Consider the following 72,089-nt stretch of genomic DNA (forward strand, 5'->3'; position numbering starts at 1 on the left):
TCTGGATGGTGCGAACAGTGACCAAGCTCGTCTCCTATGTCGGGGCCAGCTCGAGGTCGTTGTAGACCAGTAGGACGGTGATGCGTAGGGCATCGTGCTCTTCGCTCTCCTTTAGGAGGGTGGCCTTCACATCGCCAAGCTCCTTCTCCAGGCTATGGCTCTTTGTCACCTTCGCCATGAGCCTATCATCAAATCCTATCCAAGTCACATGACAACCACATCAAGGGACTCACCATAGGCTCTAGGGAAAAAGACAACAAGGGAAACTAGAGGCTTACCATCCACGTCCGCCCAAAGCCTGTGCACCTCATCATGTTATTGGGTCACCTCGGCCTCTAGGCACTAGACCTCTTCCTGGCATTGACCGACCTTCATGGTGAGCCTAGTGGACACGCCCTCAGCCACAACCTTCAGGTCCCTCTCCCCCTCAAGGTCACCCTTGAGGAGGTCAATCCGCTGCTGGGCGTCAGCACGCTCCTAGTGAGCCAAGTCACACTCCATACGAAAGCCCCTCTATGGCCCAGAGCAAATCATCCCGCTCCTTTCATAGCCGCTCGGCCTCCACGGTGTCCATGCGTGCCCTCTTGATAAGGGCCATGAGCTTCTCCCTAGCCTCACGGGCATCATCATGAGCATCCTTTTCCCTGACTCGGAGGTCGGCTAGCTCCTGGGTGGTGGGAGCAAGCTCAGCCACCTCCTGACGGGTGGCAGCAAGCTGTGCGGCTAGCCCCTCACTCTGTCGCATCTCTTCGGCGAGGCGGTCCCAAACATCCTTGTCGCGACGAAGGAATTGGGACTTCTCCTAGCTACGGGCCATAAGGGACTACGGAGAGGACAAGACTTAGAGGCGCGGAAAGGGAAAATGAGGGTCAGAAACATGGTCATATCATACCTGGCCAACCAGGGAGATGACGTCGCGCAACAAGCTCAATGCGGTGGTCAGGGCGCGAACCGTAGTCCCAACCTCCATGTGGACGCTCCCCTATTCCCTCTCCTCTGCGGTGGCGTCAAGGGCAAAAAGCGTCGCCATCGTGTCCCGCCGATCAGCCCACCGGATCTAGGATCCTCCCCACACGTGTGGGTCGCTGCCCACCTAGACTAGAGACTGGGATGGCTATGCGTTGATCCTAAGCGGCACCGACCCCTCTTGCGGCAGCAACTCCTCCAGAGCGGCCCCTTTGGTAGTAGAGGGGGCGGGTGATGTGGATGCGAAGGCCTACCCTGTTGCCACATATGCTAAGGACACCTTGGGTGCGTCCTCTTCCGTCTACCCCACCATAGACGTAGCCACCTACACGGACATTAACTTCTGTTGTGTCATCTTCGCCTATGACGTCGTAGCCGCACCCAGACATACCATGTCCACCATGGATGCCTCGGGTGCATCCCATTCCATCCGCCCCGCTAGGGAGGTGGCCACCCACATGGATGATGGCTTCGGCTATGCCACTTCTGCCTGTGACATCATGGCCACACCCGGCTATGCCATGCCTGCCACGGGCACCCCGGACGTGCCCTCCTCTGTATGCTGTCCCATGGAAGCAGCCACCGGCTACACCTCCCTGGTCGACGCCATGGCCTCCCCAGTGCCACTCCCACTCACCTCTGATGCGACGCTAGCTGACTCCTGGCATGTCTACCGGAGGGCGAGGCTCTTCTTCGGTGCAAGCCTCAGGAGAGTCCCGCGTCCTCCGATGCTACAAAGGACATGACGAAGAGTTTACGGCAAAAAATCATTAGAGCAAAAGGATGAAAAACTCTTAGCTCACCTCGATGCCACCGGGCAATGATGTTTTGGGCCAACCCACTCGACCCCTGTTGCTCCTCGTCGGCACGTTGCCGCTTTGAGCCCTCCCTCTGCTCGGAGGCTCTAGATGGAGCGGGGCGAGGCGGCTTGATTTCGCTAGCTCTAGGGGCGCATCCTCCCCCTCCTACCCTAGGGCATGACATGGGAAAGGCCCACCTATGGTAGAGAGGGATCCTCATCCCCACTGCCCAGCTCATCCCATTGAACGGGCGACCCAAAACCATCGCCTTCTTCTTCTTCTTCTTCTTCTTCCTCCTCCTCCTCCTCCTCCTCCTCTTCCTCGTCCAAACCCTGCCGCTGCTTTCCTCGGTTTAGACTTGCCCGCTGCTTCGCCCGCTGCCTCGCCTTCTTATCATCCTTCTCCTTCTTCCTCTTCTCGTCCACAGAGCGGCTCATCGCCCTCATAGCCGCGTGCTCTGGTAGCGGCGCGGTGAAGGCTTGAAAGCCCAACCTTGTCGGTAGCTCGACGAAGCCAGTGTTTGGCCACATCACGGGATGTCCTAGGATTAGGAACATAGTGTTGGACTCCTCTGTTGCCTCCTTGATGCGCTGTGTGACCTCGCTGTCATGGAGTGGCCCCTAGGCGAGCACCGTCCTATCGAGCTACGCACTAGGCATCATCCTATATAGTGGAAGGGCACGCGCCATCAGTGGTGCCACCCTCCTCATGTGATATGCCCCGATGACACTGGCCCCACGAAGGCTATGGCTCTTTAGGAACACAATGGCATTAAGGATATCACGCATCCTCTTCTTTTCCTTCTCAGGAGGTCACCACGACCACACCTATGGCGCCTCTTTGATGTGGCGTTCAGTGAAGTCCGGTAAGGGGGCAGCGGCTGTGTTCGTCACTTAGAACCACTACGCATGCCACCCCTTGTTGGACCTTGATAGCTAGCAGGGCATGTACTCGGTGGACCGCTACCCCCGGAGGTGGATCCTGGGTAGCCCATCGACAGTAGTAGGTCCCTAGCTCTATCCCTCTTCCTAAGCAGGGAAACACAAAAGAAGTACCACCATAATTTGAAGTGGGGTTCGATCCCCAGGTACCCCTTGCACAGCGCGATGAAGGCCGCAATGTGCTGGATCTCATTGGGGTTCAGATGTTGCAACTCAATTTGGTAGTGGTGTAGCAGTCCTTGGAAGAATGAATGGGGAGGAATCGTGAGTCCACGCTCATGGAAGGGCGCAAAGGCCATGATGTAGCCATCGGACGACGTCAGCGCCTCCTCATGACCGGGCATGAGCCACTCCGTCATGTTGATCCTCCCACAGAGAAGACCACGCTTGATGAAACCCTCTATGCGCATGTGGGTGACATCGGAGCAATACCATGACCCCATGGGAGGCAAGGGCAGAAGAATGAGAGCTACACTGGCGGAGAAAGAGCGAAGGCAATGGATCCAAACGCTGGCGGTGGAGAAGCAGAGAAGGTGAGGCTGCGGTTAGGCATATCAAAAGATGGAGGGAAAGGCCACTATTTAGAAGGGAAGGCAGAGCGAGAGGCAAACCGTTCGCCTAGATCTATGCGCCCACCATGCCTCATCACATCGCCTCTCTAAGAAACATGTGAAAGCATCTAGGCCCCTAGTTGGGTTTCGGTGATTAATGACGACATGAGATTAATATGACTAACATATGTTTTACAGAGGCAATTTGAGTTAGGTCATGGTAATGAAAATTGATTGGGCAATCATGGTTGTCATGCCCCTATCGATGGAAATCGTTTCGGTTTTCAAAGGATGAATGACAAGGTTAAGGACGAACTAGTTCTAAGTGTCGTTTGGTGTTGGAGAGACACTTAGAGTAGTTTAGGACTTTGTTTTTCCTTTGTCCATACTATTAAGGGGGGTATGGACTAGTAGCTTAACCTAGGTCAGTCTAATGGATTAGGTGTGGTGCACACTTGTTAAACTTAGCACTAGGTAGCTCAGGAATAGCCCTAAGATCGAGAGAAGTCAACTTCATTCACAAAGAATCTCGAATTGGAAGTGAATGGAGAGTCAAATGACTGACCGAACGCTGGTTTGGTTGTGACCGAACACAGCTTGGAGAGTTCGGTCAGTTCATTTGATTGGCAGTAGCTGTCAGAGTGCGACTGAACACTAGACACTAGTGCTCACTGAACAGGACGCTACTCGTATCTATAGCAACGAGGATAGGCTGTTGACCACGGTCCGGATGCTGAATAGAGAAGTGACTGGACTCTAAGTGCCAGTGTCTTGTCAACATGAATAAGGTTCCAGAGAGGGTTTTTGATGACCGGACGTGTCCGATGGGTGCTGACCGGACATAGGCCAAAGTCTGGTCATAGCAAACGGCTCTTTCTAACACGCTGTTGTATTACACTGACCGGTGCGTTCGGTCACCTTGACCGGAGCGTCTGGTCATCTCGATATTTGCTGAGTTGGACCTCAACCATTATGTTTTGAATGGGGGGTATAAATACATATCCCACTCGTCCATTTGAGGTAACTTGCCCATTTGTTCAGCTGAGAAATACCTTTGGAGTGCAAGGGAGAGCAAGAGCCCAGTGGGGTGATTGAGATTTGATAATCCAAGATTAAGGACCTCATTAGTGCATAGGGAGTAGCAAGTGTGCATCCACCTTACTGATTAGGCTTGTCTTGGTCAAGTGAGATTTTGTGCTTGTTACTCTTGGTGATCGCCATCACCTAGACCGATCAGTGGTGATCGGGAGCTTGGTGATCATCCGGCGGAGCTTGTGGATGAACCAAGTCACTTTGTGAGCGGTTGTGGGCAATTCACCATGGCGGAGTGTCAAATAATCAACCCATAGAGAGCACTTGATCCTTGCGTGGATCAAGGGGAGCTACACCCTTGCACGGGTGCTCCAATGAGGACTAGTGCGGAGTGGCAACTCTCTGATACCTTAGGAAAACATCGTCGTGTTCCTTTCCCTCTCTTTACTTTGAGCATTTACATTTGAGCAATTCATTTCATGTCTTTACATTCCTAGAATTGTCATGCTAGAGTAGGATTGGAACCTAGGGTGTAAAACTTTTGTATGGGAAAACAATAGGACCACATTTTAGACACAAGGGGTGAAATGGGTGAAGTGTAGGGCTTAATTATTGCAAAAATTTAGAATTAGCCCAATTCACCCCCCTTCTTGGGCATCTTGATCCTTTCAACATGCGCACGCCACCTCTGGCCGCTCCCTCGAAGGACGCACCAGATGACGGTTTGCCCTATTTGATGGGCCGAGAACCGCCATAGGTAAGGAGGGATACAGAGCTAAAAATGCTCCCATAGCCCATTCTGGCCCAGGAGTTCGAAGGTTGGCCCATCGACGGGTCACAACTGCTCTAGGATGCGCCTTTAGAGTGAGGGGTGGAAAGGGATAGGCCCGCTAGTGGCCAGTACCCGGGCGCACAAGCTTCACGGGCATCCTGGCCCACGTTCAAGTCTTGGTCAGTTCATAGTCTATGGTTTTTCCTCAAAGAAAGGCGGCGAGCCCTTGGGACCGGTCGAACGCACCCAAGAAATATATGGATTAGCTGCCAAGAATCTAGAGTTGGTCACCAGCTGACCCATACCAGACCCCCAAGAATGGGAAGCCAGGGCCCCACTTAGACCAGCCCATCAATAGCTCACCGAGCACTATGATTCGTCCATCGAGGAAAACATGGCACGGCTCAGCCCCTTCGTTTTATCGAAAAAACGCTTGAGGGATGACGATCACAAGATGAGCAGACCTCTCAACTGGACCCCTACTATGCATGGGGGCTCAAGGGAAATTGGACTCATAAGGAGATCGAATACATGGTCGCATGACAATGGCGGATCGATCGGGTCCTAAGGAGGGATCAGAATCAAGAGAAATCTTTTCCAGCCCCCCGAATCCCATGGAGCTTGTGGATGACCCAAGTCATGTTGTGAGCGGTTGTGGGCAATTCACCATGGCGGAGTGTCAAATAATCAACCCATAGAGAGCACTTGATCCTTGCGTGGATCAAGAGGGAGCTACACCCTTGCACGGGTGCTCCAACGAGGACTAGTGGGGAGTGGCAACTCTCTGATACCTCGAGAAAATATCGCCGTATTCCTTTCCCTCTCTTTACTTTGAGCATTTACATTTGAGAAATTCATTTCATGTCTTTACAATCCTAGAATTGCCATGCTAGAGTAGGATTAGAACCTTGGGTGCAAAACTTTTGTATGGGAGAACAATAGGAACACATTTTAGACATAAGGGGTGAAATGGGCGAAGTGTAGGGCTTAATTATTGTAAAAATTTAGAATTAGCCCAATTCACCCCCTTCTTGGGCATCTTGATCTTTTCAATTAGTATCAGAGCCTCGTGCTCCCTAAATTAGGCTTCACCGCCTAGAGCAAGTGTCCCATGGGGATGGACCCCCTCCTATCTTTGAGGGAGATGATTTTCTTTATTGGAAAATTCGCATGGAGGCATACCTAGAGGCTTTAGATGTTGGAGTTCTTAGAGCCGCCTCACAAGGCTTCCCAAAACCTAAGGATCCCGCCAACCTTCAAGGTGATGAGGTTAACTATGAGAAGTGGAATGCAAAGGCTAGAAACACCCTCTTTAGAGGCCTTTGCAAGGATGTTTTTAACCATGTGCGGAACCACAAAGATGCCCATACACTATGGTCGGACATTTGTGCGCTCCATGAGGGAACCAAGAGTGAGCGTGAGGAACGTTACCACCTTATGATGAAAAAGCTTAATTTATTTGGGATGCTTCCTAGAGAAAGAGCCAATGAGATGTATTCACGCTTGAATGTTCTTGTAGAGGAAGTCAATGGGCTTGGACTCACACAAATGCAACCTTCTGATGTTGTGAGAAAGATCTTGAGTGTCCTCCCCATTCACAAATATGGGCATATTGTGACGGTGCTTCATCAATCTGATCTTTCCACCACTACACCAACTCAAATATTGGTGAAGATCAATGCACATGAGATGTACATGCACATCACTCCACAAGATGGCTCTTCTTCCACCAAGAAGAAAGATTTGACATTCAAGGCTAGCCAAGAGAAGAGGGGCAAAGCAAGAGTTGATCATGATAGTTCAAGTGATAATGAGATTGATGATACAAGTCTTGCTCTCATGGTGAGAAGAACTACCAAGATACTCAAGAAGCAAAACAAGAATGGTGTCAAGTTTGATGGCAAGAAGAAAAAATTATTCACTAGTAATAGAAGGAAGCCCATCACCAAAATGGATTGCTATAATTGTGGAGAACTTGGTCATCTAGCTCATCAATGCCCTAAACCTAAGAAAGACAAGTACAAGAAGAAGTAAAAGGGCAAGAAAGATGACTCAAGTGATCAAAATGATGATGAGAAGAAGAAGAACAAGCCATACAAGAAGAAGGATGGCAAGAAGAAGGAATTTCACAAGAAGAAGAATGGCAAGGCATACATTATTGGTGATTGGCTCACGGATATTGAATCATCAAGTGACTCATCCAATGATGAAAGTGAGAATGAGAACGAGAAGGTGGCCGCTCTTGTGATTGATTCTTCACTATCTTCACCGCCACCGCCACCGTCATCCTCTACACACCTATGCCTTATGGCCAAGGGTGAACGAAAGATTGATATAGCTACATCATATGATGACTTGATTGTTGAGAGCATTGAGCAAGGTTCTAGTAGCAAAGGCAAGAAAGTGGTTGAGTCCAACAACTATGATGATTATGTCAAGCTCAAGAAAGATCTTGAAAAGCTATCAACCACCAACACAATTGTGATGGAGAATCTTGACAATGATTATGATATAGCTCTTGAGAATGAGATGCTTAAAGAAGAGAACAAGAGACTCAAGATGGAGAAAAATCATGATGAACTTAGAGAAGAAAACAAGAAGCTCAAGTTGGAGAAAGAACATTTCAAGACCGGTTTGAGCAAGTTCACAAGAGGCCAATATCACCAAAGTGAGCTACTCATGAACACCGTGATGAAGATGGATAGAAGTAGTATTGAGTACTTGGCAAATCAAGAGAAGAAAGCTCAAGCTCAAGCTCAACATCAACAACAATACAAGTCAAAGCCTAAGCCAAAAAGATACTTTGAGTGTGGATAAGAAGATCACTTTGCTCATGAGTGTCAAACTCCACCACCACAACCATTGACCAAACATGCTAGACCTGCCTTCAAAGCTCACTACATGCTTAGAAAGGATTCTAGTGGAAAAATGAAAGTCAGGTTCTTAGGTCTACCCAACAAGAATAGGCCTAAGCAAATTTGGGTTGCAAAGTCACTAATTGAGAAAGTAAAGGACCCTCATCAAGTTTGGGTCCCTAAACAACAAGCTTGATCTCTTGTGTGTAGGTGAACTATAAGACCGGTGAAAGTCATTGGGTTATTGATAGTGGTTGCACTCAACATATGACCGGTGATCCTTATATGTTCACCTCACTAGAAGAAGTAGATGGTCAAGAGAGGATTACATTTGGTGATAATTCAAAGGGCAAAGTTCAAGGATTGGGCAAAGTTGAAAATATCAAATGTGCTATATGTTGCTTCATTAAGTTTCAACTTGCTATCCATTGGTCAATTGTGTGATCTTGGCTTTTAATGTTTGTTTACCGAGAAGAAAGTGGTTGTGTCAAAGAAAAATGATGATCAAGTTATATTCAAGGGTTTTAGATACAACAACCTATATCTAGTTGATTTCACCTCCGAAGATGCAAACTTGAAGACATGCTTATTCACCAAAACATCACTTGGGTGGCTATGGCATAGAAGACTTGCACATGTTGGGATGAGCTCACTCAAGAAGCTAATGAAGAATGAATTGGTGAGATGTTTGAAGGATGTGAAATTTGAGAAAGACAAGCTTTGTAGTACCATTCTTCTAGGTGTTTGGTTGCAAATGCTATATCTACAAGAAGCGGCAACACCTAGAGAAGTTTCAAAGATGTTGTGATATTGGTTTTCTTGTTGGTTACTCATCAAAGTCCAAAGCATATCGAGTATTTAATCATGCCATCGGCTTGGTTGAAGAAATATATGATGTGGAATTTGATGAATCTAATGGCTCCCAAGGAGCATATGAGAATCTTGAGGATGTAGGTGATGAACCATTGAGGGAGGCCATGAAGAACATTCCAGTTGGAGACATCAAGCCCAAATATGATGAAGATGATGTACAAGTGATTGATCCACCTTCTTCATCAAATATGCCATAAGATGATGATAAAGATGGGAGAGTATAAAATAAAGATACTCATGTCTCTCATGATCAAATGGTGGCACAAGCTTAAGATGTTGATGCTCGACAACCTCCCCTCAAGTGGTTGATAGAATACATTCACTTCTACTACAAGCACATCCACAAGATCTCATCATAGGGAGTCCTTCAAAGGATGTAATGACTCGCTCTTAAAACTTGCTTTACTTATTGAACATCACTTGTTTGTTTCTTGCATTGAGCCTACAAATGTAGAAGAAGCTCTTAAATATCCGGATTTGATAAATGCCATGCATGAAGAGTTGAACAACTTCACCCGAAATAAAATTTGGACACTTGAAGAGCGACCACAAGATGCAAGAGTCATTGGAACAAAGTGGGTGTTCCGCAACAAACAAGATGATCAAGGCATCGTTGTTAGGAACAAGGCAAGACTAGTTGCGAAGGGGTTCTCCCAAGTTGAAGGGTTGGATTTTGGAGAGACCTTTGCACCGGTTGCAAGACTTGAAGCCATTCGTATCCTTCTTACATATGCATCCTATCATGAAATGAAATTATATCAAATGGATGATAAAAGTTCATTTTTAAATGGTTTCATAAATGAACTAGTATTTGTTGATCAACCTCCTAGGTTTGAAGACCCTAGATATCTTAATCATGTCTATAGGTTGTCCAAGGCGCTATATGGGCTTAAGCAAGCCCCAAGAGCTTGGTATGAGTGCCTTCGGGATTTCCTCATTGAGAAGGGCTTTACTATTGGGAAGGTTGATACCACACTATTCACCAAAAAGCTTGATGGAGAGATCTTCATTTGTCAAGTATATGTTGATGATATCACATTTGGCTCATCAAATGAAGACTATTGCAAAGAGTTTGGTGAATTGATGTCAAAGGAGTTTGAGATGTCTATGATTAGAGAGCTTACATTCTTTCTTGGTTTTCAAGTCAAGCAAATGAGAGAGAGGATTTTTATCTCTCAAGAAAAATATACCAAGGACCTTCTCAAGAGGTTCAAAATGGATGAATGTAAGCCAATTAAGACACCAATGTTATCTAATGGACATCTCGACCTAGATGAGGAAGGTAAATCGGTTGATCAAACTCTCTACCGTTCTATGATTGGTAGTTTACTATATTTGACTGTATCTAGGCCTGACATCATGTTTAGTGTGTGTATGTGTGCTAGATTTCAAGCTAATCCTAAGGAGGCTCACATGGTTGCCGTTAAAAAAATCCTTAGGTACCTTAAGCACACACCAAGCATTGGTCTTTGGTATCCCAAAGGAGCTAGATTCCAACTAGTTGGCTATTCCATTCGGAATATGCCAGTTGCAAAATTGATAGAAAAAGCACATCCGGAGGGTGCCATTTGCTTGGTAGATCACTAGTGTCTTGGTCCTCCAAGAAGCAAAATAGTGTGGTATTGTCCACCGCCGAGGCGGAGCACATTGCTATGGATGCTTGTTGTGCATAAATTCTTTACATGAAGCAAAGTCTTCTAGACTATGGTGTAGTTCTAGAAAAGGTACCTCTCTTATGTGACAATGAGAGCACGACAAAGCTTGCTAATAATCCGGTTCAACACTCTCGCACCAAGCACATAGATATCCACCGTCATTTTATTAGAGATCATGTTGCTAAAAATGATATATCACTAGAAGGTGTAAGGACCGAGGATCAATTGGCGGATATCTTCACTAAACCGCTAGATGAGGCTACATTTTGTCAGTTGAGGAATGAGCTAAATGTGCTTCATTTTAGTAACTTCACTAAAAAATGAGCTTGTGTTGTCCATTGCATTGCATTGTAATATAAAACATGTTTAATTTTTTAATGCACTTAGGGCTTGTCTAACATGGTTAAGATAACCACCAAGAAGTGTGTGAAGAAGCTTAACATTGGACAAGCATCTAGACTTACTTTCAAGTATTGCATTGCATGCGCATGTGTGTTGCTTTGTCGTTTCTTTTCGGTTATCTTTTGAGCACCCGCTATGTTTATCGACAAATAGGGAGAGCATTTGAAGCTCCTATTGGTCATAAAATCCTCTTATGTGGTCACATGGTGCTCCTCGCCCTTTTTGTTGCCTATTTTCTTAAAAAGAATTATAGTCGAAGGCAAATTATTTAGAAAAACTTGAGGGTTTGAGAGAGGTCTCTCATAGCAGTCCCAATTGGTGTTTATTTAGATCTTATTGAAGTTTGGGACCTAATTGGGAGAAAGCATCGTGAAGAAAGGAGGACTTTCTGCAGTTGAAGATGGACCGGACGTAGGGACTGGACTCACCTATTGCAGCATCTAGTGAGTACATCAGGAGGAGATTTAGTTGCTGAAGGAGGACTGAACGATGAACAATGTTTCTATAGCATCCACTATGATGATGTTTCTGCATCCGGTCAGAGCAGGATGGATCTTAGAGAAGGACCAGACTCTATGTTGCATCTGGTCAAGGGTCATCGGATGCGTCCGGTCATGATTTGAGGGTCTCAGGACCTCTCTGTTGTTGACCAAACTCTAGAGGGTTGTGCCCGATCATCTTTGCCGAAGCATCCAATCACTAAAGTGCGAGCAGAAAAGATTTCCCTTTTCTTTCCTTGTCTATCACAGGGGGCTACCACTTTATCTTTCTCTCACGACGCGCCATCGCTGCTATCGTGCTCACGCCTGCCTCTTCACATGCGCCTGCCTTGCTACACCCGCACCTACCTTGCCGCGCCAGCGCTCGTGCCTGCATTGCGCCACCGCACCACCGCACGTGTCTCGCCCACCTCCATGTGCTTGTGCTCCACTCCGCCGCTGCGTGCTCGCGCACCACCGCGTTGTCGTGTTGCCATCCTCTCGTGCCGATGGTTTCCTAATGCCATGCCTTCTCGGCCACTGCACTGCTTCGTGACACACCCTAAGGTGCCATTGTCGTTCCCATGTGGTGTCCCTATGATCGACTGAAAGGTCCTAATGGCTAGAGGGGGGTGAATAGCCTATTAAAATTTCTACAACAACACTTAGCAAACCGGTTAGACAAATATGAGGTGAAGCGAGTGTTGTGCTAGCCTACTAAAAATGCAAGCCACCTACCACAATTCTAGTTTCTATAATCTCTATCCACACAATGGCTATGTCACTACACTAAGTTAGCGTGCTCACAAAGGCTAACTAAAGAGCCACACTAACCAAACTAACAAGCATTCACGACTAGCTACACTAAAGATCTTGACAACTAGTTTGCGGTAATGTAAAGAGAGAGAACAAGATGGTTATACCGCCTAGTCGAGGAATGAACCAATCAATCACAAGAATGAATACCAATGAAGACCAATCACCTCAAAATCAAATGATGACACAATGATTTTTACCGAGGTTCACTTGCTTGCTAGCAAGCTAGTCCTTGTCGTGGCGATTCACTCACTTAGAGGTTCACGTGCTAATTAGCATCACACGCCAAACCCTCAATAGGGCACCACACAACCAACACAAGATGAGGATCACACCAGCCATGACCAATTTACTAGAGTACCTTTGGCTTTCTGCTAAGAAAAGGTTAAGAACCCCTCACAATCACCACGATCGGAGCCGGAGACAATCACCAACCTCCACTCAACGATTCTCGCTGCTCCAAGCCATCTAGGTGGTGGCAACCACCAAGAGTAACAAGTGAATACCGCAGCGAAACACGAACACCAAGTGCCTCTAGATGCAAACACTCAAGCAATGCACTTGGATTCACTCCCAATCTCACAAAGATGATAAATCAATGATGGAGATGAGTGGGAGGGCTTTGGCTAAGCTCACTAGGTTGCTATGTCAATGCAAATGGCCAAGAGAGTGAGCTAGAGCCGGCCACACGCCTTTAAATAGAGTCCCCAATGAATAGAGCCGTTAGGCTCACAAAGCAACCCACTACGCACCGACCGGATGCTCCAGTCATACTAACCGGACTCAGGACCCCAATGTCTGGTCCGTGGATGTCTCCACATGTCCCCTCCTTTGATTTTCCACCACACAAACTCAACGGTCGAATCATAGTGTCTTTCGTGATTAAGTGGTGATCAGACACGCTGCTCAAAGATGACCAGACAGTGCCCCGCCTGGAGTCCGGTCACTTCCAGTAAGCATCCAGAGATGATTTTTCATGATCGAACACGTTCAGTCACCCCTGACCGAACTCACCCAGTGTCCGGTCAACACATAGACCAAACCCCCAAGTGCCACATCATTAGCACCGGATGCGCCAAAGTAGCGTCCGGTCAGTTTTATCAGCCAGCATCCTATGCAACTCAGAAAGAGTCTAGAGAGCTCCCTGAGTGACTGGACGTGTCCGGTCACACATGACCGGACTTGCTCAGAGTCCGGTCAGTCTCTACTGATTGACTGACGCCTAGGTTTAGCCACCGGAGGACTTCTATAGTGCAAATCTCAACAACAGTGTTGCTTTCAGATCTCAATGGGTCTACCCCTTAGAGTCTCTAGTTGTAGCTACAGGCGAGTAGATCTATCCTCACCTCACTTATCTACTAGGCTTGTCAGATCTCCTTGGATGGACTGGTTGGTATGTTCCATCTTGGGCCCATGTGTTCTACTCCTCCTTCTAGATTGACCCACGACACAAGTTTATTCATTTTGCTTTCCAAGGGCGTGACCATAGGCTCTAGAGCTCAAGGGTCAGAGAGATACTGAGGATTCTAGAGTCACCTATTAATCTTCATGAGACATGCTATGGATAGACAGAGCCTCCGAGACGCCCTCACGGTGAACTTGTGCCACCTATAGATTTTGTCAGACCATGCTTCATAGAGCTGTTTGGCGAGGGGTCGAGCAGGACACCACATGACCTTACACCTATAGCTTGGCTCCTTGATGCTATTATGAGGAGGACTCTGCTTCTGAGGATGGGCTAACGCGAGGGCCTAACTCGAATTTAGCTATGGCTAGTGCATTACCTGGTGTCTTAGACTATCTTTGATATTTGGGATGTGATACTTTCATAGATGGAGGACACACTAGCAGAGGGCTTTAGAGGTCACCGTCAATTGCCTTATGCTCATTGGATCACTTTCTTACTCTGAAAGGCAGTTTCAAACAAGTCCCCAGAGACAATGGTAGAGTGGACATGTACTACCACTGAGTTTCCACAGTATGACATGAGCCAGATGCTATGTCACAGTCATGCGAGGACATCTTGCTAGCCTAGTCGTCACCTAGAGGTACCAGAGATAGCAGCTTAGTAGGATGATATCATCAGGGGCATCGTAGAGACAGAGGAGGAGCTTAATGCACAGTAGGAAGATGAGGTCGAGAGTGACCCAAGTGACAGCTCAGACGATGACTATCAGTTGATTCCACAGATGGCACCTCGTCCACAAGACAAAGAGGCTAGTGGCTCCAGCTCAGCTCCACCATAGCCACCGTAGACAGACCCTGCACTTCTAGTTGTACTTGAGCGGATGAGGCAGGACCATGCACGCTAGGCACAGGAGACCGTAGCTGCACTTGCTCAGGTTCAGGCACGATAGGATGAGTTTCAGTGGTAGTAGCAGGCCATACAGCAGCAACAGCTTATGATTCAGCAGCAGTTACTCGGCTTCATGCAGCATGTATTCACTGCTATCGGGGTTGATTCTCAATAGTCTACATTTCAGATAGGCCTTCCTGCCACCACCACTCCAGAGACTCTAGCTATATAGCCTAGTGGGCTTCCGAGTCAGAAATAGCCAGATCCTCAGTTTGCCTCACCTACAGAGCAGGTGTCTTAGTGGTTTGCTTCACCAGGGACAACTCAGGGTCCGCACTTTACTCCTATTATTACGGGCTTCACTCTGACTCAAACTTCTTTGGCGTTAGTGACGAACACCCCAGTCTCCAGGAGTCTTGGTGCTACCTTTAGTGAGCTTATAGGGTAGCCTACACCTCTAGTGTTCTGAGTCTCTGGTCCTACCATAGCTGCTCGAGTTATAGGGACTACCGAGACAATTCCATCGTCTGTTGCATCATCTGAGCCACCTCAGACAGTCACTCCTACACTTGAGGCTTCAGCGACAATGACAGCGACAGCAACAGATGTGGCTCCCCTTCGTACAGTGACATCTACAAAGTCATAGGCCACGCTAGTTACTAACCAGACCTAGACTGCTTCACCTTCACTTCTAGCTACAAAGGGCCAAACCCCTCAGAGTTTAGGGTCAGAGGATGATGCAGCTCAGTTTCAGGTCTCTCACCGCACCTCAACGCCCAACTCAACTACTCCTGTCCCACCATCTGACCTTTAGGTTTTGAGGCTTGACGCCAAAGGGGGAGAGGGACTGAGTATGTTAGATTTAGGGGGAGCGTGTGAGATAGACTCGATTCTTTTGGTCTTTCGTGTGTGATACTTCGTGCATTCATGTTTACTTTCATGCATTGTATTATATACATGTGATGGTGAGACTTATGTGACATGTGTGCTCTCTACATTATTATATATATATATGTCATGTCACATGGTTATGCTCATTGGATTTGCTTCTACGTTTTACTTTGATTCAAATGAGCTTTACTTCATGTACTCATACTTAATTCATATCTTTTGAGTACACCATGTTGGCTTAGGTCATATAAGCATGCCTAATCCTTTTGTTCTTATTGTCAAAAGCTTATATGAACCAAGCATGTTGAAAACCTCAGTCATCTCTTTTACATACTCGAGGTTGTGTTGTCACCAATCACTAAAATTGGGGAGATTGAAAGCATCTAGGCCCCTAGTTGGGTTTCGATGATTAATGATGATATGAGATTACTATGACTAATGTGTGTTTTGTAGAGGCAATTTGAGTTAGGTCATGGTAATGGAAATTGATTGGGCAATCATAGTTATCATGCCCCTGTTGATGGAAATCATTTTGGTTTTTAAAGGATGGACGACAAGGTTAAGGACGGACTAGTTCTAAGTGTCGTTTGGTGTTGGAGAGACACTTAGAGTAGTTTAGGACATTGCTTTTCCTTTGGCCATACTATTAAGGGGGGTATGGACTAGTAGCTTAACCTAGGTGAGTCTAATGGATTAGGTGTGGTGCACACTTGTCAAACTTAGCACTAGGTAGCTCAGGAATAGCCCTAAGATCGAGACAAGTCAACTTCATTCACAAAGAATCTCGAATTGGAAGTGAATGGAGAGTCAAATAACTAACCGAACGCTGGTTTGGTTGTGACTGGACACGGCTTGGAGAGTCCAGTCAGTTCATTTGATCGGCAGCAGTTGTTAGAGTGCGACCGGACACTAGACACCAGTGCTCACCAGACACGACGCTAGCCGTATCTGTAGTAGCATGGACATGCTGTTGACCTCGGACCAGACGCTAAATAGAGAAGTGACTGAACTATGGGTGCCAGCTTCCAGTCAACATCAGTAAGGTTCCAAAGAGGATTTTTGATGACCGAACATGTCCGGCGGGTGCTGACCGGACACAGGCCAGAGTCTGGTCAGAGCAAATGGCTCTTTCGAACATGCTGACGTATTACACTAACCAAAGCGTCTGGTCATCCCAATATTTGCTAAGTTGGACCTCAACCATTATGTTTTGAATGGGGGTATAAAAACATATCCCACTCGTCCATTCGAGGCAACTTGCCCATTTGTTTAGCTAAGAAACACCTTTGGAGTGCAAGGAAGAGCAAGAGCCTAGTGGGGTGATTGAGATTTGATAATCCAAGATTAAGGACCTCATTAGTGCATAGGGAGTAGCAAGTGTGCATCCACCTTACTGATTGGCTTGTCTTGGTCAAGTGAGAGTTTGTGCTTGTTACTCTTGGTGATCGCCATCACCTAGACCGATCAGTGGTGATCGGGAGCTTGGTGATCATCCGGCGGAGCTTGTGGATGAACCAAGTCACTTTGTGAGCGGTTGTGGGCAATTCACCATGGCGGAGTGTCAAATAATCAACCCATAGAGAGCACTTGATCCTTGCGTGGATCAAGGGGAGCTACACCCTTGCACGGGTGCTCCAACGAGGACTAGTGCGGAGTGGCAACTCTCTGATACCTCAGGAAAACATCATCGTGTTCCTTTCCCTCTCTTTACTTTGAGCATTTACATTTGAGCAATTCATTTCATGTCTTTACATTCCTAGAATTATCATGCTAGAGTAGGATTGGAACCTAGGGTGTAAAACTTTTGTATGGGAAAACAATAGGACCACATTTTAGACACAAGGGGTGAAATGGGTGAAGTGTAGGGCTTAATTATTGCAAAAATTTAGAATTAGCCCAATTCACCCCCCTTCTTGGGCATCTTGATCCTTTCAACGTGCGCACGCCACCTCTGGCCGCTCCCTCGAAGGACGCACCGGATGACGGTTTGCCCTATTTGATGGGCCGAGAACCGCCATAGGTAAGGAGGGATACAGAGCTAAAAATGCTCCCATAGCCCATTCTGGCCCAGGAGTTCGAAGGTTGGCCCACCGACGGGTCACAACTGCTCTAGGATGCGCCTTTAGAGTGAGGGGTGGAAAGGGATAGGCCCGCTAGTGGCCAGTACCCGGGCGCACAAGCTTCGCGGGCATCCTAGCCCACGTTCAAGTCTTGGTCAGTTCATAGTCTATGGTTTTTCCTCAAAGAAAGGCGGCGAGCCCTTGGGACCGGTCGAACGCACCCAAGAAATATATGGATTAGCTGCCAAGAATCTAGAGTTGGTCACCAGCTGACCCATACCAGACCCCCAAGAATGGGAAGCCAGGGCCCCACTTAGACCAGCCCATCAATAGCTCACCGAGCACTATGATTCGTCCATCGAGGAAAACATGGCACGGCTCAGCCCCTTCGTTTTATCGAAAAAACGCTTGAGGGATGACGATCACAAGATGAGCAGACCTCTCAACTGGACCCCTACTATGCATGGGGGCTCAAGGGAAATTGGACTCATAAGGATACCGAATACGTGGTCGCATGACAATGGCGGATCGATCGGGTCCTAAGGAGGGATCAGAATCAAGAGAAATCTTTTCCAGCCCCCCGAATCCCATAGCTACATGTTCCCAAGGAGTCCAATTGTGACAGAAGAGAATCGCAACCCTACCAAGACACCCTGCGGGCTACAAAGGGAGACCAAGGCCCTTAGAGTCCTGCTAGAAAAAAGCCTCCAAAGGTGTATTCTACTCCTCCATAGGTCCAGGGGCTACTGTCGGGTATCGGTATTAGGGATACCTGGAGGAAGGAAGTTAATGGTCACGAACTTTAGTTCACCCGGATGGTCCAAGACATATTTAAGGTCTCGCCCAACCCCGAGGGTGCGGCACCAGACCCCTCGGTAGCGGGCTCCGTCTCGCCCGACCCTAAGTGCGTGGGCTCCGTCTCGCTCGACTTCGAGGGCGCGAGCTTTGCCTCGCCCGATGGGGATCCATACCACCTCCAACCACTATGGGTCTAAGAGTATGACCCCAGGGTCAAACTTCTGACACCATGAGGGAAGCGGGCATGTCTTGATGTGACCCATTGCCATGACGGACCATACCTAGGGGCTCACATCGCCAACAGTGTCAGGCATGCCTACGCTGTGCTGCATAATCCCCGTATGGCTTCTGACAGGAGTACCTGTTGACCACGCCACTCGTCGGAATGGAGTGGAGCACCACGATCGCCTGATGATGCCTACATATAGCGCTAGTGATGAACAGGGCCATGACATGGAGCCATCCCCATCATCATCTACAGGACCGGCGGGACCCGCATATAGGAGATGAAGGACGTCGTGACCCTAGAGGCCTTCTTCTCCCTCGCTTTTCTCCTTTTCTCTCTCTTTCTCTCTCTGTAACCTGCACCTTCCCCTTCACCTATAAAAGGAAAGCAGGACGACCCAGGAGAGGCATGAGCACATGGCTGAACGAGCTCAACAAAACCCAACTCTACTCGATCTTTTCACCAGAGACTTAGGACCTTCTCTCTCTCGTCTGTTTGTAACCCCTACTACAAACTAGTGCCGGTAACACGAGCAACAGCAGCAGACTGGACATAGGGACATTCTGCTATGAAAGGATCAAGATGCCCAAGAGGGGGGGGTGAATTGGGCTAATTCTAAAATTCTTTGCAATAATTAAACCCTACGGTTAGACCACTTCACCCCTTATGCCTAGAAAGTGTTTATATTGTTCTACCGCACAAAAGTTTAGCAACCTATATTCTAATCCTACTCTAGCATGGCAATTCTATAAATGTAAAGATAAGAATTGAATTGCTCAAAGTAAATTCTCAAAGTAAAGAGAGAAGGAGGAACTCGGCGATGTTTTGCCGAGGTATCGGAGAGTCATCACCCCCCACTAGTCCTCATTGGAGCACCCGTGCAAGGGTGTAGCTCCCCCTTAATCCACGCAAGGATCAAGTGCTCTCTACGGATTGATTCTTTGGCACTCCGTTATGGTGAATCACCCACAACCGCTCACAACTTGAGTTAGGTCATCCACAAGCTCCGTCGGATGATCACCAAGCTCCCAATCACCACCAAGCCATCTAGGTGATGGCGATCACTAAGAGTAACAAGCACGAACTCTCACTTGACCATGACAAGCCTAATGAGGAGGGTGGATGCACACTTTGCTACTCTTGCTTTCACTAATGAGGCCTCTCTCTTGGATTCTCAAATCTCAATCACCTCACTAGGAGCTTGCTCTTCTTGGCACTCTCAAGGGTGTTTCTTAGCTGTTGGAATGAGCAAAAGTAATCCCTTGAGTGAATAGAGGAAGTATTTATAACCCCTCATTCAAAACGAACCGTTATGTGCCACTACGGGGTGATTGGATGCTCCGGTCAAGGTGGCCAGATGCTCTGGTCAGTTCTCCCCGCCTCCAAGCAGTTAAGTTGTGACCGGACACTGACCAGCATCCGGTCATAAAAACTACCCTCTGAAACCTTACTAATGTTGACCGGACTCTGGAACCCAGCGTCTGGTCACATTTCACTCAAGATTCTCCCTCTCTGGGACCTTACTGGAGTTGACCGAACTCTAGCACCCAGCATCCGGTCACATTTCACTCAGCGTCCGATCGCATCCAGACGACTTCACCTTGATCAAATGAACTAATCGGACTCTGCGCCAGCGTCTGGTCACACCGGAACCAGTGTTCGGTCAACATTTGACCCTCCATTCACTTCCAACTCGCAATCATATGTGAATGAAGTTTGCTCTAATTGATCTAAGGGCTATTTAGGAGCTACCTAGTGCTAGATTTGATAAGTGTGCACCACACCTAACCCACTAGACTCACCTAGGTCAAGCTACCCATCCATACCCCCCTTAATAGTATGGCCAAAGGAAAAACAAAGTCCTAAACTACTCTAAGTGTCTCTTCAACACCAAACGACACTTAGAACTAGTCCATCCTTAACCTTGTCGTCCATCTTTGAAAACCAAAACAATTTCCATCGTAGGGGCATGACAACCATGATTGCCCAATCAATTACTATTACCATGACATAACTTAATTGCATCTGTAAAACACACATTAGTCACAGTAATCTCGTATTGTCATTAATCACCGAAACCCAACTAGGGGCCTAGATGCTTTCACGCCTGAACCAGTATAAATCCTTGTGTCCTCTGAGCACACCATCCGGGCCAGACGCGTAGATACAAATTTACTAGCCGATGGTTCGAAACACCGACACATCTTCTCTCCCAAATGACCTTATGTTGTGATAGATCATGCCATGTGCACGGAAGGTATATATGTCATTGTTTCTGATGTTAGCAGTAGCACTATCGATGCGACAGTAGAGGAAAGTGAAAAAGAAGTGGCCATTGAAAAACCTGATATTGTTACGGAAGTGCCTAGCGTTAACGTCAGAGCTCATCCAAAGCCTCATGAGCTGGTCTGGTATGACTGGAGCATTCAGCTCGACCTTTTTGCTGTAGCAACAGAACCCAGGAGGTTCTTTTGGAAACCTCTTCGCACCACAGTGGTGGCAATCTAGGACAGGTTTTAGCACGTGTGTCTCCCTAGGTATGTTACTATATACCTTTTCGTATGAGTCAGGTACTTCAGGGTTAGAAGCCGTGTCTTCCTCAAGAGTATCACTTTGGACATTGTCGTCTGATTCCTCTATTGAAATGACATTTGAACATTAAAATAAAGGTTAAATAAAGGAGTGGATGTTTAGAAAGGTATTCGGTATTTGGTACAAATACCTTGCCCAGCAAACAGGTATCCCTCGTCATCTTCAAATATATCGCCCTCATCATCGTCTGTGATCGGTACAATGCCATGAGATATTACAGCTTGGGTAACAATAAAGGAAAGCAAATAATGTAAAGAATGTTAAAAGTAGTACAAATTACCGGTGTCATCAAATAATGGTTGTGCAGGTGTAGCTGATGCATTTTGATTGCCTGGTCCAACGCTTTCTATCAATCACATAATGGACATGGTTGAGATAGAAATAAAGTTGTTTCATGTCAAGGAACGGGAGTACGGAGACCTTGTTACTTACTGTTGTTGGTCATGGTTGACTGAGGCAAGGGCATATTTTCATCCGCGTGGTCTCTAGTCATGCATTCATCATCATTATTAGCCAGTCCTGTGTTCTGACCGATGCGGCGCTCAAACACAATGTTACGGTGGGCTAACAATGCATGTCTTTGCCCAAATGGAACATTTTGTCTATGTCATATGACCAGGCAGTATATCACCGCATTCATCGTCATCATTTATCTCCTCAGTAGCTTGTGGGAAGCAAATAGGTGTTGCATTGGATTCTAGGATAACACTGTCGCTGGGGCTTACTGCGGGTCCATGAGGCCCAGATGAGTTTGTAGTGGGACACACCATCTTTGGATTAAAGAGTGGATTCTCCATTGCAATAGACTCACTGTGTAAGGTGTGCCTCCGCACCTCCCTAGAGCGTTTTTAGCCACTTTCATTGCCTCTTTACGAGATGGAGCTTGATTGTAAAGCCACTGTCGCTTGCGCCTTTGTTCCCGTTGCTCAGGTGTCATGTTTGCATGTCATCTTACACCTTGCACGATCAGCCATGACTCTCATTTGTTAACTCTCTCTTACGTGAAGCATCGGTGCATTGAGACTGCATTGCTTGATTAACTATGCTATGAGCAATAATTACTTCATCGTCATCACCTACATAGTAGTGTTTGAGTTAAAATAGTAGCAAGACAAACAAAACACACCAGATATCCACCAACGATCCTCTCATTGTATATAAACCATTGTATATAAACCTACAGTTAGATTCACCAGCACAAAAATGTAGGCGTTGATGCCATATTAACAACAATTAAATTACCTGACAGCCGATTGGATATAAGTATATCATCAATATTGTTTCCATAGAGTGAATCATCCCTATGCAACCAGTCATTTGTTTCATTATGATCCATATTTTCCTTGTTTCATGCATCCTGACCATCTACCAATTGTGACACAACAGATATGAGAAACATCAATATATATTATTATTCACCAACATTTATACTATACAACCATTGGTAGTTTTGATACGTAGTTGTTACTCCTTTTTCTTTTATATGCTTCTCGACATTTTTTTTTCGTCCCTTTTCTCTTGAGACATTGCATGCCATCGAGCCTCATCTCTTTCTCTCCTACGTTGTGCAACATCGCTTCCTGCAGTGTTACATCCATATACTATTGATTATCATTTATATAATATAAACAACACGTTGAATTAAAAATAAGAATTGCCCTTCTATATTGGTTACCTCCATTAGTATTGTTAGTCTTGCCACCCAATGGTGCAGGAGAGGCACTATTTTCCATTGAATGTACCCACAATTTAACCACTTGTCTAATACGGTAACCATTAGTTGAAGAATATGAAAGATGGCACATCTATAAATATAAATATTCCAAAAAATGCTAAACGCAGTTTAACCACTCGTCTAACATGAGGCACAATAGTTTGAATATACAGTATAAAGCAAAACAACTACGTAGGCTTGGTATACATAGGTTGGCTAAATGAACCTGCTGTCATAATTGGTTTATAGATTATTCTCTACTCCATCAATGAGGTGATATTTGCAAGAGAGGTCAGTGCTGTGTTTTTTTTGAAAAGGCAGCCTGCTACAGTAATTATATATTGGATTGTATTCTGTTGTAAACTATAGTTTCTGATATGTGCTTCCACATATGAGTGCCCCTTTTTTCTGAACAAAAAACTCCCATTATGAGCTATTCATTTTCCGACAACTCTATTCTGAGTGCTGATGGCAAAGGTAAAGCTATCATGTGTAAGCAAACCTATCAAGTGTATGTTACTCCCAGGTTTTCAGTTTACAGAAACAGTACGGGAGGCCCTACTCCTATGTATTATAAAAAAATTAGGTTACGAAAATGAAAAGAAATGTAAAAGGGTTCATAAACCCTGCAAAATGGAAGCAGCCATTCAGCGCTGAATTGGGAAACAACTACAAACTCAGCCTTATACAACTCAACAATAGTCGGATCAAGAAATTTGATAATTAATAAATAGAATTACTTCTTCGGCGGCACAAGGATTCAGAGTTAAGTAGTACTTCATTTGGAAAGAATATTTTAAAATATGCTCTTGAACACAGAACTACTTATATGGGCATAAAATTTGCTCTTCAATTTCTAGGATCATCTTAGACAAGACTCAAGACCTTTTCTCAAGATATAATATTGACAAGCAAGATTTTCTTGTATCTTTATTTTTGACTGTTTGTGAAATTGAAAAATAAAACCTGTATGCTCTAGCATGCACTTATTAGCTATTGAACCAACCAAACAATTTTTTTTCGAAACGTAAATACAGCATGGGAGGCCCTTGTAAAACCAGCTTGTATAGAGTGTTTTTTATGTTATGTAGTCAGGTATGAGGCCGCTACTTAGTTTTAGATGTGGCTACACAATTGTTGGTTACTTCCTGCCATTGCAAAACCGTTTTAGATGTGGCTACACAATTGTTGGTTACTTCCTGCCATTGCTAAACCAATAGATTTTAGTTGCTCTATTGAACTTGTGATGTGTTTAGATCAAAACTTGAATTATATTCTACAAACCATATTTTTTCCTATTGGCTGATGGCTGAAAAGCTAAAATCAGCAGAAAATAATTAGGCTCAACGAGGGTAGACTGCTGAATGGCATGCAATTCATAAAAGGGTTCAGTAGGCAACACATATGCTTTTTTGCTAACCATGAATTACAAAACAAAAGAAAGATTGAACTGCAGAATACTAACCTTGATGCTCTGATTTCACTGTCAAACAACCTAGGCCAGATGTACCTGCACATGAATATCACCTCTTAGTAAATGTACTACAAAGCGGGCAGTACAACAATCCAATGAAGAAAAGAAAAAAAAAACTTCCAAACAGGGCATGACTCAATTTGTTCGTCAGCCATTGCATGTATTAGCATTGCTGTATCATTCAATTGAGCCTCTACTATTTGTTGTGGTTGTTGGACCTTCTGGGTTATAGTTGTTTGCAAAGGATTGATAGCAATTCAGGGCTCAAATATTGCCAGGTTTCACTTAGACCAAAAAGAGTTCTAAACTTGCTATCGTAGTCTGAAATTAAGATTCACATGCTGAGACAAGAATATGTTACTGACAATGAGAGAGGGGATAGCTTACTAACCCAGGCTACATATGTATTCTTAGAAAGAAAGTTGATCTCCTCAAACGTACAAGACTGTACTAAATTTGGTTAGACTGTACTAAATTTGATCACCTATATATTCCAAATATAGGTACCGATCTACATATGCTGAGACAAGAATACGGTACTGATCTACAAGAATAAAGGGGATATTCAAAGTTGTATTAATTACTGGGGAATTAAGTTGATGAGCCATACTATGAAGCTATGGGAGAGAGTTATCGAGCATCGTTTGAGAGCAATAACGCGGGTCTCTATGAACCAATTTGGTTTCATGCCCGGAAGGTCAACTATGGAAGCCATTTTCTTAATAAGACAAGTTATGGAGCGGTATAGGGAGAAGAAGGACCTACACATGGTTTTTATTGACTTGGAGAAGGCTTATGATAAAATACCAATGAATATTATGTGGTGGGCTTTGGACAAACATAAAGTCCTAACGAAGTACGTCGGGCTCATTAAGGACATGTACAACAATGTTGTGACTAGTGTTCGAACAAGTGATGGAGACACGGATGACTTCTCGATTAGGATAGGACTACACCAAGGGTCAGCTTTGAGCCCTTATTTGTTTTCCTTAGTGATGGATGGGGTCACAAGGGACATACAAGGGGACATCCCTTGGTGTATGCTTTTCGCGGACGATGTAGTGCTAGTTGATAAAAGCCGGACAGGAGTGAATCAGAAACTGGAGTTATGGCGGGAGACTTTGGAGTCCAAAGGTTTTAAACTCCGTATAACTAAAACCGAGTATATGAAATGTGACTTCGGCATTACTTCTCGGGAGGAGGAAGATATTAGTTTGGAAGGTCAAGTAGTGCCTAGGAAGGATATCTTTTGATATTTAGGATCAATGCTACAGAGAGACGGGGATATTGATGAAGATGTTAGCCATAGAATCAAAGCAGGATGGATGAAGTGGCGCCAAGCAACTGGTGTCCTATGTGACAAAAGGGTACCACAGAAGCTAAAAGGTGAGTTTTATAGGACGACGATTAGACCTACTATGTTGTATGGTGCAGAATGTTGGCCTACGAAAAGATGACATGTTCAATAGATAAGTGTCGCGAAAATGCGTATGTTGCGTTGGATTTGTGGTCATACAAGAAAGGATCGAGTTCGGAACAATGATATACGTGATAGATTAGGGGTAGCACCAATTGAAGAAAAGCTTGTCCAACACCGATTGAGATGGTTTGGACATATCCAACGGAGACCTCCAGAGGCACCGGTGCGTAGTGGAATCCTAAGCCAGAATAGTACCGTGAAGAGAGGCAGAGGAATACCGAAGTTGACTTGGGTAGAGGCAATAAAAGGAGACTTAAAAGGATAGAATATACCCAAAGACTTAACCTTAGATAGGAGTGCTTAGAAAACAGCTATTCACGTGCCTGGACCTTGATTACTTCTGCTGGATTTCAACTCTAGCCTACCCCAACTTGTTTGGGACTTAAAGGCTTTGTTGTTGTTGTAGTATATATTCCAAATCACAACCACAGGGGAGTTTGACGATGGGTCAGAAACCGGCGGCGAGCATGTTGGCAAGGGCGAGGTGGTGGCCTCCAAGTGCAGCTGTGCACTTCACCTCCAGCCGCAGCGTGGCTGCGTGGGTGAATCACGCGAACACCAGTTCTAGCATAAGAAAACACAAGGAAGAAAACACATGCCATATTAAACTTCAGTTGGCTGCCATCTTAAAATAGGAACAAATTAAATATAAAATTCAAAAACCTGAAATTTGAAGAGAATGGTGTATACCACTAATCTTTTAGGCACTAATATATGCCCGATCAAGCAATGCCATCACAATTGATGGTGCTCTGCACACGGTATCACAAGACACCAACCATGATAATAACAATACTATGACTAATAATCGTCAGACTCAACTGCTGAAGACAGTCAGACACATCACATGACACTACGCTTTTAGAAGCAAGCAACAGGGTATTGCAAAGAAGCAAAGCAACAGGATATTGCAATTCCTATTTCCGTGTTGTGACACAAATAGAAAAAGTACTGAATTGAATAATTAGAAACATGACATCTTAATACCTGCAGGTCGCAGCTACTAATTTCTATGTCTAGCGCGATGACGTCTTGCTCTGGCAGTGGCAGACCGTAACCCCAGTGCCCAATCATCAACGGTCAGGTGAGGGCGTGAGGGACTGCTGGGTGTATCACGAAGCCAACGGATTTTGACAGCCAAAATTAAACGGGGAACTCTTCTCAGTATATCCTAATGAGGCCGTTACATCAAGTTAGACCTAAATTAGTTTTTAAAGAGAAAAAAATAGGAACATAAATTAGTTTGAATCAGCATTTGAACTGTCAATAACTCAATGTTGCACTCTACTTTCACAGGTCGCAGATTTCAGCTGAAACTCATGCCTCATCTTCTAACTAGACATCATCTATCACCTATTGTCCAACCAGAGAAGCCAAGCAGGGGCATTGCACACACAGGGAGAATAATGCATTGAACAGAAAAATAAAAATAAAAAGAAGACCTAGTGAGGGCAGAGATGAGGCGACAGAAGGCGAGTTGGGTCGGTGGCCTGACCTTGACGGGTTCCTGCAGGGCTGCAGCCGTTCCTCACCAATCGGCTGGAGGGAGCTGTGGTGTACTGGCAGAGGAGAGGGCCGACGAGGCGAGGGCAGTCTAATGTCTGCACAGTCAGCATTAGCATGGAGGCTGAGTAAAATGGACGATCATTTAATCATTACACTGAAGGATCTAATGTCTGCACAGTCTCACTAAATAGAGTACTATTTTGAAGTCATAGAAAATAAGATAAGATAGCTATGCATAAAAATTAATGTGTGGAGTATCTGAACATTCCATATCAAGGTTTTAGAAATTACAACACAAAAACTCAAACCATCATATAATTTGGACTCAAAGTAGCAAATAAATTATGTGCAAGATGATGAATCAATGCAGTTCTCTCTTATGGTTCAGGAACAAGTAAACTACAAAACACACACATCTCTTTGTAAATAATATTGTTCTGTACATGGTTGCATTGTGCAGTCACTATAACTAATTGAAATTGGTACAGTACATTGGTTTACCTAAATCAGTGTGACGCCATAAATTAAGAAAGTTGATCTCCACTAAGGTACAAGACAGTACTAAATTTGGCTAGATGGACACTGCATCTAAAGATAAGGATCCGCCAGTATACTATGAACTCACCTATATATTCCAAATCACAACCACAGGGGAGTTCGACGATGGGTCAGAAACCGGCGGCGAGCGTCTTGGCAAGTGCACCTATATATTCCAGCATCAGAAAGCACAAGCTAGAAAACACATGCCAGCTTAAACTTTAGTTGGCTGCCATCTTAAAATAGCAAGAAATTAATATGAACATGAGTCTGGGTTCTGGCCCAACAACAATTATGCTTCTCATTATTTTGACATCACGGATAGAAGCATATTGGTTACATATCGGTGTACGTATCCTGTTCCTGTAATTGATGGACGCTTTTTGCGACAATGACATTCAGAAAAACCAAACTGGACTTGCAATCACTTTCAAAGCTTGCCCATACATGTTGAACAGAGAAGAACCATGCCGCATCAAATTTTTCATATGCAATTTAACACGTGTGAATGTGTGATGTACTAAATTTACGGTATCCCTTCGAGATATGTGTGAAGAAGTATATAGGAAAACAAAAATGTGTGTGGTAATAATGCATCAAAATTCTCATATCCTATGGCGAACTTTCTATACCACAAAAGTACGTGTGATGAAGTATATAGAAAAACAAATGGTAGTAATGCAGTTAAAGTATCCCTTCAAGAAATGATGAAATCTAACGTCAGTTAATGATAATTCATATGTAATAACAGCTTATAATTTTTTTCATCTATTGAGCAAACTTGCGGAGTGCCACGTTTGTATGAAGTATAAATGTTATCGATAATGGAAAAAAAAACATCAGCAAATATGCATGCATGTCGATGCTACGCTGCCCATCTACTGGCCTGCGACGCTTTTGGGCTATGGCCTACGACTCTGCTCATGTGATGTGAATGCTACGCGGCCCATTTTTGGTCCAGATGGAGGCGATAGGCCAGGAGCCCAAATGTGTATCAGTCGTTTCCTGTTCCCCTTCTCCTTTGCGTCTTCGTCAGTTCCTCGCAATTTCGACAGGCACGCCGCCGCGCCGCTGAGACCCCCAAAGGCCAGAGCTGAGGCGGTGAAGCTGTCTGCGAGGGAGAAAGAGATGTTCGCCAGGTCTGGCGACCACCACGCAATATTGCTGGATTCGCCCCTGCAACTTGCATCAGCCTAGGGTATGCCGCACCATACCCGTGCCACCCGCTGGCTCCGCCTATGCTCGGGGCAGGGGATTACCGCTGCTTCTCTTTTTTTTCGATCGGGCGGTGGGATATGTTGGGACGGGGATTAGCGATAGGTGACGATGACTTCCGAATCTTTTTAGCAGCAGAGATAGAGACGCGTACCGCGAGCCACGCAAGCTCGTGGTAAGCTGTAGGGGGTACGGCTCCTCCAGCTCCTGCTTCCCCGGAACAGCCCTACTAAAAGTTTGATATGCAAGGCCTCGGCCTGTTTGCTAGGGTTCTGACTCCTTACGAAGAGCCCCGACAAACGTTTCGTAGGAGGATAAATTTTTCCATGAAATACAGAGGAGTACCCTCTAGTATTCTCAATTCTCTATTACCAAGTTTTAAGAGAAAATTGAAAGAGGATTTGATGGAGATGCTCTAACTCATCTTTAGAAGCCGGAGCCGATAAAACTCGAAATAGAGATTTCCTATAAATACTAGTTTTAGTGTGCCTTTGGAATGCAAGAATTTCATAAAAATTGTACAGTAATTTCAGAGGAATCAGTTTTTTTCACAAGAAAAATGTAGGAACTAAAAAAAAAAAAATCTCGCGTTCCGAAGGGGCATAGGCTCTTGCCTCCTAGTTTATTTTGAAAGAGAGAGACGACTCTTTGCTTTGCTACGTTGTAGAATATTCTCTGGAAGCCTTCGCCGTTTTGTGAGAAGAAATCTTCCAAAACAGGCCTCAAATTGATGCACATGCTACTACATCTACCATCAAAGAAGTACGAGCGGATATGCTCCCTGGCTTCCTATCAGTAACATGTTTGGTTATGGCCACGGATAATCGGTCTGTTCGCTGGTTGATTTATGGGCTGGTTTAAATTGACTGGTGTTGATTTATCGTGAGAGAAAAATATTATTAACTGACTAATTTAGACTAGCTAAAACCAACACGCGAACAGCCTAAGCAGCCGCAAATTGCATCCTGTACCAGCACTCCAGCACCACTTCCTGTGGCAAGTGGTGTATACCGGATTACCGGTCACCAACCCGAACGACTCTACTACTGCCAAACTATCGCCTATCGGTGACCACTGACCTGACCACACAGCTTTTACCGTGTTGCTGGCTTTATTACTGCACTGCACGGTCACTCCTACCTTTGCCATCGGAAACCGTAGCCGGCCCCGGGATGGCTTTAACTAGCGGCCAGAGAGATCGGCGCCGCAGCTCGCAGCATACCGGGCCGTCGGCGGGAGGGATGGGCACCGCGGCGCCCGCACGGTCCTCCCCACGCCGGCTGCCCAGTATCGCCGTGCACATGCCCGCCCCACACCCTGCAGGTCGCATCGCATGCATCCCCAAGGAGGAGGAGCCCACGTCGTCACGTGATGAGCTCGCCGGCGACCCGGGCCCTCCTCACCACGGTCCCACCTCCCAGCTCTCTCTTCCTCTCGACCAGTCACGTCGCCTCAGACCTCCTGGCCGGTCACTCAGGGCCGTTTGGTTGGGGTGTTCGGTTCCACGGACTAAAAAGGTGTTTGGTTTCATGGACTAAATTTTAGTTTATATAACATTGATGTTCGGACGCTATTTAGGAGGACTAAACATGAGTTAATTATAAAACTAATTACAAAAGGAGACTAATTTACGAGATGAATTTATTAAGCCTAATTAATCCATCGTTAGCACATATTTACAGTAGCGCCACATTGTCAAATCGTGGACTAATTAGGCTTAAAAATTTCGTCTCGTAAATTAGTTGTAATCTGTGTAATTAGTTTTTTTTCGTCTATATTTAATACTCCATACATGTGTCAAACATCCGATGAAACAGGGATTAAAATTTACTTCTGGGAACCAAACACCCCCTCACTTCGCTGGCAACTATTTAGCCTGGCCAAGGCCAAGCAAGGGTGCCGGATGAACCTGAGCGTTTGGTTCTCTGGCTTGATCGTCTGGGAGTCCGTGCAAGCAAGTTTTGGTTTGCTAGTGACAGAGGCAAAGAACCAAACGTCCCGCTTTGACCCACGTCCAAACCCTGCGCCGCGCCCCGGCCCGGCCGATAGTCCATGCATTCGTTCCACGAGGCAAACCGATGCATACACTGGTGGTCTCCCGCGTACTCAAGCAGCAGCGTTACCCACAAGGACCTCGTAGCGCGCGCCGCCGTAGCCATGTCCCTTTGCTTGCGCGCCCATCCCCCCTCTGCGCAAGCTCACATGGCCATTTACTGCACCGGGATGTCTGTTGCGTCGCGTCGGGCCCCTATAATTTCTCCGCACCCCGGCCGGTCTCCGAACCGCCGCGCAGCAGGCAGCACCAACCAACTAAACTGCCAACGCAAAGGTCCGCTTCGTTCCCATGGCGCGCCCGGTGTCGACGGCGAAGCCAATGGCGGTTGTGGTGGTGGCGCTGCTCCTCGCGGCGGCGGCGTCGGCAGTGCTGGCCGTGCACGACTACGGCGACGCCCTCCGCAAGAGCATCCTCTTCTTCGAGGGCCAGCGGTCCGGCCGCCTGCCACCCGCCCAGCGCCTCCGGTGGCGGCAGGACTCGGCCATCCACGACGGCGCCGAGGCCGGGGTACGGACGTCTCTTTCTTTCTGTCTGCAATCTCATGCGTGCGCACACCATTCTCGCATTGCATCAAAATGATCGAGCTCGCCCTCCTCGCCATGGCGCCATGATGCGTGCTCTGCAGGTGGACCTGACGGGCGGGTACTACGACGCGGGCGACAACGTGAAGTTCGGGTTCCCGATGGCGTTCACGGCGACGCTCATGTCCTGGGGCCTAATCGACTTCGGGCGCAGCTTCGGCGCGGCGCACGAGGCGGACGCCCGGGCCGCCCTGCGGTGGGCGACGGACTACCTGCTGAAGGCGACGTCGACGCCCGGGACCGTGTACGTGCAGGTCGGGGACGCGTCCCGCGACCACGCGTGCTGGGAGCGGCCGGAGGACATGGACACCCCGCGCACCGTCTACAAGGTGGACGCGGCGCACCCGGGGTCCGACGTCGCCGCCGAGACGGCGGCGGCGCTGGCGGCGGCCTCCATCGTGTTCCGCGACGCCGGCGACCCCGGGTACGCGCGCGCGCTCCTGGACCGCGCCGTGCAGGTGTTCGAGTTCGCGGACGCGCACCGCGGCGCGTATAGCGGTAGCCTCCGCGACGCGGTGTGCCCCTGCTACTGCGACTACGACGGGTACCAGGACGAGCTGCTGTGGGGCGCCGCCTGGCTGCACAGGGCGTCGCGCCGCCGGGAGTACCGCGAGTACATTAAGAGGAATGAGGTGGCGCTCGGCGCCAGCGTCTCCATCAACGAGTTTGGGTGGGATAACAAGCACGCCGGCATCAACGTCCTCATCTCCAAGGTACGTAACTGGACACTGCCTGCTACATTTTGCACATTTTCACGATGCGTTTTTGCGTTTGCACAATGCTGCACCTGTACTGGAGCACGAGTGCTACTCGTACTAGTCCACGAGTTGGAGCATAGCCTAGGATTGCGCATTGCTAGGGGTCCAGCCGTCCAGGAAGGCCGGAATGCCTGTCTGCTCGGCTGCTGCTCCCGTCCCGTGGTAGCATCGGGCATCGGCCTGCGTTCTGCACTGCGCTGCCTCTGCCTCGGCTTTTTTGGACTCTGTAGTCGCGTGGCGTCGTCGAGCGCGGCGCGCACATGCTCCTCTGACGCCTCGCTACCGGCTTTTCGGTGGATCAGCCCCTCTGCCCCTGCAGGTAAATGTTGACACTGGCTGCGAGAGGCCATTATTGACTCGTCTGGCAACGGCATGCAACTTTTGACGCGTCGTGTTCGCGCCATACGGGCGGGCGTGCTTAGTAATCCTGCCGTGCTTGTTTTTCTTATAATCTGTTTTTTTCGCCTTATTTTTTCAGCTAAAAAGTATTTTTTTCTCAAAATAAATCCGTTAGAACAGTGTTTTACTTTTTTTCAGCGAACGGGCCGCTTGATTAGTTAGTTCAAGACGGTGGGTTTAGGGGAAGCACTAGCAAAAAGTCTCTTCGCGCACGGGCGTACTGTAACGGGGAGGAACCTTTTTCACGGCCGCCACACGCCCCACACCTGTGGGACCGGCTGGCTGACCGAGAGCACGTTGATACGTGCTACATGCTGCTGGTGCTGGGGGCGTAGTATGGTGTAGCAGCACGCATGCGCTAGTGTCGCATGTCACGTCTTCCTCTTTTGAGATATTCCCTGCCCTCGTGTCTACTGTCTATAAACATCTTTGCATTTGTTGATGGTTTAGCCTTATGAGGCTCCTCTGTTCAGCCTGTGAACGCGATTAGATTCCTACTGTCTTGAATCTGTTGATGGTTTATCCTCCTAATCATGCGCCTGGCCTTGGGAATCCTGACATGCCATTGTACACGTTGGCACATGCTAGGATTCACTAGTCTTTACGTGTCAGCGGTCACGGCAACAATTATTGAGTGATTAACGAACATACCATGCCACAGCCACAGCGCAGTGTGTACTATGGAAGTGTGGATTAGTATATCTGAAGAAGCATGATGAGACCAATATTCTGTCTGGGCGGATTAATCAACGTTACCGCTGCAGCCTTTTGTCAGGGGGTATATTTAGGAGTGGATCTCGATGCATGGGAGCAAGCATGATCGTGGCATCAGTGACCCAGACTCTTGCTCCTAAAGCTGGCCGGTCTCTGCTGGGTCTTGCACGTCTTACCAGAGAAGAGACACAGGGCACTTATGCTGCTGATGGGTCACGGGCTTCCTGTTCCCTTTGCATAATTGCATTACTGTACATGTTACTAATTCGGACACAAAAGCCATTACGTAGCATAATTTAATCCACACTTTGATTGCCCAATTGCGGAACTAATAATCCACGCGACGATCATTATCCTTTTTCCAGGAGGTCCTGATGGGCAAGGACGAGTACTTCCGGTCGTTCCGTGAGAACGCCGACAACTTCATCTGCAGCCTCCTACCGGGCATCTCCGGCCACCCTCAGATCCAGTACTCCCCAGGTAGAGTAGCAGTAGCAGTAGGCCAACCCACTCACTCACCACTGTTTCTTGCAACCATGGATGTGCATCCGCTCCATCTCCTTTGCCTCTTGCAGGCGGCCTCCTCTTCAAGGTGGGCAACAGCAACATGCAGCACGTGACGTCGCTCTCCTTCCTGCTCCTCGCCTACTCCAACTACCTCAGCCACGCCGACGCCCGCGTCTCCTGCGGCGCCTCCTCGGCGTCGCCCGTCCAGCTCCGCCGCGTCGCCAAGCGGCAGGTGGACTACATCCTGGGGGACAACCCGCTGCGGATGTCGTACATGGTGGGGTACGGGCCGCGGTACCCGCTGCGGATCCACCACCGGGCCAGCTCGCTGCCGTCGGTGGCGGCCCACCCGGCGCGGATCGGGTGCAAGGCGGGCGCGGCCTACTACGCCAGCCCGGCGCCCAACCCGAACCTGCTGGTGGGCGCCGTGGTGGGCGGGCCCAGCAACAGCACCGACGCGTTCCCGGACGCGCGCGCCGTGTTCCAGCAGTCGGAGCCCACCACGTACATCAACGCGCCGCTGCTCGGCCTGCTCGCCTACTTCTCCCAGCACCCCGACCCAGCGCAGCACTGAACGGGGGCGGGTATTGGTGGACCTTCAGCAGGCCTCAGCTATATCAGCTAGTATATGCGTCTTGGTGTAGATGTAGTTGTAGTAGTACAGCCCCCTCTATTTCGCTTCTGTGGGCTGTGTTATTTTGCTGTATTGGTTATTTGGTACCAAGTCGTGTGCCGATCCATTCCTGTAAAAAATGGCAGGAACGAGGATTGGTCCTAGTGTGTTGTAATCGTACTATGCCCAGGTGTGATGACACTTTGACACCTATTACCTATCTTTGTTTGGAATCAAGTAAGCTGTTAGTATGCTAAGATGAAACCGCCTGCCCATGAAATGAAGTGAGGCAGTATTCTGAAATCGCCCTGATTTCAGAGTTTCAGCCCGTGTACACAGAAGCGCGCATCTCCCTTTCCACCGCTAGAGTTCGGCCCTGTTTATTTCGCTGAAATTGACATGCATGGTCTCTTTCCGGCTTTGGCGGTGTCCTTGCTGGAATCCAAAGCTTGCTTCAAACAAGCGGCTGCATCTCGGACAACAGGGCTGCCCATCATTTCGCGTGGTGGCAGGCAGGCATGAGCACCCACCCAAAAGAGCAAGGCAAGGGACTTCCCCGGGCCAAAGTGGCTTGGCTTCCTCTCCTCTCCTGGAATGACGGGAGAGAAGGCCAGTTTCGACGGGAGCCACGGGCCAGCCTGGGAGGCAGCGACCCAGCCGGCCGGCTGGCCCCCAAGGTCCCAACAAATAGACCCTGCTCCGTACGCCCCGTCCAGGTGCTTTTAAACCCGACTTAATCTACTTTTTTTTTATTCAAAACAATATTTTTCTCTCTCATATTCCTCTAGATTTTTCTAAAATTCCTCGAAACGAACGGGCATACGGTCCACATCACACCAGCAGCTGCTGCACCCCTGTACTGTGCACTCGCGTTTCTGGCAAGTAGATTGAGCAGGGCACGGAGTAACAGCCGCCGCTAATGGCTCGGCCGACCCGCAAGTGAGAGGCGCCAATCACGCGAGATACGTGGATTATAAGCTAGAACAGTATTTTTCTCTCACACCAAACCAGTCAAACCAGCCAGCAGTAAATAATCCACGATTCAGTCCAGCCAGCCGAACAGACTGAGATTGTTAAGGCCCTTTTACAACCCCAAAGTCCCAAACCCTTTCCCCACGATAACTTCACAAACTAGAAAGCCCAGGTTTGCAGAAGAATAAAGCAGGATAGACCAGCACAAACATTCGAGTGGAAAGTGAGAGTCTAAAACCCGATAAGACCAGCACAAACATTTTAGATAGTAGGATCGTGCCCCTCGGGGCTTCATGGTATTGCTTACACTATGTCACTATCCCATGGGACCCATAAGGGATATTCTGATTATTCTACTCACAATAATAAGTTGGCCTGTTATCTCATGGTGAACTCATACAAGTTGCCAGAGTAGAGACAGTCATGTACTTTCTTCATTCCAAAATTACAAGACGTTTTGATTTTTCTGGATATATAATTTTTGCTGTGCATTTAGATATACTATGTCTAGATATATATAGTAAAAACAATGCATCTAAAAAAGAGCGTTTTATAGTTTAGAATGGAGGGAGTGATTTTTTTTATTTAACATTTCAAATTCCAAATAAATAAACGGTTTTGAGGCCTCTTTACAAAAAGAGATCAAAAGCCCCAATGTTTTTTCCATTATCTAAAAAAATATACAAGCTGGCGTTACCACCGTGATAGTATAATAGCAAATAGTTTTGCACATCACAATTATTGGAACAACACTACTGCATCGTTATGGGTGTTGTAGTGTTTAGGGTGATTGATCGCAAGCACAGGGTGTTAGACATGGAGAATGGCTCAAAAAGGCAATGGTTGGAGACTCACGGCAAGTACCTAGGGGGGACAACCTATGGATTGATGAATCGCATTCTCCGTTTATTCCATGCACAAGGATGTACTCACTTGACTTAGGTCCTTTTTAGTATGGCTCCAAATATTTTTGGATCCTTGCTACAGTCCGTAGAGAAACCAGAGCTGGTGAAGGAAAAAAAAACTTCACCGGCTCCTAATTTATTTTAAGAGAAAAGAAAAACAACTCATTTACAGTGGAAGAAGAAATCGAAGTAAGAGCCGCCCAAAGATCTCTTCCCAACCAGGACCTTAAGGTCCAATGTCACGCGCCTTCCGGTCTCCTAGTTGCAGTGGTGTCTGCAACTTCCGCACTCTCTTCCACCATAAATTAGTTAAAGCACATTATAGTTTACATCAATAAAAAACGATCCACAAAGTACTTAAAAATAACTTACGTCAACTAATATACTAGTCTCAAACTAATATACTTATAGCTGGGTTTAGAGAAGTGTATTATCCTATATGAATATGGATAATGTTGATATCCATACATATCCACATAGATTTAATGTGATTATTCTACTTTGGATAGTAGAAAAGTGATTTTAAAAAACAAGTACTTTCTCTATCCCAAAATAAACGCACATCTCGCTTCTCGAGGAGTCAAATTTTTTAAAGTTTAACCAAATTTATACTACAAAAATACACTAATATTTTTATGTATAATAAGCATCATTAGATCGAGTATGGAGTATACTTTCTTAATAAACTTATTTAAAGATATAAATATGATATTATTTTCTATATTTTTAGTCGAACTTGAAAAAAATTTACCTCTCGAAAAACAAGACATGCATTTATTTTGGGACGGAGGGAATACATCTATTACATAAATTAAATAACTGCCGATCAGAACCGTCCTCGGCGCCATGGACTCCGATCTCTGGCGCCAGAGGCGGACCCGCCACAGATGCCGTATCCTTGTGTACATATTTAACGTTTTTTGACTTCCAGGTTGTTTGTTTTATTAAAAAAAATTATGTAAAATATAAAATAAATAAAAATTATTATTAAAGTATCTCTAATAATATAATAAGTCATAACAAAATAGTTGATATTTTTATAAAAAAAAATTTGAATAAAACGAACCGTCGAACAAGATATCTAAATCTAAAAGTAAAAAAACGTCCGAGGGAGTATGTATAGAATCGATGAGCGAGGAGGGGTGGGTGGGGCGGGCTATCGAGCTCAGACCGGGACCGGTGAACCCGTGCAGTGCAGATCACAGGAGGCCTGCAGGTGTGTGTCGCGTTCGCGTATCTTTTCAGCTGCCGTGCGAGTGCCGTCGAATTGTGCCGCAGTGCCTGGACAAAAACGCCTCGAGTACCGACGGTACTGGGCCCGGGATGCTTACGGTGTACCAGCACGAAATGTGTATACGAACAGCACAACTTTGTCCGTTGCACGTTGCAAGGGGAATGGTTGCCAGTAGAGCTGCAGAATACCTACGTTGTCAAAAACTGATCGCTGATTAGAAGTAAATCCAAATCAGATAGCAGGGTTTTATATCCCGCTCTTGATTCTTTTCTATGCATAGAAGATTAGTAGATAGAAGAGCAAATGGGGAGAGAACAAGAGAGAAGGAACATCGTCAAATGGAACATCGTATGGCAAAAAGGACCAAAGTTGAATAATTAGAGCATGGCAGAAGAAGAAGAAGAAGAAGAAGAAGAAAAGAAGGGGGACAAAGGGGCTTGATTAAAGAAGCGTCAACTCCACTGCTCCAAAGCCACTTCAATTGCAATTTGCAAGAGCCATTGGTTTGGGACTTTGGGTTGTTCTGTTACCCCGCTCCGCCGCTGCAGATGCCGGTGAGCAGCACTGGCAGCCGCGCCAGGGACGACGTCGTCGTCGAGGACGAGCCTTCCGACGCCCGCAGCAGCCGCCACCTGCCCCTCTCCTCCGCCGCGGGCTGCTGCGGAGGCCGCACTCTGCCGTCCTCGAACAGTGCCGTGGCGGCCACGGGCGTCTCGCGCCCCGAGGCGCCGGTGCCGCCGTCGTCGCAGAGGAAGTTCGCGCCCGCGAGCTGCCGCTCCATGTCCAGGATCTCGCCCAGCGATGTCGGCGGCCCTATGCCGTCGCCGTGGTCACGGCACAGCCGCCACCAGCTCCCGCCCAGGCTGCTGCGCCCGCGGCCGTGCCGCCGCCGCCGTCTCCGGCGGCGCCGCCACACGCCCACGCCGCTCCTTGCCTCCTCCCTATCCGGCGACGCGCGCTGCGCTCCCTCCGCCGTATCCTCGCCCGCCGCCGCCGGCGCCCTCGCTGCCCGCCGCTCGCCGAACGCTGACACGCCCATCAGTGTGCCCAGCGTCGTGCTCCGGTCCGGGAAGAAGGACCCCGTCGACTGCCCCCCCACTAGAAGCAAAACGTTATCCACATACACCAAGTCAAGCTAAGCTAGATTCGAGAAACACGAGGGGAATGCGATTGACCGTCCAGGTAGCCAAGAAGATGAGACCCAAGAACCTGGACGAGGGTGAGTATAGCTACTACCTCGGTGTCGAGGTCGGAGGAGGAGGGCGAGGAGTCGGCGGAGGGGGAGGTCGGGATCATGTCGGCGTCGAGGTCCATTATATCGCCGGCCCCGCCCGCTCCGGCAGAGGCGTGGCCTGGTGTGGGCAAGGCGAGGTGTCGTGGTGGTGGACGCCACTGGTGGAGGGCGTTAAAGGGTTTATAGGCAGTTGCTGGCGGGGCAGTTGGTTGTGGTGCTGTGACGGCGATGTGGTCGACCCGACGACTCATGGCGGCTGGCGCCTTTGCCTTTGTTCTCTCATCGGGGCATGCATCCGGTAAGCTCGTACAAAGTCCTGTGACCCAACGGGCCAGCTGCACGGCTTGGAGTGTGCATGAGTTCAGGGACTGTGTGTGTCATGAGATCTTCAAGGCGTTGAACTTTCTTGCCTATATATGGCAAATTCTTCGCCTTGTCGATCTGGTACACAGCAATATATGCACCCTTCTTTTCGCCTTGTTTTAGTTATTATTAGTGAGAAATCTTGTATTGTTCCAAACAAGTCATCATATATAAATTTTGGTGAGTTCTCACTCGGCAATCGACATCTGAAGACGGAGCTCCTCGTGTACACAGAGGGTGGTCCTTTATTTGGTCCTCGTACGTATAACGAAGCTTTTACCTTTGCCTCGACCTTCGCATTTGGTCCAGACATGTTTTGCGAGCCTTCATCGTGCCACTGGGACCCTAACGGACGGCATCATGGTACATGATGCAATGCAACTATGCAAGTGACAATGCGGTGGTGCACGAGAACTTGAGATGATGGCATCGGTTCTATAACACACAGGAATATTGTAGAGCAATGGCCAAGAGGACCATTCACCCAAGGGGCATCCCAGACCAAACAAGGGGTAAAAAACAAGCAAACTTTGGAATGCAGCCAGCAACCAATTCGGTAATTTATCTAGAACGGCTCAACCATCTTTCACCCGGTTCGCTTGACTTATTCAACCAGGCAACAGCATTTTTTTTTTGTAAAAAAATCAGCATCAACCAACCCAAACTAGCACCAGCACCTACCAGTGAACACGCTCTTTAGCACATGTAGCTACGCTGAGCATCAAGATTCGCCTACTATACTACACCTACACTACAGTAGGTAGACAAATCAAAAGAAATGAGCTAGAGAGCAGGGCTACCCTAGCAAAATTTCGCTAGACCGGCCGCTAGACGCAACAATCAAGGACGCCGGTGACTTGATATGATTCGTTGAGAAATGAGATTAGTTTGACGATGAGTACTGTGGTACAAGTGCACGGACAGAAAACTAGTTACGTGCCCCCATAGGCTTACCTCATATTTAGCTTATTCGGCTTTTTCAGCCGAAACAATATTTTTCTCTTACAACAATTCAATCAGAACAGTGTTTTTCAGCCAGTTTCAACCAAGATTCAACGTCGCCGATCTGTCTCCTTTCTTTGGATTGGAAGAGTCGAGGACGACTCCTTTTCAAGAGGTGCATACTTTCCTCTCTCGATTACACCTTGATAATAACCCATAGCTATGATCATGAAACATGCCTTGGACTACTAGATTAAGATTGTTGCTAATAACCCATAGCTATCGGTATGGACTCTTCCTTTGTGAAAGCTCCTTAAATTTTCATGGATTCGAAGCTAGGTATCTTGCACCCTAGTTTCCTAGTTGGGGCATGTTTGGTTTGCTCTCCCAGGCAAATTAAATTTGCTTGGCACAAGAAGCTCTTCGAGACGTTGAATTTTGAGTGCCTGGAGCTGAGATATACTTGCCGGTGTAGTATGTGTCTGAGAGGGCATGAACCAAACGTGCCCTTAAAACTTGGCCGAGTATAAAGTAAGTGATAGCCTTAGCGATATCCAAACGACTGAATTGACTGTTCGCTTGCTCGTATATGATCGTGGATTATAAGCTGGAACAGTATTTTTCTCTCACACCAAACCAGCCAGCAGTAAATAATCCACGATTGTTTACGACGAAACGAACAGGCTGTGAAAGGATGAAGACAAACATGTCTCGTATGTGTTGGGTGTGTGTGTTGGTTTGGGTGGGACTTGGGCGGTTCCGCCATGGCCATGCCCGACCCTCTCGTGTCTTGTATTGCTTCAGGCCATAACTTATAGTCACACGAGGCATGTTGAGCTATGCCGGCACGTATCATAAGCATGGTCTATGGCACGTTGAGCTGTCTTTGTGCCGAAATTCTAGGCTCTGCTTGCACAATAACATCTCTTGAGCATTTGGGGACTCTTTCTAAGGCATGGATTTGAGTTTTTTTTTTTTTTTTTTTTTTTTTTTTTTTTTTTTTTTTTTTTTACTTTTGGATTCATTGATCCTAGACATGAAGAAGTTGTCTATCGACGCACCAAGTCTTGTGGAGTGCTCCAGTAAGTTTTGTATCACCTCAACGTATCTAGCAAGAATCCTCAAGCTCGATTTTTGTGAATCACTTGAGAAAAGAATAGGGTTGAAAGAAACGTATGTCTTTGTGATTTCCTCACCAACAAGGATGTAAGCATTCCTTTGTGGTTTGATCGAACCATGCCTTTGCGATTTCCTCACCTTTATAGTACATGTTGCTATATGCGGAGCTTCAAGACTCCCCTGGTAGAAGAAATAAAAGAAATAATATACTCTCTCCATACTAGTAAAAAGAATAAAAGCCTCGTTTTCTAAGGAGTCAAATAATTCTGAGTCATCATGTATAATATTTATGATGTGTAATGAGTATTTCTAGATTAATCATAAGATATATTTTTATAATAAATTTATTTGAGGACCTAAATAGTGATATTATTTTCTATTGGTCTAGTTAAAATTATACTTGTTTGACTTCTCGACAAGTGGTATTTTTATTTATTTTTTATTGTGACGGAGGGACCGAGGGAGTAGATGAGAATGCCCTGGGAAAATGTTCATTCTTTCCTATACGTGCAACAATCAAGCACCGGTGACTCGAGATATGAAGTTATTGATTGAAGTGAAAGGAAGCGTCACTGGTAGAGAACCGAGCTTTACTCCCGGTGGGGAACCCCCTCTAGTCCCGGTTCCCCACCCGGGAGCAAGCATCCGGGACTAAAGGGGGGGTCCTTTAGTCCCGGGTCAGGAACCGGGACTAAAGGAGGACCTTTAGTCCCGGTGGGTAACACCAACCGGGACTAAAGGTGCCTCCTGACATGCCACGATGGCCGGCACCTTTAGTCCCGGTTGGTAATACGAACCGGGACTAAAGGTTTTTTTCTTTTTTCTTTTCTTTTCATTTTTTTGTTTTCTTTTCAAAATAGGTTTTCGAAGTCATATTGTACGTTGCTAATTATACATTTATACGCGCATATAGTATGTTTCGGTTCAAGCACAATGAACGTATTAAATCACACAATTCAAGCATAGAAATATATATATATATATATATATATATATATATATATATATATATATATATATATATATATATATATATATGCATGCATGCATCATATATATATTTACATGCATGCATGCATATGTGTATTTTACATTATATTATTTCATGTGCATATATTACAAAAGATTGCATTATAGTTGTTGTGACATAACAAGTTTCCTCTCATCCTCTAGCTTGGCTTCAATGGCAGTGTTGGGTCGAAGTAGAACTCGCCCTTGGAATCGATGACCTGCTCATTAAAAAATCCGGCTATAGACTCTTGAATTGCTTTGATTTGGTCTTGCCGTATGACCTTTTCCTCCAACCATCGAGTCTACAGGTTTGAATTAAAGGAAAATAAATTAATATATGTACATATATATATATATAAAGACATAGTAACACAATCAATAATAATAATTAAATGAATATATAGTGTATTTTTAACGTACTTTGAGTCTCTCTGTAGGAGTTATTTGGGAGAGCACCTTGATAAACTTGTAAACATAGTAACCACAGTAGTTGTTCCCCTGTTCCTGCCTCAGACACCACTTTACGAGAAAAAGATTTGTTATCCAATCTGGTGATCCGGTGAAAGCTATATGTTTAATTAATAAAGATGATGCGATTCAGGGGACTTACTTTCAAAGGGATTACATTCAGTGGCGCTTTGCATTTTTCCATGTGTTGCTTCTCAATAAAGGTTTTCCAAACACTGCCCAATAAAAAATTTGCCACGTCATCAGATATAGTTAATCATCATGTTTGTGTGTATATATAATTGCTAGAGATCCCGAAATTACCTCTGGATAATATCTATCATATCTTGGTAGTCTTGTTGTGGTTTTCTCATCGAGTCATAGATTATCAAGTGACTTTTCACCAGATCGATGTCCATCAATATCCAGTGATTGCTGCATGTGTTTATAGGATATAACGCATAACACTCATTAATTAACTAGAATCAACATATGAGCCATTAAGGCTATGATCGACATGATTAACACTCCCTTGAAGTTATAGGGAAAGAGTATATCCTTCTTGTGGCGTTGGTTCACTAAGAAGTTCATGATGTTACTCTCTGACTCAGACTTTCAATTAGTCTTTGGAGTAATTGGGTCTTTGAATACTATATGGGGATCAACAAAACCAATTTCATTGCAGCCTTCCTTTCTGAGCTCTGTCATTGTAAATCTGCATATATATAGTACTTGTTAGGATAATTTATATGCATATACACACATATGATGAGTTTAATAATAGATCGAAAGAATTATTACTTACAGGCAATAGCAGCTAATGATAACTTTGTCCAGAGAGGTCAGGTGGCATAGTTGATGAAATTCTGCAAAGTCAACATACATAACATCATCGCCACGGAACCAATGTTCGTCTCTAATTCTGACACCAACGCAGAAGTCTCCACTGGTAGACGCCTGCATGTACCACTTGTTTAGCAGGTACATTTGCGTCCCCGAATCAGATAAGGCTTGAGGGTTGTATAGACTCTGGCCTAGTACAAATTTTTTCTTCCAAATATCAACCTCCGCCGCACTCTCAATGTTTCCATCACCAAACATCTGGTAAAGGTCAAGACCAGTCTCATCAAGAAATTCACCAAGGTGATCCAAATCGACATCCGGAGGTATGTTTGCCTGATGCATTAATCCTAAATTCGAACCATATTCATTACCAACAACTAGTGGGGGGATTGATTGGTGCGCTTGTTGTCCGAGTTGGGCAACTCCTTTCCCTGCCCGCTTCTTTTTCTGTGCCGCCTCAATTGACTTGGTGAGAGTGCGGTCATAGTCTGATAACGTTGATTTGGACGGCTTACGAGATTCCCGCTGTTGTTGCTGGTAAGAAGTCACCTTTTTTCTTAGAATATCCGGAGCTACGAAGAAGTACGATTTCTCCGGGTTTCTCCTTGCTTCTTGATTCATTTTAAGTTTGTCATAGAATCTAGACATGTCTTTTTTATATGCATCAGTTTCTTCTTCCTTTTCTTCAGATATTATTTTGGGAATAGCCCTTGGTTTCACGGTGGCTTTCTTTGCAGGCGGGGACTGGTTCTTCATTTGAGGGGCTGGCCTCTTGCTAGGCTTCTTGGTAGGCGGGGGCGGGGGAGGCGTTGGAGACCTCCTTGGAGGTGTTGGCAGCGGCGTGGGAGACCTCCTTGGAGGTGGCGGCTGCGGCGTTGGAGACCTCCTTGGAGATGGTGTGGATGCAGCCTCGTCTTCCAACACAATGTCATCGTACAGAGCACTATGATGATCTGACGATTGAACAATTGGATTTAGGTTGGGGGAGGATCTGCTACAAAAAAAGGAATGACATATTATTATGAGCAGATTGTTAATTATTTAAGCCAATACAAATTAATGATGTAGTGTTTTCATCCGCACGTACCTATGGTGAGGTAGTTCAGGAGGAGGTGGAGCCGACATCCCTGGAATGATGATGTAGCGCTTGCGCCATAGAATGAATGTCTTCTCCGCTTCTCCTAGAGTCTTCTCGCCATCACCTCCAGGAATGTCAAGAGGCAAATCACTAAAACCTTTTTCAGCTTTATCTACCGAGATGGTAGCATATCCTTCTTGGATTATATTCCCATGAATCCTTAGTGTCTTGGTTCGGTCGATAGGATTAACAAGACCGATAGCCACCTTGATTGTGGAATTCTCCTTCGGAATGTGTAGCTCACACGTTGTACAAGGTTCAGTGACATCATCCACAGGGAAGCGCAGTCCTGTGTCCCCTTGATTTGGTATCTCCGTGGAAGCACAGCTGCTTTTCAACTGAACAGATTGGCTAATGTTGATTCCTGGCTCTGATGCCTGCTTGCTTGCACTCATTGCTATTTGCACTTGCCTTTTGATTTCCTCCTGCATTCTCGCTTCAAGGTTTTTTTCCCGCTCCTGTGCTTCACGCACCGCTTCCTCCAACCTCTGGAGCCGCTGTGCCTCTTCTTCCTTCTTTCTCTGGCGACTTCTGTAGGAAGGTCTGTCCTGAGGGAATCCATGCTCCCACGAGACACTTCCTTTGCCTCTAGTTCGGCCACCATGTTCAATAGTCCCAATGGCGTATGTCAGCTCATCCTTCTCTCTGTTGGGCCTGAACGCACCACTAGCAGTAGCTCTCTGAGCATAAAACAATCTTTCTGCTGCTTCTTGCAGTCTTGCGCCATAAACGCACTTCTCTGTCTCCTGGTCTACTGTTGTCATTCCATACTCGTTGTCTACTGTTACCCCACCTCCGGTCACCTTGACCCATTGGCACTTGAACAATGGGATCTTCAAAGTAGGTGCATATTCTAGTTCCCATATTTCATCTATGCGTCCATAATATGTCTGCTTATTCCCATTCGGGTCTGTGGCATCTATGCGGACACCACTATTTTGGTTGGTACTCCTTTTATCTTGGGCTACTGTGTAGAATATGTTCCCATTTATCTCGTACCCTTTGTATATGACGATATGCCATGATGGTTGCATAGCCAATAAATACAGTTGCTCATGGATGCTCTCATCACCTTGACATTTTTTTCGCAACCAACCGCCGAAAGTTTCCATGTGCTTATGCGTAATCCAAGCTTCAGTCTTCCCTGAAAACTCGGATCGTAAGAGATCCTTGTGTGTCTCAATATACGGATCTACCAAAGAGGAGTTCTGTAGAACTGTGTAGTGCGCTTTATTGAAATAATCATCATCCGTACCAATATATGTTTTCCTCCCTAGTGTCCCCTTTCCGCTTAGTCTCCCCTCATGTCTCGATTCAGGAACACCAATCGAGTCAAGGTCGGGAATAAAGTCAACACATAACTCAATGACCTCTTCTGTTCCATAGCCCTTGGCGATGCTTTCTTCTGGGCGAGCACGGTTGTGAACATATTTTTTTAGGACTCCCATGAATCTCTCTAAAGGGAACATGTTGTGTAGGAACACAGGACCGAGAGTGAAAATCTCCTTGACTAGGTGAACTAGGAGGTGTGTTATAATATCAAAGAAGGAAGGAGGGAACACTAACTCAAAGCTGACGAGACATTGAACCACATCATTCTGTAGTTTAGCTAGATCAGTTGGATCAATTGCCTTCTGAGAAATTGCATTAAGGAATGCACATAGCTTCACAGTGGCTAGACGTACATTAGGAGGTAGAATTCCTCTTAATGCAACTGGAAGTAATTGCGTCATGAGAACGTGACAGTCATGGGACTTTAAGTTACAGAATTTCTTCTCTGACATATTTATAATACCCTTTATATTCGAGGAGAATCCAGATGGTACCTTGATGTTGTTTAAGCATTCAAACATGATTTCCTTCTCCTCTTTGCTTAGAGTGTAGCTAGCAGGACATAAGTAATGGCGTCCATCATCTGTCTTCTCTGGATGTAGGTTGTCTCTTTCTCTCAAACAACGCAGGTCCTGTCGTGCTTCAAATGTGTCCTTAGGCTTTCCATACATACCCATAAAGCCTAGCAGGTTCACACAAAGATTCTTCGTCAGGTGCATCACGTTGATCGAGCTACGGACCTCCAGGACTTGCCAATAGGGTAGGTCCCAAAATATGGACTTTTTCTTCCACATGGGTGCATGACCGTTAGCGTCTTTCAGAATAGGTTGGCTTCCATGTCCTTTTCCAAAGACGACTTTCACATCATTGACCATATCGAGTACATCCTCACCGGTTTGGTTGCGAGGCTTGGTCAGGTGATCTGCCTTCCCTTTAAAATGCTTGCCTTTCTTTCTTACGGGGTGATTTACAGGAAGAAATCGACGATGGCTAAGGTACACGACCTTTCGACATTTTTTCAAGAATACACCTCTAATATCACCGAAGCAGTGTGTGCATGCATTATATCCCTTGTTTGACTGTCCTGAAAGATTACTTAGAGCAGGCCAATCATTGATTGTTACGAACAACAATGCTCGCAGATCAAAGTGTTCCTGTTTGTACTCATCCCACACACGTACACCTTCTTTATTCCACAAAATGAGAAGTTCGTCAATAAGTGGTCTCAGGTACACATCGATGTCATTGTCAGGTTGCTTCGGGCCTTGGATGAGCACAGGCATCATAATGAACTTCCGCTTCATGCATAACCAAGGAGGAATGTTATAGATACTTAGAGTAACAGGCCAAGTGCTATGACTACTGTTCTGCTCTCCAAAAGGATTGATACCATCTGTACTTAAAGCAAACCTTAAGTTTCTTGCGTCATTTGCAAACTCCGGGAATTCTCTGTCGATTGCTCTCCACTGGGACCCATCAGCAGGGTGTCTCAACATATTGTCTACCTTACGGTCTTCTTTGTGCCATTGTAACAATTTTGCATATTCTTTGTTTCTGAACAGACGTTTCAAGCGTGGTATTATAGGAGCATACCACATAACCTTGGCAGGGATTTTCTTACGCGGACGTTCGCCCTCAATATCACCAGGGTCATCTCGCCTGATCTTATACCGCGACGCATGGCATACCGGGCATGCATCCAATTTCTTGTACTCTTTGCCACGGTATAGGATGCAGTCATGAGGACATGCATGTATCTTCTCTATTTCTAGCCCCATAGGACAGACAACTTGTTTTGCTTCGTAGGTAGTGGCGGGCAATTCATTGTACTTCGGAAGCATCTTCTTTTGGATTTTTAGTAACTCTCCAAATCCCTTGTCAGATACACCATTCTTTGCCTTCCATTGCAGCAATTCTAGTGTGGTTCCCAACTTTTTCTACCCTACATCACAAGTTGGGTACAACAATTTCTTGTGATCTTCTAGCATCCGTTCGAACTTGATCTTCTCCTTTTCACTTTCACATTCTCTTTGTGCATCACGAATGACCTGACAAAGATCATCAGCCGGCTCATCTTCTGCGGCTACCTCTTCTTTAGCTTCTCCCATTGCAGTATCATTGAAGCACGCACCATCAGGAATAATATCATTGTCGTCCCATTGTTCTTCTTCACCTTCTTCCATTACAACACCGGTTTCTCCGTGCTTTGTCCAACAAATATAGTTTGACATGAAACCCGACTTGAACAAGCGTGAATGAAGAGTCCTTGAGCAAGGATATTCCACCGTATTCTTACATATGGCACATGGGCAGCATATGAAACCGTCGCGTTTGTTTGCCTTGGCCGCACGTAACAAAGAATGCACGCCGTCAATGAACTCTTGGGAGCGGCGATCAGCATTATACATCCAATAACGGCTCATCTGCATTACATGACATAAATATCATATTAAAACCTAGATCATAATTAATTATTTATACAACATGCGTGCCACCACAAAAGATACAAATTTATGAAAGCATCGCTACAATGTAGACAATCCCAACTACCATTAAAAGAACTAAAGCTAAAATACATTTCAGGAGCACAAGGATTTCGCGACCAATCTCAACTAAAACAGACAGATCCCCCGATTGTGCAACATCTTTGGGCTTCTTCGGCTGGATCACTGCCTCATTAGCCGCCTTATCTGCCTGTTGTGCAAGATATTTTTGCACGAGTTCAACATACTCTTCCTCCCAGTAGAAGCCTGAACATCGTCCACTGCCATTCCACTGAAATTAAAACAAAAAATTAGAACTTTAATCACAACCATCATAAAAATAGGTATAAACTAACCATAATCATTAAATACGATAAAATAACTCACATTACGATCCGGACACTTGTAGAAGATACGATCCTTGTTGGGACCCTCCTTCTTCACTCGGTACTCCATCACAATCTTCGTCTCATCACGACACTTGCCGCATGGAAACCCATGAGAGGCCGAGGACCCGGAAGCAGTTGCCATCTACTCTCTATACTCATTTTTTAATACACTATAAATTTCTCCTTTTATAAACAAATAAAATTAACAAACTATAAAATTATCTAGATCTCTAAACAATAATATTTTTAATGGTCATTGTGTTCTCGTCTTTTACTGCGGCAGGTAAGTAATTCATATGATATTTCCGCAAATTAACAGAAGAATGGGAATGTACACACATAACAGACTACTACGTTTAGGTACGGTGATTGACAGACTACTGCGACGATATCGGTACATGTGAATAAATAACCATCCGTACTAGTTGACCTTGCTTACGTGATCAGCTCGGTGAGCATTTCTCCACCGGACGGCACCGTACTTGGTCAAGGAAGAGCTTCGATTCTACGAGGAAGGGAACACGGTCTTCCACGACCGTTGTCGCTCTCCCTCGTAGAATCAAAGCTCCTCCTTGACGTCCGTTACCGCTCGGCAGAGAACATCCTCGCCGACCTGAACACGGTCCGCAAGTTCAACTAGTAAGGATTTGCTATAATTTTCTAACTATTTTCTAACTTTATATTTATATATACTTTAACCTTCTTTCATATAAATATGCAAGCTTGAAGTGATTTTGAGCTCAAATTGCTTACAAATGAAAAAAACCACAATAAAGAACCATAAATATATATAGTGAACAAAATGGCATAAGAAAATGGTAAAAAATGAGAGTATGAGATTGGTAACCTTTACAACTGAAGAATCGACGGAGGAATCGAAAAAATCGACGGAGGAATCGAAGAATGGATGGAGGAACAATGGAGGGAGGGAGGAAGCAAGAACACTACTGCAGTGAGCTTCAAAATGTGCTGAGCTCGGGCTCGGGGAGGAAGGAGGAGACGACCGATTTATAAAGGGAGAACATTTAGTCCCGGTTGATGGATCCAACCGGGACTAAAGGTAACTTTCCAACCCCGGGCGCAGCCACGGCCCGGGAGTAGACCTTTACTCCCGGTTGGAGCCACCAACCGGGAGTAAAAGTATACCTTTAGTCCCGGTTGGTGGCTTCAACCGGGACTAAAGGTCCCTGCCACCTCTGTCTGGCGCAGTAGCCGTTGGACAGGGACCTTTAGTCCCGGTTGGAGCCACCAACCAGGACTAAAGGTATCTCTAGTCCCGGGCGCAAAAAATTCCGGGACTAGAGCCCATTTTGATCGAGGAGTTCTCTACTGGTGCGTGTGATTAGTTGAGAAACGAATGTTTAGTTCGGCAAACAGTGCCAGCAGTACTACATGTTTCCGAAAAGAACTACAAGTGCACCGCACGGACGGAGACAAAAGACTAGTTTTATGACCAAGACCAAACCATGAGCATTTGCTTCGAATTGACTGGGAACGAATATTTGCTTCTCCTACGAGGAACAACGCTGTTTCTCGTGTGCTATAGCATGAGCGGGAGTGGGCAAGTGGCATTACCAGATATGTAAATTTGAGTAGAATCAGTGGCAGAACCAGGACTTTTGACTAAGGGGGTGGACACATAATGACGCCTCATAAATATGATAAATATATACAACATGATGTCTTAGTAGCTTTTTCAATACTTTTATATATGTATTTAGTATTCATAGAAAAAAATACACAAGATTATCATTAAAAATAGGTGAAACAATTATTTTTGTGGCTATGTAATTGAAATATTTATAGGTAATAAAAAATTACTGTGTTTTGGGGGATGGTAAAGGCCCATTCTTTGGTTAGCTAAGAAAACGTTTGGCTCATTAAAAATATAATTTTTGTGACAAACGCGCTTTTCTATTCGGAGGAAAGCGTGGTGCCAATGCATGCCAACTGTCGGTGTTTTGAGTTATCACCGATGAGTAAATTTTTAATATTGTGCGTCTGGCTCCGATGGTGTGCTTAGGGGACACGAGGTTTATACTGGTTCGGGTAGAAAGTCCCTACGTCCAGTTCGTCGCTGCTGCTCGTGTTACTAGCACTGAAAGTTTGAAGTAGGGGTTACAAACAGGCGAGAGAGGAAAATGATTCTAAGTCTCTGGTGGAAAGAGTGAACGGGTGCTGAGAGCTCGATCGCTGCTCGGCCGTGTATTCGTGTCGTGTTCTTGTGTGTTTATCTCATGTTCCGATCGGTTCGGGGTGATTCGATCAGCCCCTTTTAGGGGACGTACTGCTTTTCTTTTATAGGCCAGGGGAAAGCACGGATTACAACATAGTAAAAGGAGAAGAACGAGAGAGAGGAAAGCTTCCATGATCGTTGGGTCCTTCTTCTCCTTTATGTGGTTCCCGCCGACCCTGTAGATGTCAACAGGGATAGCTCCACATCGCGGCCCTATCCGTCACTGGCGCCACGCGCAGGCGTCATCTGTCGGTCATAGCGTTCCATCCCGTCCTAGCGGACGTCGTGGTGAACTGACGCGCATGTCACCATTCGTACGAGGGTTAGGCGGAACAAGATCGGCACATCAGACGTTATTCTTGATGTGAACCCTCTGGTATGGCCCGTCATGGCCACGGGTTACATCGAGGCATGCCAGTCTCTTCCCTAATGTTATAGTCTTGACCCAGGCCCATACGTCTGAACCTGGAGTCGTTGGCGGCGGTATGGGTCTCCGTTGAGCGAGACGGAGTGCGAACCCAAGAGGTCGGACGAGACGGAGCCCGCACCCACGGGGTCGGGTGAGGTGGAGCCTGCCCCCAGAGGGTCGGGCGAGGCGGTGATCGTGGCCTCGGGGTCGGGCGAGGCGGAGATTGCAACCTCGAGGTCGAGCGAGGCAGAGCCTGCACGCCTGGGGATCGGTTGGAGCTGTAGTCGCGCTCTTGACTGCTCGAATGAATCAATGTTGATGACCATTAGCTCCTTCTCTTCGGGTACTCTAGGATTGGTCCCCAACAACCATACTCCCTCTCCATTCTAAAATAAGTGTGGTTAGTAGTCAAATATTTTTAATTTTGACCAAATATATATACAAGAAAATTTTAAAATTTACTATAATATATAATAATTAGTATCATTAGATAGATGGTTAAACTTATTTTTATAATAAATTAATCTGTTACTATTTTTTTATAAATCTAGTTAAACTTAAAAAATTACCGGTACAGATATCATAGCGATGAGACGGATTGAGTAACAATATATTTTAATTTTATCACCCACTATGATAAGCCCGGCAGGTAGGCAGTAAAATTAACCCAGTTGTTACAGCGTCATTCAGTCACGGAGATTTTGGTCGAATGAATAAACACAAGGCAGGTGTCTGGTCACTGGTCAGGTCCACTTCATCGTTTGGCCGTATGCAGAAGTGGTGCTGTTGGACTGACCTGACGGCCGTGAGCTCGTGAATCGGAATCGGACCCGGTGGGGGTGGCTTGCGCCGGCACGCGTTCTGACACCGATTCTCTGACATCTTCGGCGTGCGCGCCATTCTGCCATGTCCGAGTTGCATACTGCTAGCACCGTAGGACGGGAGGAGTACTACTCGTATCCTCCAATCATAGGCCCGACGCCCAGACGCATATGGAGGAGTATCATCATCGCCCGTCTTGCAGTCGTTAAGTTGTAATCACGGAAAGCAGCTGAACCAAATCTCTCTTCAGACTTGAGTGCCCTTTGCTTCTCCTTCCTATCCACGGCTGGATCGATCACACGATCCTCATCATCTTGTTCTTATCTCTTCCTCGTTCGAGGTAGGAGTAAAGAATTAGGACAAGCGCTTCCATGATACTCCGTAACACTCTCCACCTGCTACCTGCTTGGAGCTTCAGGGCCTTCAGGAGGAAAAAAAATGAAGGTTTTCTTAGCTAACCAAAGAATGGGCCTTTACCTGACATATTGCCGAAGAGATGGATCAAAATGACTCATCTTATTTGGAGGACTTCTTTGAGCTCCTCCTCCTTTATGGTATCTCTACTGTCTAACACATGTAATACACTGATGTAAACTTTTCTAATGGCACACCAAACAATATCCAACACAGTCATGAACTCTCATAAGTGCATCCAACAAATTACACCTAGAACCAACCAATCTTTGAACGAATGGACGAGATCGCACCTAGCTTCTAGTTTCTCTGAGCCTCCGCAGTGGACGATCCTTACCCGGTTCTATACTGCATGGAGCCGGATCGTTACACTGTGACCATTGGTCCAATAGGAAAAAACAGGGAACCAGGTCCTATGCATGGGAGCGAGTCGCATGGGGAAAAAAATTTGTTCTTCTCTCCTACCCTTGTCTCTCTCCGTCCTTCCGTTATCGCTCCTGCCGCACTTCTCCACCACCGCACTAGACTGGTTGAGGGCCCGTTCGGCACCAAGGGTTTCAATCCCATCCTAAACCTTCAGGCAAGGATCACGTGAATCCGGCCGGTTCATTTAATCCCGTTGGATTCAATTTCAGACTAAGATTTCGTTTCCTTCTGTCAAAATCACTGTTCAGCTGCACAGGAATAAAACCTTCCTCACTTCAGCATCAATAATTCATCAAGTTAATGCATCCTAGAATGGATCGCTGATATACCAAACATTGCACACGCCTTGCAAGTTCACACAAACATTGCACATCAATGTAGTCGACTTTCGAACTGGCCTGATTTCACATGCATGTTCATTACATAAACATACGAAACATAATTGAATCTTCATCATATACTCCCAAACAAACTGAAAATAAATACCTAGCTACGAGTCTTTACATAAGAGACCTCTGCAACTAGCACCTGAACAAACATTGAAAGAGAATTGGCCTCATGTCTTCAGTTCTTTCACTAGTTTTGTCACATCATCACAAGCAAACATTGGTTGCACGCCTACAAAAAAAATAGAAGGAAAATGGTAAGTTCCAGAAGGGTTGAGTCTCGCGTGACTTCTAAAACTAATTACAACATTCACTCTAAATTATTCAAACACTGCTCAGCTTGTGTCAACTTGCTTACTGCAATCTAAAATTACTCTTATCTCAATATACAGCAAGACATCTCTTGCTTGCCATGGACACTGATGACCTACGTTTACATACAGATCTCCTATTGTTGCCAAACCTCAAAGATCCAGTGTGATAGTACTATGGCTCTTCTCATACATCTATTTGTGATCTTCTCACTTCTCTATCTAAAACCTACACCATGATGACAGAGGCTTTCCCACAGATTAAAAGCCTTCTCCTTTGACTGCACACAAAAATAAAAAAAAGGCGACAAAAACCAAAATCAATGGTGTTTTTCTGTGTTTGGATGATGATGACTAAATCCACAAGCTGCTACTGTCACCGGTTGTTGTTACTGAAAAAAACCCGGCAGCCATCGATCAATGACCTGCAGAAAACACCTATGTTGAGTTTGTTTATAATGCCTAATGCATGCTGTCAGTCGTAGGGTGTTCATAAACACGATTCTTTATAACTTGATCTGAGTTTATATATATGGTTCGCAGAAAAATGCCAACACAATTATCAATGTCTAATGCAGCATGTTTTGAACCAGAGCAGCAGCACTATTATATAGCTTCAGAAAACTAAAGGTACAAAAATAAATGACCAAGCTACAGACCCTACTGAACCCAACGAATACGAATGAATTGCAAGGCTAAAGAGGTCCTACCTTTCTTCTTAGAAACAAAGGATAATAACAACTCATAAGCCTTTAAAACAAAGAAGAAGCTCAATTTAGTCTGCAAGAAACTAAGAAAGCACCAACACATAAACTGAAAATTTTGTCTGCAAGACACAGAACAGAGCCTACAGACATGAACCTGATTCTTACCCACCAAACAAAAAGCCGAATAAAAAAACTCAAACAAAGGATCATCTGATTGGGCCATGGATTAAATAATGGATGGGTTTATTCCCGAATCTTTTTTTAGAATGGAAGGACCACTCAGTTTCCGAAAAAGGAACTGAGTCATATAAATGTTAAATAATATTGACCATGTCATATAGAAGCTAAATATTATTGACCATGTCATATAGAAGCTGTAATAAAGATGATAGTCATATAGAAGCATATATAAATTTATTGTCATATAGAAGCTTCTGGAGTACCTTCTGGAGTTGGTACCGGATCCCAAGAAGGCGGAGGTTCAATCAGAGTTGATTACTCCATCACCATGCAGAGATATGTATGGACAACCAACGCTGAAATAGCTGCTAATTGCCACATGAACTGATCTCCCCAGTACTATGAAAATTGAAAATGACAGCAAGCTCTGGCTCTGCAAAGTGCTTGGGAAAACAAGCTAGTAAGGTAGGAGTAGAAAATAGATACAGTATAACCGAGTGACGGATTCCCAAAGTGTTTGGTAAAAAAATTATTTATATAAATCATCATGCATGCATGTCTTTACTGAATGATGTTCAGTTATTATTATACATTGATTCCCGGCTACTAACTGATTGACTGACTGCCTGATTCTGTCTATACAGAAAATCCCTCTGGTGTTTGCTAGGCGAAGGCTTGGAGACGCAAAGATCGTCTATGCGGCAACTGCCAAGGGATAGAAAGAGCTCAAATGGAAGTAAGTATGCTGCTAATGCTGTTTTTTGGATTTAGGTTTAGAGTGATAACATCCGCTGGCCGGCTGCTCATTGCCGACACCAAAGATGATTGAATCCAAGTATTTTGGTGCTCCCCCGGTCCCCCCACAACAAGAGGGGAGCCTCGATGGATGCTACGTGTATGTTAAGCCCTCCTAAAAGCTCTAGTTTGATTTTGGTTAATTGATGAAACCCTAAGTGCTAACTTAGTTTATCAAAGTGATTATGAGATAGGTAGCACTACTCCAAGTGATGAAGCAATGTCGAAGATCATGACAATGGTGATGGCATGATGATGATCAAATGCTTAAACTTGGAAAAGAAGAAAGAGAAAAACAAAAGGCTCAAGGTAAAGGTAAAATTATAGGGGCCATTTTGTTTCAGTGATCAAGACACTTAGTAAGTGTGATCACATTTAGGATAGATAGCCATACTATTAAGATGAGTGAAACTCGTATCAAAATGCGGTTATCAAAGTGCCACTAGATGCTCTAATTCATTGCATATGCATTTAGGATCTAGTGGGGTACTAACACCCGTGACAAAGTTTGTGAAAATATGCTAACACATGTGCACAAGGTGATACACTTGGTGGTTGGCACATTTGAGCAAGGGTGAAGGAGATAGAGTCGGAAAGGAGTGAGTCGCGCTGTTTACAGAGTGACCGGACGCGTCCGATATGGTGACCGGACACGTCTAGTATTCGGCGACATACTTAGCGACCGGACACGTCCGGTCGCCACACCGGACATGTCCGGTATGATTCAGCGAAAGCAGTGTTCGGTAGAACAGTCGATCGAACGCTGGCAGCGTCCGGTCCAGTGTGACCGGACGCGTCTGGTCGTCCATGGGTGCTTACTGTACTCGACCGGACGCTGAGACTCAGCGTCCGGTCAGTTTCTACCAGACACGTCCGGTCGGCCCTGGTGGCTTATTGGACTCGACCGGACTCGGCATTGCAGCGTCCGATCAATTAAGTCTCTGCGTCCGATGTGAGCGTCCGGTCATCGGCAGATTAAGTAGCAACGGCTATGATGGTTTGAACTAGACACGTGGCAGTCTAGGGGCTACCGGACACGTCCGGTATTCACGACCAGAGCGTCCGGTGCTGCGTTCGGTCAGTTGGACTACAGCGTCCGGTCAGCCCACGTTATGCCCAGTGAAGGGGTATAACGGCTCTATTTGATAGGGGCTTCTATTTAAAGCCCTATGGCCAGCTCAAGCTTATACTCTTGCACATTTTCATTGACATAGCAACCTTGTGAGCTTAGTGAAAGCCCTTCCACTCATCTTCATCATTGATCCATCATCATTGTGAGATTGGGAGAGAATCCAAGTGCATTGCTTGAGTGATTGCATCTAGAGGCACTTGACATTTGTGTTGCGCTATGGATTTTGCTTGTTTCTCTTGGTGGTTGCCACCACCTAGACGGTTGGAGCAGCGGTGGAGGATTGGCACGAGTTGGTGATTGTTCGTGGCCATCTCCGATGATTGTAAGGGGAGTTGTACCTTCCCCGGTGGAGTGCCGAAAGGTAACTCTAGTAAATTGCTCGTGTCATTAAGTTACCTCACTTGTGGGTAGGTTCTTGCGGTGTCCTATCATGTGGATGAGGTTTGTGAAACACCTTTTAGCCGCCGAACCACCAAATGTTGGTCGACACAACGGGGACATAGCGTGTTGGCAAGCATGTGAACCTTGGAAGAAAATCGATTGTCTCTTGTCTTTGGTATTCTCCCGGTGATTGGCTATATATTCATCTTATGATTGGTTCATCCCCTACACGGCGGTATAATCACCCTACTCACTTATTTACATTCTTGCAAACTAATTGATACAAGCTCTTTAGTATAATTAGAATTGAGAGCTTGCTTCATTTTTTACATTCATTTAGTTGAGCTCTTTAGAGTAGCAAGTTTGAGAGCTCTTAGTGAGTAGTTACATAGCAAGTTTGTGTGCCTAAGTAATCATTGCAACTAGAATTATTAATAGGTGGTTTGTAACCCTTGTAGAGCTAGAGCAAGTTTACATTACGCTATTTGTCATACTAATCAAATTGCTCTAGTTGATTTATAGATTTTTAAATAGGCTATTCACCCCCCCCTCTAGCCATATTAGGACCTTTCAAGTGGTATCGGAGCCGTGGTCACCGTTTAATTGAAAGCTTAACAACCTCGGTGTCAAATTATTGCTCAAGTTGTGTTCAACCATGTGGGGGGCAAACCACCGTTCTTTGATGACACATGCTATGATTATTGTAAGAGAAAGATGAGGATGTATCTTGGTTTAATCAATGATCAAGTATGGGAAGTGACCGAGAATGACTATGCTATCATTGATCCCGATGATCCAACCAACCAAGATAAGATCAACAAGCAATGCAATACAATGGCTGTCAACACCATATACAATGCCATTGATTCCAAGGTGTTTGAGCAAATCAAGGATTGTAAAAAGCAAATGAGGTGTGGAAGAGATTGGAGGAAACATATAAGGGCACACCAGCGGTGAAGAGTGCCAAGTTATACATCCTCAAGGACAAGTTGACAAGTTTTAAGATGAAGGATGATGAGAGCATTCTAGAGATGTTCCATCAGCTACAAGTAATTGTCAATGACTTGAAGGCTTTGGAAGAGAAGATCAAGGATGATGATATCTCTCATTGATTCTTGATGTGCCTACCTCCAAGGTTTGAGATGTTGAGATTGCTTATCATAAGAGGAGGATTAAAGGATATCACCCCTAACCAAGTATTAGGTGATGTCATGACACAAGAGACATACCGTGTGGAAAGGGAAGGGGATGACAAGGATGATAAGAAGGAAGAAGAAGACAAGAAGAAGAAAAGCATAGCATTCAAGGCTAGTTCTTCATCATACAAAAACAAGGGCAAGTCCAAGAAAGAATCAAGTGATGATGAGGATCTAAGTGATATTGATGATGAGGCTATGGCTCTCTTTGTGAATAAGATGGGCAAGTTTATGAAGAAGAAGGGCTATGGTGCAAGAAAGAGAAGAGATCACACCAAGAAGAAAGAGTATATGAGAAGATGCTATAATTGCAAGAGCCCTAGTCATGTAGTAGCAAATTGTCCATATAATAGTGACAATGATAAGGATGAGAAGAAGAAGCACAAGGAGAATAAGAAAGAAAAGAAGGAGAAGAAGGAGAAGAAGATGACCTTCCAAAAGAAGAAGAGTGGAGGCTATGTGGTCACATGGGATAGTGATGGCTCTTCGGATAGTGATGGCTCTTCGGATAGTGATAGCTCTAGTGATGATGACAAGAAATATATCAAGAGAGCACTAGCAAGCGTCGCCATCAACAACAAGCCCTCCATCTTCGACACTCCATCGACATGCCTCGTGGCAAAACCTACCAAGATAAAATATGATGTGAGTGATGATGATGAATGTGAAAGTGATGCTTGTAGGAGTGATGATGATAAAGAGTACTCCAAGGAGGAGCTCATGGACATGTGTGAGCAAGTGCATACTTGCTTTGAGATGAAGAGAAAGGAGTGCAAGGAATTGAACAAGAAAGTCAAATTTCTTGAGCAATCCCTTGATGAGCTCAATGCCACTCATGAGAGGCTAGTGGAAGCCCATGAGAAGCTTGGCAAAGCTCACTCTAAGCTTGAAAAGGCTCACTCCTCTCTCATTGAGCTAGTCAAAGTGGAGGAAGCCAAGAAGGAGCAAGTGATCATATCATGTGATGTGGGACTAACATGTGATCTTATTAATGGATCTATTTTTGTTGCTCTCACTAATACTTCTTGTAGCAATACCACTTCCACTTCACCTTTGAGTGATGGTCTCACTTTTGATGCCTCACTTATGGTGGAAAATGAGAACCTCAAGAAGGAGGTGAATAAGCTCACTCGTGCCTTAGGCAATGCCTATGGTGGAGAAGCCCACTTGCTAAAGTGCTTGGGTAGCCAAAGATTTTCTCTTAATAAAGAAGGATTAGGCTATACCCCTAAGAAAGGCAAGGTGGCCTTTGTCACTCCCAAAGCTAGCTTTGTGAAGGGCAATGATCGGTTTTGCAATAGATGCAAGCAAGTTGGGCATATAGAGCAAAATTGCAAGACTAACAAGAACAAGCTACCTAATGTATCCTCAATCAAATTTGATTCTTGTTACATGCTTTATAAGGGTGCCAATAGTGTGAAGGCTAAGTTTATTGGTACACCAATTGTGGGTCCTAAAGAAGAAAGCCATTTGGGTATCAAAGACCTTGGTAACTAATCTACAAGGACCTAAGCAAGTTTGGGTACCTAAAAGGAATTAATCTTCTTTTGTAGGTAAACTATAAAGCCGGAAGAAGGCATTGGGTACTTGATAGTGGGTGCACACAACACATGACCGGTGATCCAAGAATGTTCAATTCAATCAATGAAAGCAAGAGCAATGGGATTGATAGTATCATATTTGGTGACAATGGCAAAGGCAAGGTACAAAGGGCTTGGTAAGATTACAATATCCAATGACTTGAGCATTTCCAATGTGCTACTAGTAGAAAGCTTGAACTTCAACCTTTTGTCGGTAGCTCAATTATGTGATCTTGGTTTCAAGTGCATATTTGGTGTGGATGATGTAGAGATCATAAGTGTAGATGGCTCTAACTTAATATTCAAAGGATTTAGATATGAGAATCTATACTTAGTTGATTTCAATGCTAGAGAAGCTCAATTATCAACATGTTTGATCACTAAGTCTAGCATGGGTTGGTTATGGCATAGAAGGCTTGGTCATGTTAGAATGAAACAATTGAACAAATTGATTAAGCATGACTTGGTTAGAGGCTTGAAAGATGTTACATTTGAGAAGGATAAGCTATGTAGTGCATGTCAAGCTGGAAAGCAAGTTGGTAATATACATCCTAAGAAGAGCATGATGAGCACATCTAAGGCATTTGAGTTGATGCACATGGACTTGTTTGGACCAACCACATACACTAGCATTGGTGGAAATAAATATGGATTTGTGATTGTGGATGATTTTACTAAATACACATGGGTGTTCTTTCTTGTTGACAAGAGTGATGTGTTTGCAACATTCAAATCATTTGTCAAGGGCATTCACAATGAGTTTGAAACAACCATCAAGAAAGTTAGAAGTGACAATGGTAGTGAGTTCAAGAACACTAGAATTGATGAGTTGTGTGATGAATTTGGAATTAGATATCAATTCTTGGTCAAGTACACTCCTCAATCAAATGGCTTAGTTGAAAGAAAGAATATAACCTTGATTGATATGGCAAGATCAATGTTGAGTGAGTACAATGTGAGTCATTCATTTTGGGCCGAAGCAATCAACACGGCTTGCTACTATAGCAACCGACTCTATTGTCACCCCATGATGGAGAAGACACCTTATGAGCTATTGAATGGAAGAAAGCCCAACATAGCATACTTCCAGGGTTTTTGGTTGTAAATGCTATATATTGAAGAAAGGCACTAGATTGAGCAAGTTTGAAAAGAAATAGTGATAAGGTTTCTTGCTTGGTTACTCCACTACTAGCAAGGCTTATAGAGTTTGGAATTTGGCTAGTGGTACTCTTGAGGAGGATTCATGATGTGGAATTTGATGAAACAAATGGTTCCCAAGAGGAAGATGAGAATCTAGATGATGTGAGAGGCACTCAATTGGTCAATGCAATGAAGAACTATGGACATTGGTGATATAAGGCCTAGAGAGGTGATTGATGTTGAAGATGACAAGAATCAAGTACTCTCTAACTCAAATGTGCAAGCTAGTGGTTCTCATGATCAAATCCAAGCAAGCACTAGTGATGGCAATGTGCAAGATCAATAAATGACTAGTTCATCATCTCAACCAAGTGATCAATCAAATGCTAGCAATCAAGTGCAAGTGCTTCAACCAACCAATATTGCAAGAGATCATCCATTGACACTATCATTGGTGATATTTCAAGAGGTGTGCAAACAAGATCAAGATTGGCTTCATTTTGTGAGCATTCTCATTTGTGTCATCCATTGAACCTAAGAAGATAGATGAAGCTTTGAGAGATGTTGATTGGGTCAATGCTATGCATGAAGAGCTAAACAACTTCATAAGAAACCAAGTATGGGATTTAGTTGAGAGGCCTAAGGATCATAATGTGATTAGGAACTAAGTGGGTCTTTTGGAACAAGCAAGATCAAGATGGGATAGTAATAAGGAACAAAGCAAGATTAGTGGCTCAAGGTTACACTCAAGTTGAAGGTCTTGACTTTGGAGAAACATATGCCCCTGGTTGCAAGATTGGAAGCAATTAGGATCTTATTAGCCTATGCTTGTGCCCACAACATCAAGTTGTACCAAATGGATGTGAAGAGTGCATTTCTCAATGGATACATCAATGAGCTTGTGTATGTTGAGCAACCTCCCAGTTTTGAGGATGAAAAGAAACCCAACCATGTTTACAAGTTGAGAAAGGCTTTGTATGGATTGAAGCAAGCACCTACAGCATGGTATGAGAGATTGAGGGATTTCCTACTCTCTAAGGGATTCAAGATGGGAAAGGTTGACACCACTCTCTTCACCAAGAAGCTTGAAATGACTTATTTGTAATGTAAATCTATGTTGATGATATCAATCTTTGGATCAACAAATCAAGAATTTTGTGAGGAGTTTGGCAAGATGATGGCAAGTGAGTTTGAGATGTCTATGATTGGAGAACTTAGTTACTTCCTTGGTCTTCAAATCAAGCAAATGAAGAATGGAACATTTGTGGTCAGGCAAGTATATCAAGGACATGCTCAAGAAGTTTGAAATGGATGAGAGTAAAGCTATTAGTACACCAATGGGGACAAGTAGAAGCTTAGATAGTGATGCTAGTGGCAACATGGTGGATCAAAAGATGTATCGATCCATGATTGGAAATCTACTCTATGTGACCGCATCAAGGCCGGATGTGATGTTTAGTATATGCATGTGTGCTAGATTTCAAGCCTCACCAAGAGAAAGTCATTTGAAGGCAACTAAGAGAATATTGAGGTACTTGAAGCATACACAACATGTTGGATTATGGTATCCTAAAGGAGCAAGATTTGAGTTGATTGGATATTCGGATTCCGATTATGCGGGATGCAAAGTTGAGAGAAAGAGCACATCGGGCACATGTCAACTATTGGGAAGATCACTTGTGTCTTGGTCATCAAAGAAGCAAAATAGTGTAGCACTTTCAACCGCCGAAGCGGAGTACATTTCAGCCGGTAGTTGTTGTGCTCAATTACTTTGGATGAAGGCTACCTTGAGTGACTTTGGAATCAAGTTCAAGCAAGTGCCATTGCTATGTGACAATGAAAGTGCCGTAAAGCTCACCAACAACCCGGTTCAACACTCAAGAACAAAGCATATAGATGTCCGTCATCACTTCATAAGAGATCACCAACAAAAAGGGACATTTGTATAGAGAGTGTGGGCACCGAAGATCAACTTGCCGACATATTCACCAAGCCACTTGATGAGAAGAGGTTTTGCAAGCTAAGGAATGAATTGAACATACTTGACTTCTCAAATATGTGTTGATGCACCCCCATTATATGACATGCCTCTTCTTCGAGCAAAGCAAGGTAAAGTTGATTGACATGTCATCCATCCATTGCTAAGGACTTGTTTAGTGCATCTAGTCATTCCTATCATGTCCTAGGCTCATTCATGAAAATCAAATGAATTTGATGCTTGTATGGTACCACTATTGCTGGTATGTTTGAAATAGTCTAGTGGTAGCATATGACATGTTTGTGGGTTTGTAAACCTAATGTTTGATTTAGAAAATGAGCTATACGTGTTTAATTCAACATGGTACAAGATAACCCTTATTTGGAGGTGTGAAGAAGCTTGTCCTTGGATCAAACCGAGTTAAATATCTTTTGCAAGTAATCTAGATTGAACCAAATTAGGAAAATGATCCTCATTTCACATGGTTTTACCCCAACCTATCTATAATTTGAGCTCACTTTTTGTGCTAATTGTTGCCAAAGAGGGAGAGAAACAAAGATATGAGTGATAGGGAGAGATATGATAAAGGAAAGGGATCAATTTTAAAAATTTTGAGCACACAAGTAGGGGGAGCAAGCTCATAAACTTGTATGATGCATTTGAATGAATATTTCATATATTTGCTTGCATGGTACAAGTTCTTAATTTAAATATCAATGCTTGTGTGGTGTATGCTAGTTATAGGTTTGAATGATGAAATGGAAAACTAGCATGCATAGGCTAAGTAGCTAGACTTATGTTCATTCTATGGAAACTAGACCCTTGCATGTAATGTTGATCTCACGGGGTATTCTAATTTTTGCATATGTCTAGTTACTAATGATGCTAAGGATAGTATATTGGTGCACTCCGATTGGTATCACGCTTCAAAGGTCCATCTCTTATACTTTAGCATCATTTGGTAGAAATTGACTCCTATATTTCCTATCTAAGCATATGTGCAAGCTACAATCCAAACTCTTAGCACATATGTAGGGGGAGCAATTACTACCATTTGGAGTTCATGAAACTTGTCCATATTCTTTACACATGATAAATATGCTTGGGCAAGCAACGTGGATTCAATTAAATCTCAATTCATATCTTTGTGAAAGGGTTGTCATCAATTACCAAAAAGAGAGAGATTGAAAGCTCTAGTTTGGTTTTGGTTAATTGATGAAACCCTAAGTGCTAACCTAGTTTATCAAAGTGATTATGAGATAGGTAGCACTACTCCAAGTGATGAAGCAATGTCGAAGATCATGACAATGGTGATGGCATGATGATGATCAAATGCTTAAACTTGGAAAAGAAGAAAGAGAAAAACAAAAGGCTCAAGGTAAAGGTAAAATTATAGGAGCCATTTTGTTTCAGTGATTAAGATACTTAGCAAGTGTGATCACATTTAGGATAGATAGCCGTACTATTAAGAGGAGTGAAACTCGTATCGAAATGCGGTTATCAAAGTGCCACTAGATGCTCTAATTCATTGCATATGCATTTAGGATCTAGTAAGGTACTAACACCCGTGACAAAGTTTGTGAAAATATGTTAACATATGTGCACAAGGTGATACACTTGGTGGTTGGCACATTTGAGCAAGGGTGAAGGAGATAGAGTCGGAAAGGAGTGAGTCGCGCTGTTTACAGAGTGACCGGACGCGTCCGGTATGGTGACCGGACACGTCCGATATTCAGCGACGTACTCAGCGACCGGATGCATCCGGTCGCCACACCGGACACGTCCGGTATGATTCAGCGAAAGCAGTGTTCGGTAGAATAGTCGATCGGACGCTGGCAGCGTCCGGTCCGGTGTGACCGGACGTCCGGTCGTCCATGGGTGCTTACTGTACTCGACCGGACGCTGAGGCTCAGCGTCCGGTCAGTTTCTACCAGACGCGTCTGGTCGGCCCTGGTGGCTTACTGGACTCGACCGGACTCGACGTTGCAACGTCCGGTCAATTAAGTCTCTGCGTCCGATGTGAGCGTCCGGTCGTCGGCAGATTAAGTAGCAACGGCTATGATGGTTTGAACTGGACATGTGGCAGTCTAGGGGCTACCGGACACGTCCGGTATGCCGACCGGACGCGTCCGGTATTCATGACTAGAGCGTCCGGTGCTGCGTCCGGTCAGTTGGACTGCAGCGTCCGGTCAGCCCGCGTTATGCCCAGTGAAGGGGTATAACGGCTCTATTTGATGGGGGCTTCTATTTAAAGCCCCATGGCCGGCTCAAGCTTATACTCTTGCATATTTTTATTGACATAGCAACCTTGTAAGCTTAGTCAAAGCCCTCCCACTCATCTCCATCATTGATCCATCATCATTGTGAGATTGGGAGAGAATCCAAGTGCATTGCTTGAGTGATTGCATCTAGAGGCACTTGGTATTCGTGTTGCGCTACGGATTTTGCTTGTTTCTCTTGGTGGTTGCCACCACCTAGATGGTTGGAGCAGCGGTGGAGGATTGACACGAGTTGGTGATTGTTCGTGGCCATCTCCGGTGATTGTAAGGGGAGTTGTACCTTCTCCGACAGAGTGTCGAAAGGTAACTCTAGTAAATTGCTTGTGTCATTGAGTTACCTCACTTGTGGGTAGGTTCTTGCGGTGTCCTATCGTGTGGACGAGGTTTGTGAAACACCTCTTAGCCGCCGAACCACCAAGTGTTGGTCGACACAACGGGGACGTAGCGTGTTGGTAAGCACGTGAACCTCGGGAGAAAATCGATTGTCTCTTGTCTTTGGCATTCTCCCGGTGATTGGCTATATATTCATCTTATGATTGGTTCATCCCCTACACGACGGTATAATCACCCTACTCACTTATTTACATTCTTGCAAACTAGTTGATACAAGCTCTTTAGTGTAATTAGAATTGAGAGCTTGCTTTATTTTTTACATTCATCTAGTTGAGCTCTTTAGAGTAGCAAGTTTGAGAGTTCTTAGTGAGTAGTTACATAGCAAGTTTATGTGCCTAAGTAATCATTGTAACTAGATTTGTTAATAGGTGGCTTGCAACCCTTGTAGAGCTAGAGCAAGTTTACATTACGCTATTTATCATACTAATCAAATTGCTCTAGTTGATTTATAGATTTTTAAATAGGCTATTCACCCCCCTCTAGCCATATTAGGACCTTTCACCTCCCACGACAGCAGACGATGACACGGGACTACGCTGCCACATTCTTTGACTGATTCTATTGCGTCTAGTGATAGGCTGCTGCTGGTGCTGGCTTCTGGGTTCAGGCTCAGCATGGCATCGCTCGATCCTAACGAGAACAATATAAAATCTTGCGGGGCAAAGTACGGGGTCGAGGAGATGTGTAGAGATCTGTGGAATTGGGCAAGCAAGAACCCCTACGGCTATGCTGGATCACCATACAAGAGCAACAGAATCACTCATCCATCCATCCTGCAATAGTAGCAAGCAGCAAACTGAGCAGCAACAACTCCTCCTCCTCTACATCTCCTACCACCTGACAACCAAGAAGAAGAGGGCCACCACCCACGGCCTCACCACACACCCGCTCCTGGGCCACCTCCCGGCATTCCTCAAGAACTGCCAAGCAGAGAGGCAAGAACCCTAGCAAAACCCCTAGCGCTGGGGAGAGAAGGGGGCATGGACGAGGACGATGCTTTATCGGCGAGAACGCGACGGAGAGCACGGACATTCGATGAGAAGTGATCGCCGTCGCCTCATGCCACGCCGTCGCCTCATGTCGTTCGCGTCCGCTCGAGTCGTGCCAGCTCGTGTCGCCACGCCCAGGATAGGTTGTGGACCTACGAGGGTCCGTCTCCGTTCCGGGCCAAAGAGGGGGAAGAAAGGCCAGGATTAATCTATTTTAATTCCGAGCCATATCTAACCGAACGACCAACCCTAGTCCAACCCGACTTCAAATTGGGCCATATCAATCCGGGCGGATCAAGCCGCATTCTGGACCGTTGCGGGCCAAAACCAACGAGGCCTGAATCTTTATCATACCACATCTCATCAACTTGGATCAAACCTCGTCACTCCTCACATCCAGGCGCTCGCCCCTCGCGCGACTCTCCCTCCCCACGACGCCCACTCTACCACGCGCGGGAATCGCGGACTTCTCTTCCCCACGCGTGACTCCGACTCCTCCTCTCTCCCCCCACCCCCATCGCGTCGCGCGCCCCGCGCTCCTGCGCCACGTGCCTACCCAGCCATCCCTCGCCGTCGCGGACGACTAGCTCTCCAGCTCCGGCGGCCTCCGATTGGACGGAGTCGCAGACGCTCCTCCCCCGGCGCTCCGAGGACCAGCTGCGGCAGCTCCGCGCGCGCCGCCGCGTGGACGACCGCGCCAACGCCCGCGGCCCACTGCGCCGCCGAGATCTTCGCGGGCCATCGCGCCGCCGCCGCCGGGGACGAGGCCGCCTCCCTCCTCGCGCGCCTCGCAGACGCCGAGGCCGACGCCGCCGAGCTGCGCGCCCGCGCCGAGCGACTCGAGCGCGAGGCCACCGACCAGGACGAGCTGCTCACCGCGATCCTTTCGGCCACCTCGCGCGCCGGGGACTCCGGCGCCGGTGGTGGGCCCCTGCTCCGCACCCGCGACGGGGAGGAGGAGGAGGAGGAGCGGGCGCGCTACGACGCGCGTGGGGATCAGGAGCAGGACGCTCGTGAGGAGCAGTCGGACCACGCCGTTGACACCACCGACGCCGAGGCCCTCGCCGCCGCGTTCTATGCTCAGCAGCGCCAGAAGCACGACGACGACTTCTACATGGCTACCTGTACCTCCTCCACCTGTGACTGCCACGATCATTAATCCCAGGTGCCCTCTCTGTTTTTTGGATGGTGAATCCCTAAATCCCTAGATGCTGGTGTGTTTTATTTATTTATTTTGCTGCATCTGAAAATGAACGTAAAACATGATGAGCAGGAACAGTGAGCAGCCTCCAAATAGTTTACCGCCTGATTTGTTGTTTCAACAAGCTGATTTGGTTGCCATCATACATAAACTGGTGTTGAACTTCTTGACACTGAAATGGAATGTGTTGGTGTTCCATTGCAACTGTAAACGATGCCATGTTTATGCATTGTGCAGTTGCACTTCGGCCCCAAAGCAATAGATAGGTCAAGACAGTTGCATCCAAGTACTGTACTGCTGGTCTCTGGACACAGTACAACTACGGGGGCTGGCCATCATGCTGCAGACCAACCAAATTCAACATAAATAAGGTGCAAGCTTCTCAAACTTTTTCAGAATGAGATGTCTGAACCACTGCAAGTATGTCATCTCAGTGTGATTAACTTTGCTATGTTGCAGATCTTAATGTTGGTGCCATGTTGTTGCTGTCATTGAGTATGCATTTGGGGCAATATTGTTGCTGTCATTGAGTATGCATTTGGGGCAATGCCATCACTTGTCTGTAAGAACGGCTTAGTTCAAGAATTCAGGCTCTGTTTCCACAAGGATTATCAGGTAGGTAGTTTATATCAGTCATGTCAGTTTCTAAATATCTGAATAAGTCAAATAAAGCAGGAAACTAAACTTATACCGCAGCTCGTCTAAAAAACAAAACTTATGTTGCTATATAGGATGAGTATAATAAGAGCTCAGCTTTTGATTAGGAGTGGAGTAGGCTCTAATTTCTGGAATAGCTAAGAAAGGACCATCAGAACTAAGAGAAACCTATACTAGACATAACTGTCAAGGTAGAAACATGATTGCTCTGAGCCCTGTAACATGGTTGCCTTGCATCTCATGGCAGCCTTGTGATTGCACGCTTGAGGCTGGCACTGCACCGAACAGCAGAATCTACTGCCCTCGCTACGTCACGTTCCCATCGTATAAACCATCTGGTGAGTGGCCCTTCTATCTTCTACTGTCATTGTGTGAATGAAATCAGTGCAGGATGCATATGGGAAGAGAATTCCGGTCCAGATTTGTCATGGCTTTGCCGCTGCACTACTCTGATCGGACACTGTGATTGCGAAAAGCTGAATATCCAAATGATATGATGATTGACCTTGTTAGGTACTAGGCATGCTATGCTACTTGTACTATTCTGATACTTTTGTGATTAATCCATGTGCAAAACATGCCTTTGTGCTACAGAAGTGTTGATCAAATGATGATTGATATTCTGAAGTCAATTACAATTTCCTACCCTGAATTGATTTTATCTTTTTAATCTTTAGTACCCTGTAACATGGTTGACTTTCAGTGAAACAGCTTTAACAAAGCACAATTAATTAAGTACTTCAAATTTGATAGAATTAACTTTGGACTTAATGTGGCCCGTAGCATTAGCACGGGCAAATATACTATACTACGAAGTTGATCTTGATTACTTTGCTTAGTTGCAAAATCAAAGTTTTTTTCTTCATCTTTAGGCCACGCTTTAACCCTTCGTGAGCTCACACTCAGCTATAGTGCCATGCCTACAATTGTTTGTTAGGGATGCAGCAGCAACATTGTTTGTTAGGGAGCTCACCCCACTCCGGTCCGCCAGTTGATTCCATGGCTATCAAGTGCCGATTGTAAGCGGTCTCACAGTTAAGTTCTCGAATCTCAAATCCCCCCCTTTTTTTGTCTCTACAGCCTGTGCATGAAACCACACTACAATTAATGACTCAAATTAAAATTTCCAAGAAGTAGTTACTATGACCTAATTCTTATTTAAATACAGTTTGCAGAGTTTTAGTTATCTGTTTAGCTATTGGATTGAACTCTAATTACCTAAAGTTGTTTCAGATTACATATTGGAATCAACTGTAATGCTAGATAGAGGCCAGAAACTGTTTTAAAGTACAAAAACTAATTTGATTTTTGTTAACTCACCAGATTATGCTTTCCATATTTTTTTGCAGCAGGTCTTCCATTTCTAAATTTCAGTCCTGAACCTGACCGGTTATATTGTTTGCAATTCTTCAGGCGGCATGTTGTCCTGACATATTGGCTTTTTTACTTCAGCTTTAATTTCAATTACTAATATTTGATATCTCTTCAAATTTCAGCGCCGACAGTCAGTAAGGAAACGGAAAGAGAAAAGGAGTAGATGAGTTGGTAGAATCACTGAAAGTTGCGCTAAAAAAAGAACCACAAATTCCTCCAGCATTCCTTCGAACCATCCAAATTCCTCCAGAATTCCTCCAAGCGAACAGGCCCAAAAAGGATACATTGATTTTTTTTAAGAGTAATACAAGCCGTCCAGGAAATGAACCAAGTACTTGATATATTGTGTAATTGCATCGAACAAGTATGTTGACACTCTTTTCAGTTGTTGTATTTTGAGCTTGAGGACAATGGTGGATTTAGCCTTGCTTTATAGTATGCATGTGTGTAGCCAGCTTATCAATTTTGTTAGTCCAAATGAAAAAAAAGAAAACAAAGTTGTATTGGTTATTGGCTTATAACCTTGTATTCTTCCAAGCATATGGTGCCAAACATGTAAAAACAAATATTTTCTTACCAAGTTTAGATCTCGTTGATTGGCAAACAAATATTTTCTTACAAATATTTTTTTATTTGATTTGTCGGCAGCGTTAGAGGGCATTATACTAGTAGTAACTAAGGCCTCGTACGTTTGTTCCATGTTGAAAACGGGCCTATTACTCTTCCTGGACCGGATTGAGTGGATCATGGTGGTTGACGAAACCTGGTTTGGTTTGATTCCAAGTGTTACTAGGTGTGGCTCCAACACGAACTGAGCAGGGGTGAAAAGGCCTAGACTGAAACCTGGTTTGTGGTTTGGATCGGGCCTATCCGAACAGCCATTCTCGCTCGGTCCCAATTTCAATCCGGACCAAATAATTTCAGGTGAAACGGGCCATGTTCCAGGCCGTTCCAGGCCAAACCTAAAGGAATGGAGGCCGATAAGAAATGTTTTCCTTGTTTCACAGGTTCTCGATGTTTCAGAAGAAGAGACAAAAACAATTTCACGCTATATTGCACAAAATTCAAAACATCACGAGCTCCCCCCCTCCCCCCCCCCCCCCCCACCCCCCCAACAAAAAAAGGGGCTAAACTAATACAAAATATCGAATAAGATGTTGTTCTTTATATTCTACATGACCAGGGCAGATTATAAAAATAGTAAAATACAACAGGAAGAAAGAGATGAAAGAATACAAATGAAATGAAAGAAGAAAAGCAACTAAAGAAATTGTGAAATCCAGCCAAATCTCTGATTGATCCTATATGAAGCTTTCACTCTGTAGCCTTCCTAACAAGATTGCTCAGGCTTTAACCTATTTGGCACCTTTCTAACCTGTTTCTCTTATACATCCATCCTTTGAAAACCGAAACGATTTTCATCGTAGGGGCATGACAACCATGATTGCCCAATCAATTGCCATTACCATGACCTAACTTAATTGCATCTGCAAAACACATATTAGTCACAGTAATCTTGTATTGTCATTAATCACCGAAACCCAACTAGGGGCCTAGATGCTTTCACAACCCATGCTAGACTTAGTGAACAAGCATGTAGATAATCTAGCTTCACTAGCATTGAAATCAACCAAATATAGATTCTCATGTCTAAAGCCTTTGAAGATCAAGTTAGAGCCATCTACACTTATAATCTCTACATCATCTACCCCAAATATGCATTTGAATCCAAGATCACATAATTGAGCCACGGATAGCAAATTGAAGTTCAAGCTCTCTATTAGCAACACATTGGAAATACTCATGTCATTGGATATTGCAATCTTACCTAGCTCTTTGACCTTGCCTTTGCCATTGTCACCAAATGTGATACTATCATAACCATCATTGCCATTGGTGTTGATTGAGTTGAACATTCTTGCATCACCGGTCATGTGTTGAGTGCACCCACTATCAAGAACCCAATGCCTTCCTCCAGCTTTGTAATTGACCTACCCTTTTAGGTACCCAAATTTGCTTGGGTCCTTGAAGGTTAGTAACTAAGCTCTTTGGTACTCAAATGTCTTTCTTCTTTGATCCCATCCATGGTTTACCAATGAACTTAGACTTTACACCATTTGCACCCTTGGTAA

The 72,089-nt window shown here is 45.3% G+C and overlaps 3 protein-coding genes and 1 pseudogene across 3 annotated transcripts; 2 read left to right on the plus strand and 2 right to left on the minus strand.

The window, feature by feature from the left end:
* Positions 1 to 20,790: 20,790 nt before the first annotated feature.
* LOC136523796 (uncharacterized) lies at positions 20,791 to 22,738 on the minus strand (annotated as a pseudogene).
* Positions 22,739 to 31,149: 8,411 nt separating this feature from the next.
* Positions 31,150 to 34,801, plus strand: LOC136521092 (endoglucanase 17-like). Its single transcript, XM_066514810.1, has 4 exons — positions 31,150 to 31,494; positions 31,613 to 32,281; positions 33,805 to 33,919; positions 34,015 to 34,801. Exons 1-4 carry the CDS (start codon positions 31,276 to 31,278, stop codon positions 34,518 to 34,520), a joined length of 1,509 nt encoding a protein of 502 aa, XP_066370907.1. The 5' UTR covers positions 31,150 to 31,275; the 3' UTR covers positions 34,521 to 34,801.
* A 2,715-nt stretch (positions 34,802 to 37,516) lies between these two features.
* LOC136522535 (uncharacterized protein At3g17950-like) lies at positions 37,517 to 39,185 on the minus strand. The gene is made up of 2 exons (XM_066516347.1): positions 38,907 to 39,185; positions 37,517 to 38,757 (listed from the first exon to the last, which is right to left on the minus strand). The coding sequence occupies exons 1-2, from the start codon at positions 39,153 to 39,155 to the stop codon at positions 38,197 to 38,199; spliced, it is 810 nt and encodes a 269-aa protein (XP_066372444.1). The 5' UTR covers positions 39,156 to 39,185; the 3' UTR covers positions 37,517 to 38,196.
* Positions 39,186 to 66,462: 27,277 nt separating this feature from the next.
* On the plus strand, positions 66,463 to 70,454 carry LOC136523797 (uncharacterized). The gene is made up of 6 exons (XM_066517356.1): positions 66,463 to 66,642; positions 66,979 to 68,297; positions 68,386 to 68,541; positions 68,831 to 68,921; positions 69,521 to 69,617; positions 70,080 to 70,454. Exons 1-2 carry the CDS (start codon positions 66,463 to 66,465, stop codon positions 67,882 to 67,884), a joined length of 1,086 nt encoding a protein of 361 aa, XP_066373453.1. The 3' UTR covers positions 67,885 to 68,297; positions 68,386 to 68,541; positions 68,831 to 68,921; positions 69,521 to 69,617; positions 70,080 to 70,454.
* Positions 70,455 to 72,089: the final 1,635 nt, after the last annotated feature.

This window comes from Miscanthus floridulus, chromosome 18, assembly GCF_019320115.1.
Source record: "Miscanthus floridulus cultivar M001 chromosome 18, ASM1932011v1, whole genome shotgun sequence".
NCBI lineage: Eukaryota > Viridiplantae > Streptophyta > Magnoliopsida > Poales > Poaceae > Miscanthus > Miscanthus floridulus.

What these genes read in the sequence shown, in the direction of transcription:
- LOC136522535 (XM_066516347.1), bottom strand. Translation starts at nt 39,155, where the DNA reads ATGAGTCGTCGGGTCGACCACATCGCCGTCACAGCACCACAACCAACT. An exon ending in CCTCCGACCTCGACACCGAG is followed by an intron (nt 38,758 to 38,906) that starts GTAGTAGCTATA and finishes GTGGGGGGGCAG; the next exon opens with TCGACGGGGTCCTTCTTCCC.
- LOC136521092 (XM_066514810.1), top strand. Translation starts at nt 31,276, where the DNA reads ATGGCGCGCCCGGTGTCGACGGCGAAGCCAATGGCGGTTGTGGTGGTG. An exon ending in ACGACGGCGCCGAGGCCGGG is followed by an intron (nt 31,495 to 31,612) that starts GTACGGACGTCT and finishes CGTGCTCTGCAG; the next exon opens with GTGGACCTGACGGGCGGGTA. An exon ending in TCAGATCCAGTACTCCCCAG is followed by an intron (nt 33,920 to 34,014) that starts GTAGAGTAGCAG and finishes TGCCTCTTGCAG; the next exon opens with GCGGCCTCCTCTTCAAGGTG.
- LOC136523797 (XM_066517356.1), top strand. Translation starts at nt 66,463, where the DNA reads ATGCTGGATCACCATACAAGAGCAACAGAATCACTCATCCATCCATCC. An exon ending in CGCTCCTGGGCCACCTCCCG is followed by an intron (nt 66,643 to 66,978) that starts GCATTCCTCAAG and finishes GACCAACCCTAG; the next exon opens with TCCAACCCGACTTCAAATTG.